At 35.7% G+C, this 72,089-nt stretch overlaps 2 protein-coding genes and 1 pseudogene across 2 annotated transcripts; all 3 read right to left on the bottom strand.

The window, feature by feature from the left end:
* Positions 1 to 7,142: 7,142 nt before the first annotated feature.
* LOC133039254 (uncharacterized) lies at positions 7,143 to 9,668 on the bottom strand. The gene is made up of 2 exons (XM_061118102.1): positions 8,805 to 9,668; positions 7,143 to 8,690 (listed from the first exon to the last, which is right to left on the bottom strand). The coding sequence occupies exons 1-2, from the start codon at positions 9,666 to 9,668 to the stop codon at positions 7,143 to 7,145; spliced, it is 2,412 nt and encodes an 803-aa protein (XP_060974085.1).
* Positions 9,669 to 30,380: 20,712 nt separating this feature from the next.
* LOC133039253 (uncharacterized) lies at positions 30,381 to 35,535 on the bottom strand (annotated as a pseudogene).
* A 7,467-nt stretch (positions 35,536 to 43,002) lies between these two features.
* Positions 43,003 to 50,516, bottom strand: LOC115725348 (AUGMIN subunit 4). The gene is made up of 13 exons (XM_030654836.2): positions 50,187 to 50,516; positions 50,046 to 50,093; positions 49,791 to 49,916; positions 48,653 to 48,994; positions 48,395 to 48,494; positions 48,186 to 48,231; positions 47,621 to 47,714; positions 47,449 to 47,520; positions 47,271 to 47,329; positions 46,911 to 46,979; positions 46,775 to 46,826; positions 43,389 to 43,466; positions 43,003 to 43,315 (listed from the first exon to the last, which is right to left on the bottom strand). Exons 1-13 carry the CDS (start codon positions 50,316 to 50,318, stop codon positions 43,238 to 43,240), a joined length of 1,296 nt encoding a protein of 431 aa, XP_030510696.1. The 5' UTR covers positions 50,319 to 50,516; the 3' UTR covers positions 43,003 to 43,237.
* Between the last annotated feature and the right edge of the window lie 21,573 nt (positions 50,517 to 72,089).

Below are 72,089 nucleotides of genomic sequence, written 5' to 3'. Positions count from 1 at the left end.
TTCCTCACTATGATTGAGGTATCACTTGCTGTGTGTGGGCACTATTCTCACACTAAGAATTTCGAAATTTCAATGAAGAAGAAAGAGGAGAAGAGGTCGGCCAAAGATAGGGAGAGAGAAAGGCTCAGTTTTTTCTGAATCAAAAGTGTAATTTTCCTGAAGCCTTCACTATCTATTTATAGCATTCCACTAGGGTTAGGTTTGAATTATTTGGCATTAAAACAATGAAAATATCAGTTTAAATTCCCTAAAAAAGATGTCGGCCCTATACATGTGGATTTGGGCCTCACTTTTTGCAATTTTGCAGTTTTAACTTTTCTGCATCTGATTTTCTCAAAAACGCCAATTTTCTGATTCAACCATTTAAATGCCAATTCTAACTATTTAATAACTATAAATATTTATTAAATAATATTTTCATTTATCATATTTATTAATTGAACCATACAAAGTATCATAATTAACAAATATGTCCCTAAAACTCTTTCTTTACAATTTCGCCCTTACTTAGTGAAAATTTCACAAATAGACATAGTCTAATTTGAGAATTATAATTGATTAATCAAAACCAATTATATGAGTCTTACAAGTAATATTATCTCAACTAGTGCGGGGACCATGGGTCTATATAACCGAGCTTCCAATACGTAGATCAAGAATTTATAACTAAAATTCACTAATTTATTAATTCTTCGTTGAATCCATGCATAGAACTTAGAATTGCACTCTCAGTATATAGAATGCTCTATATGTTGCACCATATAGTCACATCATTAGTTATCCATTGTTATATTCCTAATTTGATCAATGATCCTCTATATGAATGATCTACACTGTAAAGGGATTAGATTACCGTTACACCCTACAATGTATTTAATCCTTAAAACACTTAACCCCGTATAAATGATATTTCAGCTTATGTGAAATGAGATCTCCACCATTTATTTTCGTTTGGTCAAGCTCGAAGGAGATCATCCTTTACTTACTATTCGCCAGATAGAAGATATAGATTCCATGTTTATGATAGCGCTCCCACTCAATTGCACTACCGTATTCCTAAAATGTACGTGAAAGTGCAACTAGTAGATTTTAATGATTCAAGTTACCAAGTTGTACATCTTTAAATTGATCGATTTCAAGATATGAGTTATGAACAAGAATTAAGCTTTAAGCAGTAAATCACACATCAATTTACAAGCTTCATCTGCACTGAGAACACATCTCAGCCGACTAGTGCTTGGGTTCCCCGAACCAGGGTAAATTCATCCACTATCAATCAAAGGTTCATATTACAATTTCCAATTCTCTCTAAAGGAATCAAATACAACCTTTTCAGCAAATAGTAATGAATTACCAATGACAATCAAGAACACTGATTGTCAATGCACAATCCCTTGTGCAGCAACTGAGCTCCTCTTCAACATGTCTTCAATCTGAAATCCCTTCAGATCTGATGATGAAGATGACACTGAAATCCCTTCAGTTTGAACTCAACAATTCCAGATTCAGATCATTCCGCCATTGACGAACACTCTCAAGCTTCAAGATCTAACCTGTAATCACAATCACAAGAAACAAGATACGACTATCTCTCTAAAAACAACCGAAATAACTGTCTGAATGATTAATGGATAACGACTTTACTAACAGAAACTGATTATATATATGACCACAACGATAAGTCCAGCTGGCACTAACTAACACTTAAAAAGACTCTCGTAAACAAACGTTAGTGCAGATATAACAGTCTAAAAATCCAAACACGACTAGACATTGAACAGAACATACACTGTCACAAAATAATAACACTAACATTCTCCCCCTTGACAGGTTATGTTCAATGACTAAGACACAAAACTAAAGACCAGAAAATATTAATAAACCAGATATAAAAGTTTTTAGGAATATAAACAAATCCACTACACAAGCAAAACAAATGACATATATCTCCCCCTTCATTGAATATGATCTGTAGGTTCCTGTCTTTGAGCCGGACTCCCCCTGGGAAGGTGGTCCTGTCGACACAAAGGGTGTTGCAGTGTCGAATTTGGAGGATCTAGATCGGGTTGTCTTTGAACTAGTATTTGGATCCAAGGCTGAAGGCTCCCCCTGCATATGTGCATTATTCCCAGATGTGTCTGATGAGGCGCCAAACGAATCACGATGAAACTCAGGCAGAGAGATGTCAGGCAGAGAATCCCCAGGAAAATGGTGCAAAAGAGTGGACTTGATAGAGCAAACCATTTGATACATTGAGGCCTCAAAGGCAAGCTGACGCTTTTGATCCTTCTTGTAGCGTTTGGCAAAAGATTGAAACTCAGTAAACATTTGTACCTGCCAGCTGGAATCCGAGAGCCCTTTGAACAACGGAGACTTGCCTTTACTCACTGTGGTTGCTGAGGGAGTGGTTGAAGAAGGCTTCCTGTTGACCACCGAGAGAAAGCTCTTACTGAGAATCGGATTCTGAACTTGATAATCATGCGTGGTGAGTGGAGGGTGAGCATCCATGAGAACCCGTTGAACTAAACTTGGAAATGGTAGCTTGTTACGAGTGCCAGTGGATTCAGATGCTTCCAGTACCCGGTCAAAGATGAGCGAGGGCAGATCAATGGATACATTAGTGCCTACAGCATACAAGAACTTGCCAATCTCAAGGGTAACAGCAGACAAATGAGAATTAGGAAACCAATTGTACAAGGCTACTCGATGAAGAACCCTATAGAATGGAGTCAAGTGAGTAACCAGTATTTCCTGTTTGTCCCAAATATAGTCATCCCTGCCAGTTAGCACTCGACCCATCAAAGATTGATCTGGACTGAAGTGTTTCCCATTTGTTGGATTCCTGATAGACTCAACTTGCAATAAGGAAGCAATAGTGGAAGGACCAAAAGGAACTCTATGACCCCTAACAAAGGCACTCGCACACCCTGGATATCCCTTAGCAATAACAGTTCTATCCAGATTGGCATAGAATTCTCGAACTAATATGGGGTGGGGAGCAGACAAGTTAGTGACCGTGTTGACCCATTTCCTAAGTTTTAAAAACTCATGCAGTTCAGGAAAATCATCTAAAATGACCACTTGTTCGAACCAAAGCTCACGACTACCAAACCACCGTTGATAGACAGAGGCTTTAGAGGCATCAACAAAGCATTGTACTGTTGCAGGGTCGACAGTTGATATAGGAACTTTGGGAAGTTTGGACTTTTTAGAACCTCTAGACGACCGTTTGGGAGATGACTCTGTAGAGGCAACTGGAGTGGGTTTTTTCTTGGATTTCTTTTCAGGAGGATGATATGTTGTGTCAGCAGAGGATTTTCTTTTGGGTTGAACACGTTCACTGGTTGGGGTAGGAATAGAGACCTTAGATGGAGGACGAGGAGGGCCTATAGGTTTCGAGGGAGACTGGTGACTCGACGAAGAACGAGTGACACGTTTGGACACAGGTGGGGAAGGAGATGAAAGAGAAGGACGAACCTTTTTAGAGATAGGAGGAGCCTTACCTTGAAATGTACGAGGTTTCTGACTGACCGGAGGTGAGGGAGGAGACGGAGTTGACTCTGAACTCGGGAAAGGTGCAGAACCACCAGCCTCCGACTGGTAAAGGACAATGTCACGACAGGGATTAGGCAATGCAGACGCGACAGTAGGAGGCACTGGAGGATCATCAGTCGACTCCATGGATGGAACAACCATAGCTACAGGGGTTACTGCAATGGGTGTGATATTCTCCATGATAGAGAGAAAAGAATTTGGATGAAGTAGAGCTTAGGGTTTCGGAGAGGAAAGTGAAGAAGTGAGACTGATCACTTTCCGTAGGCCTTAAGTATAGGCACCCTAACACAACTGACCAGGCAAAAAAAATGATGATGATTTTTTTTAAAATTTGATTTTTGCCAAATAAACCGTACGCGCCCAAATTAAATATTTACTACCACATCATACGGCACACTAAACGAAACAAACCAACGTCATCAGGCAATAAGTGTATCAAAGAAACCAGAATTGTGACAAATATACCACAATATATGCATTTAGCCCACACTTAGACAAAACAGAAAAATAACAAAAAAACTTCAAGATACTCAACTTTTAAGGCAAAAAAAATATATCAGCTGATCAATGAACAGTGTTTCTGAGAGCACACGAACTGCACAACTAGAGCAACAAATCATTCCCCTGCCCCATCGACAATGATACTTACAAGAGCACTACACATTGAATCTCCATTCGTGTGTGAACAGTGATCTCATGTGGTCCAAGAAGAGTGAAATTCAGCTGGACCACTCTCTCAATTAAGAACCAACTGATAGTTGGAAAATAACGATTTTTGTATTGGTGTTTTTTTTTATATTTGAAGCCTTTTTTTTATATCACTCTGGCTTTTGCTTTAGTACCCAGACATGGCTTTCACTCTCTTCCAGAGATGTAGCCATCCTCTTTGAGTACCAAGAACTAATATAGAAGGAGCATACTACTTATTAGAACCAGGTGTATGAGAGCTCTTCCCATTGCATCTGGAAGAGGTAGCCTTTTTGACTGGGGAAGATTCAAGTGTAGTAACAATCAAAGTAGTATATAGTAGATGGGGAAGGACAGAAGAACCATTGCTGAAGAACTGTGACATACATGCATACTCATAGACAAAATAGATTGATCAGATGACACTAAGAACAGTTTAGATGGTACAGAGACCAATACATGTTCTTAAATGAGTAAAAGTTTGAGTATCTAAAGCTTTAGTGAACAAATCTGCTAATTGATTTGTTGTGGGCACATGAGATATTGACAGCATATTTGACTCAACTAGTTCTCGGATAAAGTGAAACCTGATGTCGATGTGTTTGGTCCGAGAGTACTGCACAGGGTTTTTAGAGATGTTGATGGCGCTTGTACTGTCACAAAAGATGGTCAGTGTGTGTTGAGGATACCCATAATCAGTAAGCATTTTATTCAGCCATATCAATTGAGTGCAACAGCTGCCTGCTGCAATATATTCTGCTTCTACAGTGGAAAGGGAGATGGACTGCTGTTTTTTGCTATACCACGAGACAAGGTTATTCCCAATGTAAAAGCAACCCCCTGAAGTGCTTTTCCTATCATCTATACATCCTGCCCAATCAGAGTCACTATATCCGACCAAAGAGGTATTCGTGTCACAACTATACCAAAGACCATAGTTAACCGTCCCAGCTAGATATTTGAAAATTCTTTTGACAGCAGAGAGATGAGACTGTTTAGGATTGGCTTGATACCTGGCACATAAACCTACACTAAAGGATATATCAGGGCGACTTGCTGTGAGATACAGTAATCCACCTATCATACTTCTGTATAGAGTGGGGTCAACAGGGTCACCAGACTCATCTCGTGACAATTTGGACGTGGTGCCTATTGGTGTGTGTGCATGCTTGAGCTGAGAGTAGCCAAACTTATCTAACATAGACTTGACATATTTAGACTGTGAAATGAATGTGCCATGATCTAGTTGTTTGATTTGGAGTCCTAGAAAGAAAGTAAGGTCACCTATTAAACTCATTTCAAACTCATTAGTCATTAAAGTGACAAATGTTTGGACTTCAGTATCACAAGTTGAGCCAAAAATGATATCATCCACATATATTTGGGCAACAAAGATTCCTTTGTCAATATGTTTAATGAATAGAGTGCTATCTGCAGTACCTCGAGTGAAGCCATGAGAGATGAGAAATGAAGTGAGTCTATCATACCACGCACGTGGGGCCTGCTTCAGTCCATATAAGGCTTTATTGAGCTTGTACACATGGTGTGGATGATGTGGATCTTCAAACCCCTGTGGTTGTTTGACATAGACTTCCTCTTGAATTACCCCATTGAGAAAGGCACTCTTGACGTCCATTTGAAAGAGTTTGATCTTCAAAAAACATGCAATGATAAGAAGTAGCCGAATGGATTCTAATCGAGCCACGGGTGCAAATGTTTCATCAAAGTCGATGCCTTCGACCTGACTATATCCTTGAGCCACAAGTCGTGCTTTATTTCGAGTCACTGTCCCAAATTCATCAGACTTGTTTTTAAACAACCATTTTGTCCCTATAACATTTGCACCATCTGGTCGAGGGACCATTATCCAAACACCCAGTCTCTTGAAATTTCCCATTTCATCCTGCATGGCAGCCAACCAGAACTCATCTAATAATGCATCTCGAACACTTTTGGGCTCAATACGTGACGGATAGCGAGGCAAAGGCTAACAAATTCTCAGGTTTACGTCTAGTGACCACCGTATCATTCGGATTTCCTATGACGGTGGCACGAGGATGAGCTTTCTCAACCCAGGATGGGGGCCCGTTTTTATGAACTTTGACCTGTTGGGGTTCATTGGTCAGGGCACTATCAACTTCATTTTCTCTTCCTGTACCACTGGCACTGGCTTGATTGTCACCTGATATGCCTGATGCTGTATTTAGAGACTCTGTAGAAGTATCAGGGTACACTTGAGGCTGTCTAGTGAGGACTGGTCTAGAGCCTGAGAGAACAGGAGAGTCATCTTCGATCCGCGCATCTTCATGTCCTTCTAAATCATCAAATTTCACATTCATTGATTCAACTACAGTGAGAGTCCGTTTGTTGAATACTCTGTAAGCCCGACTGTTGGTGGAGTACCCCAAAAATGTTCCTTCATCACTCCTGGGATCAAACTTGGTCAAGTGATCCCGATCGTTCAGGACATAACACATACATCCAAAGATATGCATGTGGCTCACGTTAGGAGGTCTTCCTTTCCATAGCTCATAGGCAGTTTGAGAGGTACCAGTGCGAAGATGAACTCTATTGCACACGTAACAGGCAGTATTGACAGCTTCATCCCAAAATCGTTTTGAAATATCCTTGGCCTGCATCATGACCCGAGCCATTTCCTGTAGTGTTCTGTTTTTTCGTTCAACAACTCCATTCTGCTGAGGAGTTTTTGGGGCTGAGAACTCGTGGTGAATTCCCATGCCATTACAGAACTCTGAGAATATGGAATTTTCGAACTCTTTTCCATGGTCACTTCTTAGTCGAAAAACTTTTCCAACTTTGGAGTCTTTCTCAGTTTGCAATCTCAGTATCAAGGCAGAGAATGATCCAAATGTGTCAGACTTGTCTCTAAGGAATTCAATTCAGGTAAACCGAGAGTAGTCATCCACCAAGACCATTACATATCTTTTCCCACTGATACTTTCATTCTGCATTGGCCCCATTAAGTCCACATGCATTAGTTCCAGCACACGAGAGGTGAGAAGTCTATTAATTGTGGGATGAGATGCCTTATGCTGTTTTCCAAGCTGACATGGACCACATACTCTTTCCTTGGAAACTTTCATGTCAGGAATTCCCTTTACAGCTTGGAGCTTCACCAATCTTCGGAGATCTCTGTAGTTCAAGTGTCCCAGCCTGTAGTGCCATAAGTCAGGTTTGTCCAAGAAGGTCCTGTTGCACACTATGGTATTGCACATAGCATAGCATTGGTCTACAGTTCTGTTTCCTGTTAAGACAACACACCCATCAGATGAAACTAAACATTGAGTTTTAGTGAAACTTACAGAGAGATTGTCGTCACACAATTGACCGATGCTGATGAGATTTGCTTTGAGTCCTCTCACATATAAGACATTTGTCAGGTGAGCTGCTCCATTCACATTTACATCACCTCTCCCAGCAATCTGTCCTTTGTTGCCATCCCCAAAAGTGGCAGATCCTCCTTTTTCATCTTTGAAGTTAACTAGCAATTTCTTGTTTCCAGTCATGTGACGCGAACATCCACTGTCGAAGTACCACTGACCTTCAACAAAGGCTGACAGAGATAGCTTTGCAACCAAACCAACATCAGAATTTGGTTTGGACTTTATTTTCCATTCTCGACGAGGTTTGCGTCCAAGTGACTTATTTGGAGGAGGGAAACTATTTGGTCGATTTATCATGGCTTTCAAGTAGTTCTGCAATTTGTAACACTTAGGACGAATGTGACCTCTCCTATTACAGAAATGACATGTAGGAATGAAATTGTCATTCTGTGGAAAGTTGTCAGCATCAGTCCTCCTTCCTTCAAATTTGAGTTTGGTGGGTCCAGTTGGAACCTGTCTCCTCTCAGATGAGTCAGATTCATTAATGGTGACTGAGGTGTCAGGAGACCCATCTTCCTTCTTTGATGAATTGACATTGGAGGGTAAGGAATGCTCAACAGACAATTCATTCCCTTGCTTGTAAAGCATCTTATATCCTAATGAAGTTCGATCACCATAGGGCTTCTGAAGCTGTAGGGTTTGATTGATGGCAGCAGTGCCTGGGGGAATGAACTGTAACGCTTGCTTGGTTCGGATTAGATCAGCTGTGAGTTTGTAAATCTCATTCTCCTTTTCATCAAGAAGTCGGTTGAGATTTTTGACAGAGTCTTCTAACTTTCCTTTTTCAGTCTCCACTTGCTCAAGGGAGTTCTTTAGGGCACGAATCTGTTTAGTCATGTACTCCCATTGTGCAAACATTTCTTCATAAGCATGTTGACGACTGTCCGTACGCTTCGATGAGGTGGAGACCGCATCATCTTCGCATTCAAGCTGGATTACGACTTTGGGCCATGAATGCAAGTACCGCTTCTCCTCATCCGATCCTTCACCGGCCGTGGAGTTCTTTTCCTCATCACTATCACTCCAAGTTGCAAGGGCCTTTTTCTTTTTTAGTGTGTTGGCACACTCGGCTGAATGTGACCATATCCATCACATTCTCTCGCACTTAATCCCTCGCCCCTTTTGATCCGTTGAGGCTTGTCCTGGTTTGAAATTTACTCCTTTGTTTCTCTTGAGCAGATTTTCTTTGTCAGCTGGTGAATTTTTCCTGTAGTTCTTTTTCAAGAACTTTGCATAGTTTCTTGTTAACATGGCAACAGTTTCATCTGTAATGCCATTGAAGTCCTCCAGAACAGGTTTTTTGTTTTCTTGGTGAATAAGTGCAACGCCAACCTTTGATTTTTCTTTCACCATCTCCTTTTGTTTCTTGGTTTTCTTCCACCTAGACAGTGATAGCTCATAGTTTTGTAATGATCCGATAAGTTCGTCAAGATCGAGTTCCTCAATGTTTCTCATTTCTTCGATAGAGGTAACTTTGGACATGAATCTTCTGGGGAGGACACCAAGCACCTTTCGAACCAGTTTCGAGTTAGAGTAAGTTTTCCCCAGAGCATATGATTCATTAGAAATGTCACAAAGTTTTGCATGGAATTCAGCCACAGACTCATCCTCCTCCATGGTGAGATTTTCGAAAGACTTTGCCAAGGCACGCAGCCTTGATTTCTTGACAGCATCAGTTCCCTCGTTCTTAATCTTTAGCTTCTCCCAAGCTTCCTTAGCAATTTCACAATTGGCTATAACCTTCAACTGGTTAGTGGAGACAGCGTTGAACAAGGCATGAAGAGCCTTTGAGTTGAAATTTGCTCTTTCCATTTCAACAGTGGTCCATTGACTCATTGGTTTGGGTATGACGATTTCATTCTCCATCATCGTTTGTTTCCACCACCCTTCTTCTATGGACATCCAGACTCTTTCATCAACAGCTCTCAAGAAAGCACGCATCTTGGTTTTCCAGTATGGATAATTGGCTCCTTCCAGCATAGGAGGTCTCGAGGTGGAGCCTCCTTCTGTGAACATTTCCATCCTGCACACAGAAGTGATAAACAGACACACAAATGTTCTGTAGTTCTTTGAGAGAGAACTCAGAGGAAGTTAGTTGCAACAGAATCGATCGTCAAGGTTGATTCAAGAATCAACAATCAAGAATCATACAGCAGTAGGATCTAACACAAATTTTTATAAAATTTCAAGCTCTGATACGTATTGAAAGTGCAACTAGTAGATTTTAATGATTCAATTTACCAAGTTGTACATCTTTAAATTGATCGATTTTAAGATATGAGTTATGAACAAGAATTAAGCTTTAAGCAGTAAATCACACATCAATTTACAAGCTTCATCTGCACTGAGAACACATCTCAGCCGACTAGTGCTTGGGTTCCCCGAACCAGGGTAAATTCATCCACTATCAATCAAAGGTTCATATTACAATTTCCAATTCTCTCTAAAGGAATCAAATACAACCTTTTCAGCAAATAGTAATGAATTACCAACGACAATCAAGAACACTGATTGTCAATGCACAATCCCTTGTGCAGCAACTGAGCTCCTCTTCAACATGTCTTCAATCTGAAATCCCTTCAGATCTGATGATGAAGATGACACTGAAATCCCTTCAGTTTGAACTCAACAATTCCAGATTCATATCATTCCGCCATTGACGAACACTCTCAAGCTTCAAGATCTAACCTGTAATCACAATCACAAGAAACAAGATACGACTATCTCTCTAAAAACAACCGAAATAACTGTCTGAATGATCAATGGATAACGACTTTACTAACAGAAACTGATTATATATATGACCACAACGATAAGTCCAGCTGGCACTAACTAACACTTAAAAAGACTCTCGTAAACAAACGTTAGTGCAGATATAACAGTCTAAAAATCCAGACACGACTAGACATTGAACAGAACATACACTGTCACAAAATAATAACACTAACAATACGTATCACCCTGACCTAAAAGTAGGCTTAACTAACAAATCAAAGAACATGAATAGCCTCTTGAGATTGAGCCTAATCATAACAAGATTAAGATCATTTGATCTAGGATCAACTAGGCGATATTGACTTGAATAGATATTACGGTAAGTTTAATAAATCTAAGTCAAAGTTCAATATCGGTCCCTTCCGATGCATACTCCATGCATCCAACCTGAGCTTTACTTTAACCAATGCTCTGGAAAGAACATAACATTTCTCCAAATGCAAGTAAACTCTGTTGTAGATTATCATATCAGTAAAACCCTATGTCTGATAAATCTAGGAATCTTTATTCACAGTCATGTTTACTTTCCAATGTGTTGACAGCACAATAAACAGGATCAAGTATGTGAAAAGGGTTTCAGATGAATTTATACATTATGTACATATAATCATGAAATAAATCATGTGAACCATGCAACATTAAATGTTATTTCTCATCTATATTTATAAGTAAATCTGATTATATTGAAATGAGATTTATTTAGGGCATAAAACCCAACAAAAATCTACTTCCAGGAGAGTTAAAGCTTAAAGTTGGCAATGGCGAGTTAGTGTCGGACAAAGCCAGAGGAAAAGCCCGCATCAAGTTTCAACAAAGATTTTTAATTTTAGAAAATGTTTTATTTATTCCAAACTTTAGTAGAAACTTGATTAGTGTCCCATGTTTGCAAACACAATCTTATATATTGAATTTTTCGAGTGCAAATTGTTCAATTTCTCGTAATGGATTTCAAATATGTGTTGCTACCATGGAACAAGGGCTTTATGTTTTAAGACCGAATACACAAATCTCACTAAACAGTGAACTTTTCAATGTATCTAAACCTAGAAACCTCAAAAGAAAAGAGATTGATAATGATGATCAAACTTATTTATGGCATTTACGTTTAGGTCATATAGGCTTTGATAGACTCAATAGGCTAACCAAAGGCGGTCCATTGAAAAATGTCGTCTTAGGTGAACTGCCAGTATGCGAGTCCTGCCTAGAAGGAAAAATGACTAAACGTTCTTTCTCTGCAAAGGGAGAGCGTGCCAAAATCCCACTAGGGTTAGTGCATTCCGATGTCTGCAAACCTTTGAATGTAAAAGCCCGAGGTGGTTATGAGTATTTTGTCACTTTCATTGACGATTACTCTAGAAATAGTTTTCTTTACCTAATGCAAAAGAAATCTGAAACGTTTGAAAAGTTTCAGGAGTTTCATGCTTTGGCTTAAAACCAATTAGGTAAATCATTGAAGATCTTGCGAACTGATAGGGGTGGAGAATATATGGATATGCAGTTCAAAGATCATTTAATTGAACTTGGAATTGAATCCCAATACACTGCCCCAGGCACTCCACAACAAAATGGAGTTGCAGAAAGAAGAAATCGCACTCTTTTGGAAATGGTTAGGTCTATGCTGAGTTATTCAACTCTGTCTACATCCTTCTGGGGATATGCTATACAGATGGCAAATGACATTTTAAATGTTGTTCCATCTAAAGCAGTCCCTAAGATACCCGTCGAACTTTGGAATGGTCATACACCTAGTTTACGCCATTACAGAATTTGGGAGTTCCCTGCTCATGTCTTAAGAAAGAAAGAAGACAAACTTGAATCACGTACCGAAGTATGCATGTTTGTCGGAAATTCTAAAGAGACTAGGGGTGGACTATTTTATAGTCTCAAGGATAACAAAGTGTTTGTTTCTACAAATGCTACTTCCCTTGAAGAGAACTATATTAAAGACAACAAACCGAAAAGTAAAGTTGTTCTAGAGGAATTGCTTTCAGATATAAGTCCTTCCAATGTTTCGTCCTCCTCCACTCGTGAAGAGGACAATCCCACTCCCTCAGTAGAACCAACTGAGAAATCTACTACTAAAGTTTTTGTTCAGAAGATCACCGCTCCTCGTCGTAGTGGGCGGGTTTCAACAAAACCAGCTCGTTATGGCTTGGATGGTGAAATCAATATGGTCATTGGTGACGGTATTGAAGACGATCCATTAACCTATAAACAGGCAATGGCTAGTCTGCAACGGAAACGATGGTCGGCCGGCATGGATTCAGAAATGGATTCCATGAAAAAAGAACAAAGTCTGGGAATATGTAGATGCACCTTACGACTATCATCTGATAGGATGCAAGTGGGTTTACAAGAAGAAAAGAGGAGCTGGAGGCGAAGTCAAAACTTTTAAAGCTAGACTTGTACCCAAGGGTTATACCCAAAGAGAAGGCGTGGACTATGAGGAAACTTTTAGTCCTGTTGCCATGCTCAAATCCATCCGAATTCTTCTCTCCATAGCTGCTGCTTTCGATTATGAAATCTGGCAAATGGATGTCAAGACTGCCTTCCTTAGTGGGGTACTTGAAGAAACCATCTATATGGAGCAACAAGAAGGCTATGTTCTTCCTGGGCAGGAAAAGAAAGTTTGCAAATTAAATAGGTCTTTCAATGGACTTAAGCAAGCTTCTCGCTCATGGAACAAAAGGTTTGATGAAATTATCAAGACCTACGACTTTCTTCAGAATGAAGATGAACCTTGTGTTTACCAACTCAAGGAAGACCAAGTAGTAGTATTCGTGGTCCTTTATGTTGATGACATTTTGATTATTGGAAACAATGTCAAGAAAATGACTCACATCAAGGAATGGCTCAACACTCAATTCGATATGAAAGATTTGGGTGAAGCAGCCTATGTTCTTGGTATTCAGATTATCAGAAACCGGAAGAACAGATCTCTTGCTCTCTCTCAAAAAACCTACATTGACAAAGTTTTAGAGAGATTCTCCATGAATAATACCAATGGGGCAAACATGCCTTCTAGATATGGTATTCGTCTATCTAAGGAATAGTCTCCGACTGATCCTCAAGAGATAGAGGACATGGCAAAAATTCCCTATGCTTCTGCAGTTAGAAGTCAAATGTATGCAATGTTATGCACTAGACCTGACATCTACTATGCAGTGGGAATCGTGAGCAGGTATCAGTCTAATCCAGGACAAGAACATTGGAATGCAGTTAAGTATATTCTGAAATACTTAAAAAGTACAAGGAATCTTGTGTTAGTCTACAAGGGTGGTGCTTTAAATCCCATAGGCTACACTGATTCAGATTTTAAGGCAAGTCTTGAACACAGGAAATATACATCTGGGATGGTGTTTACTCTTGGGGGTGGAGCAGTGGTTTGGAGAAGGGCAAAACAAACCGCGATATCAGACTCGACTATGGAAGCTGAATACATAGCTGCAGCCGAAGCTGCTAAAGAACTTGTCTGGCTAAGAAAGTTCTTCACCAGTATACGTGTCGTTCCTGGAATGGAAAAGCCTCTGGTCCTACTTTGTGATAACAATGGAGCGATAGCTAACAGTAAGGAACCTCGAAGCCACAAGAGAAGCAAACACATTGAAAGGAAGTATCACATTATCAGAGAATACATGGCAAGAGGGGATGTACTAGTTGAGAAAGTTGACACAAAGGACAACCTAGCTGATCCATTTACCAAAGTCTTGGCCGTGACAGCATTTGAAAAGCACCGTCAGAATTTAGGATTAATTGATATGTACTGATTAGTTTTATATTAGTGCAAGTGGGAGTTTGTTGGGTTTTGTGCCCTAAATAAAACTCCATTTCAATGTAATCTATTTTATTCAACATCAATAAAGAAACAGAAGTATTTTTCATTCATTTGTGTATGTTTTGGTTAACTTTATCAATTGCTTGTCTATTTGATTTATAAATTCATCTGAAACCCTTTTCACATACTTGATCCTGTTTATTGTGTTGTCAACACTTCGGAAAGTAAACATGACTATGTGAATAAAGTTTCCTAGATTTATCAGACACAGGGTTTTACTGATATGATAATCTACAACAAGAGTTTACTTGCATTTGGAGAAATGCTATGTTCTTTCCAGAACATTGGTTAAAGTAAAGCTCAGGTTGGATGCATGGAGTATGCATCGGAAGGGACCGATATTGAACTTTGACTTAGATTTATTAAACTTACCGTAAAATCTATTCAAGTCAATATCGCCTAGTTGATCCTAGATCAAATGATCTTAATCCTGTTATGATTAGGCTCAATCTCAGGAGGCTATTCGTGTTCTTTGATTTGTTAGTTAAGCCTACTTTTAGGTCAGGGTGATACGTACATTTTAGGAACACGGTAGTGCAATTGAGTGGGAGCGCTAACATAAACATGGAATCTATAGCTTCTATTTGGCGAATAGTAAGCAAAGGATGATCTCCTTCGAGCTTGACCAAACGAACATAAATGGTGGAGTACTCATTTTACATAAGCTGAAATATCATTTATACGGGGTCAAGTGTTTTAAGGATAAAATACATAGTAGGGTGTAACGGTAATTTAATCCCTTTATAGTGTAGATCATTCATATAGAGGATCATTGATCAAATTAGGATTATAACAATGTATAACTAATGATGTGTCTATATGGTGGAACATATAGAGCATTCTATATACTGAGAGTGCAATTCTAAGTTCTATGCGTGGATTCAACGAAGAATTAATAAGTTAGTGAATTTTAGTAATAAATTCTTGATGTACTTATTGGAAGCTCGGTTATATAGACCCATGGTCCCCCCACTAGTTGAGATAATATTGCTTGTAAGACTCATGTAATTGGTTTTGATTAATCAATTATAGTTCTCAAATTAGACTATGTCTATTTGTGAATTTTTCACTAAGTAAGGGCGAAATTGTAAAGAAAGAGTTATTAGGGGCATATTTGTTAATTATGATACTTTGTATGGTTCAATTAATAAATATGATAAATGACAATATTATTTAATAATTATTTATAGTTATTAAATAGTTAGAATTGGCATTTAAATGGTTGAATTAGAAAATTGGCGTTTTTGAGAAAATCAGATGCAGAAAAGATAAAACTGCAAAATTACAAAAAGTGAGGCCCAAATCCAATCAGCCATGGCCGACCACTTTTATAGGTATTATCCTCTGATATTTTCATTATTTTAATGCCAAATAATTCAAACCTAACCCTAGTGGAATACTATAAATAGATAGTGAAGGCTTCAGGAAAATTACACTTTTCATTTAGAAAAACCTGAGCCTCTCTCTCTCTACCTTTGGCCGCCCACTCTCTCTCTCTCTTCTTCTTTAATATTTTGAAACCCTTAGTGATTAGAGTAGTGCCCACACACAGCAAGTGATACCTCAATCATAGTGAGGAAGATCGTGAAGAAAGATTTTCAGCAAAAAGGAGTTTCAGCATCAAAGATTCAGAGAAAGAGATCCAGGTTCAGATCTTGATAATACTCTGCGACAGAAAGGATACAAGGGTTAGAGATTTGAATGGAAAGAGTCATTTAATTCCGCTGCACCCAATGTAAGGTTTCCTAAACTTCATATGTGTTTATTTCATCGTTTTAGAAAGTTCATATTTAGGGTGTTAGTCAACATACTTGTGAGTAGATCTAAGATCCTGGTAAAATAATTTCCAACATAGAGTTGTCAGCTCATCTAAAATAATAAACATTCTAGCAACCTTTTATTTGATCGAAAAGAGAATGCGACGTTGTCCCGTTTAGGTGAGAGTCAAGGTCATTCCTATTTCATGAGCTTCCACCATTGCTTCATACGTTTGTAAGTCTTATACAGTCGCCACCATTAGGGTGATCAATACTAATATAAAAAACTTACAAATATATTTATCTTTCGAGATTCTACGGCGCTAACTTGCTAATGAACGTTCCTCCATTAAGGAGGATTACTCACTAAAACAATAGCTATGTAAAACCAACAATGGAGATCGAATCTCTTAATAATAATAAAGCTCATTATTTAAAATGTATTTTCTTCTATTATTTATTTAAATCTATTTATTTTAAATATATACTTATTTAATTAAATTTCAAATTTAGAATAAAAAATCTAAATAAAATTTAATTTAACATTTATAAAATTATACTTAGATGGTTATGAAAATAAAATGAACTATTTCCATCTTAGTATTAATTTTCCAATAAATGTTAAGAAAATTATTTAATTTAAGTTGTATTAATTTAAATTAATTTGCAACTCAAATTTAAATTTTCTATAAGAATATATATTTTATTTCGAAAAATTAAAGTATAAAATTATACAATTTTCGAAATACTTAAAAAATAAATTAATCTTTACTAGAAAAAATACTTCAAGAAAAAATATTATCTATCTAGATTTTTTTTTTGACTAATTAATTCAATTTCTAATAATAATATATTTTAGTTCATTTATTTTAAATTAATCATTAAATGAAAAAATCATTGATTTAAGTTGGTTCAAAAATTAATTAAAATAAATAATTAATTTACAACTTTAATCTATTTTTGAAGATAAATTCAAAATCATCTTGCATAATCAAATGCAATTTTGAAAATTGATTAATAAAATAAATAAAATATATTTTGAAAATTATTCAAATTTAAGTTGTTATAAAAAAATTTCCAACTTAAAATAATATTCTATTTAATTAAATGTCATGAAAATAACAATATTTAAGTATCATGATGAAAATCAACTTAGATATTTAATTTTCAATTTAATTAAATGTATCAAACTCTAGAATTAAATAATTAAGTATAGAGAAGGCTTAATTATTAATTCTAGGAAAAAATTAACTTGAATTGTACCAAAATTAATTATTAAACAATTAATTTCACAATCTATGATATTTTCCTATTTTAATATTAGAAATGATAACTAGTATAGAAATAACTATCTAGAAAATATCTCAATTTAACTAAGTATCTTTTCAAAAAAAAAATTGAAAAATATCTAATTTAAATTGTTATAGAAAGAATCTAAAAAAAAAACATTTAAATATTTTTCAAACAAAATTTAATTAAATATCAAAATTAAGTTGTAACGACCTAATTTAAGAATATTCCATTTTAAGTTTAACAACTTAAAAAAATCTCTAGAATCTTCAATAACCAACTCCTATAATTTCTCAACTTAATTTTAAATTTAAAAGATATTCAAATTTAAGTTGATAAGAAAAATTAGTTGGAAATAACTAATTTATAACTTAAATAGGAATATTTAATGAAATAATTAAAATAAGCTTCAAAAAGAATCTAGTTAGTTAAAATTCTTTATTTAATTAAGTACAAGAAAAATACAAATAGTTTACCTAGAAATAATATCATTAAACTAAGAGTATTTTTCTTAAAATTAACTTTAAAATATAAAATGAAAATAAATTTTATATATTTTAAAAGTTAATTATGTTGCTAATCAATTTTATTAGGTTAAACTAATTTTAATTAACCTACCACAGTTATTCAAATTAAGCAAATGTGCCTTCACAATTGGGGTAGTTCATGTGAGGGGGAGCTGGGTTCAGTATGTCGTACCCACTTCGATTGGCCCCCAACTCTCACACAAGGCCCAAAAGAGAGGAATTTAACCTTAAAATGAACAACTGTTATTAAATGAATAGGTCCAAAAACTAAATGGACCTAAATAAAATCTATCAGGGTGTGACATTTTATTTAGCAACAACCTATATGCATCTATAACAAAAAGTAAACATATATGCTCACACAGGCACACAGATTTGGATGGATCCTATCATGTTACTAGGTCATACACATATGAAAGAAGAATGTAAAATTTACCTGTTACAAATTATTTACTTGACCTATTGACAATTGAACCATGAGTTAAAATCAGATCATTGGATCTGTCAACAAGTTAACCATGACAATTTAGATCAAGCAATAATAGGTTTTTATAAAACTTACACATAAGCTAAAAACACAAACTCCTGCAACAAGTTGAATTGGATAGTTGGATGTAGGATTTATTTAATTTTAAATAATTAATTAAATTTCGAAAATAATAAAAAAAAAAAAATTGGATTTTTAAATGAAATAAAATAATATTTAAAATTAAACCTACAATTTTGAAAAATTAGGTTTCAACAAACCTAAATATCATTTCAAAAATTTTTGCTAACCACCTTTTAAATTTCATGTTATTTTATAAATTAAATATTCAATAAAATAAAAAATGATAAATAAATATCCTTTTTCTGATTTTATAATTTAAAATAAAAAAAAATAACAAAATTTAAAAGTTAGCAAAAATATCTTATTTCTATTCAAAATATCATGATTATAGTAATCTTATTTTAAATTTAAATAAGGTCAAACTATATAAAAAATTGGATAATTTAAAAAAAAAAAAAAATATATTAATATCTGACCTTAAATTTAAAAATAAGATAAAAAAAATAACCAAAATGATAGATTTTTACCTATTTTCAAATTTAAATTACACTAATATCTAAAATTAATTTTTAAAATTCAAATTAATTTATTTCTGATAATTAGATTTGAAATATGAAAAGTAAAAATCAAAATACAAAACTACACAAAAAAATCGGAAGTTAATTCCATGAAACAACATGAAAAATCGAAGAAAACGAAAAAAAAAAATGTGAGCTGTACGGATGGTATGCAGTTGCATACCATCCGCGCGCGCCCATTAGGTGATCTGCCGAGAAATCTCGGTGCAAGCCTTTCCTGACAGGATTTCCGCACGTGGATAAGGGGTTTAAAACACCCCTGGGCGTGTCGCTCGGACAAGACCCTGTCCGAACACGTAGCTGACCGAGGGACACTCGGTTCCGCGCGCATGGGATGGGTGGTCAACCTATCTTTTTTTAAAAAAAAATCTTCAAAAAATCATAACTAATTCAAATAAAATCGAAATTGAGTTCTGTAAAAAAAGTAAATTGCTTAATTTTTTCCAAACTATCCAATAAAAATAATTCCAGAAACGATAACTCAATTATTTTTCACGAAAAATCACAAACATCAATCAATCATCATGTAACACACAGATCAACATGAAACCATCCAAATCACAAACAAATCGTTTTAAGTCCAAATTTCTTTCAAGAAAATCAATTACCATGGCTCTGAGGCCAGTTGTTGGAATTTATTTTACCAGGATCTTAGATCTACTCACAAGTATGTTGTTTAACATCCTAAATATGAACTTTCTAAAACGATAATAAACACATATAAAGTTAAGGAAATCTTACATTGGTTGTAGCAGAATAATATGTCTCCTTCCACTCAGATCTCTAACCCTTGTATCCTTTCTGTCGCAGAGTATTATCAAGATCTGAGTCTTAATGTCCTTCTCTTTGATTTGGATTCTTCACGATCTTCCGACTATGATTGAGGTATCACTTGCTGTGTGTGGGAACTACTCTATCACTAGGGTATTTCGAAATTGGAAGAGGAGAGAGAGAGAGAGAGAGAGAGAGAGAGAGAGAGAGAGAGAGAGAGAGAGAGAGAGGTGTCGGCTATAGAGAGAAGGTGGATGGCTCAATTTTTAGAAAGGCAATCTCTTGAATTACTGAATAATTCTTATTTTAGTGTGAGCCATCACTTTCTATTTATAGGCAACTACTAGGTTTAGGTTAGTAATTATTTGGCATTAAAACAATGAAAATAATAATTGGAAAAGCTTATACAAGTGGCCGGCCATGGTGTTAATGGGCCCCACTTGGAATTTTGCAGTTTTCACAATTTTCATTTCTGTTTTTTCAAAAACGCCAATTTTCCAATTCTAACCATTTAAATGCCAAAACTAATTATTCAATAGCTAAAATAGATTATTAAATAATATTGTCATTTAATATAAATATTAATTAGACATATAGAGTCTCTTAATTAATAAATAAACCTAGAATCTCTTTTCTTTACAATTTCGCCCCTGCTTAGTGAAAATTCACAAACTAGACATAGTCTAACTTTAGAATTATAATTGATTAATCATAAATCAATTATTGAGTCTTACAAGCAGTATGGTCTCAACTAGAATGGGGACCATGGACCTATATTACTGAGCTTCCAATAAGCCGAGCCGAATTTACCGAGTAAATTCCCTAACTTATTAATTCCTTGTTGAATCCACTCTTAGAACTTGGAATTGCACTCTCAGATTTATATAGAGCGCTCTATATGTTCCACGATATAGATACGCTACCTCATTTACCTATCGTTATAATCTTAATTTGATCGAAGATCCTCTATATAGATGATTTACACCGAGAAGGGATAAATTACCATTTCACCCCTCAATGTATTTGGCCCCTTAAAACGCTTAGCTACCTGTAAATGATGTTTTGGTGAACTAAGATATAATCACTGAAACAAGAGTTCATCCATTTACTTCTATTTAGCTAAGCTCGAATGGAATCATCACTTGACTTCTATACACCAGTAGAAACTATAGATTCCATATTTATGTTCAGCGCTCCCACTCAGTCATACTATCATGTTCCCAAAATATACGTATCACCCTGACCCAAAAGTAGGCTTAACTAATAAATCAAAGAACATGAATAACACTCCTGAGATTAAGCCTAAGCATATCAGGATTTAGATTCTTTTGATCTAAGATCAACTAGTGATATTGACTTGGAAAGATACAACGGTAAGTTTATAATATCTTCACTAAGTTCAATATCGGTCTAGTCCAATGTATACTCCATACATTCGAAACTAGTATACTTTACCAATGTTCTGGAAAGAACATAACACTTACTCCAACTGTAAGTATACTTCATCGCTGATTATTGTTGGGTTTTATGCCCTAAATAAAACTCATTTCAATATAATCAGATTTACTTATTAATATAGATCAGAAATAACATTTAATGTTGCATGGTTCACATGATTTATTTCATGATTATATGTACATAATGTATAAATTCATCTGAAACCCTTTTCACATACTTGATCCTGTTTATTGTGCTGTCAACACATTGGAAAGTAAACATGACTATGTGAATAAAGTTTCCTAGATTTATCAGACACAGGGTTTTACTGATATGATAATCTACAACAAGAGTTTACTTGTATTTGGAGAAATACTATGTTCTTTCCAGAACATTGGTTAAAGTAAAGCTCAGGTTGGATGCATGGAGTATGCATCGGAAGGGACCGATATTGAACTTTGACTTAGATTTAATTAAACTTACCGTAGAATCTATTCAAGTCAATATCGCCAAGTTGATCCTAGATCAAATGATCTTAATCCTGTTATGATTAGGCTCAATCTTGAAAGGCTATTCGTGTTCTTTGATTTGTTAGTTAAGCCTACTTTTAGGTCAGGGTGATACGTACATTTTGGGAACACGGTAGTGCAATTGAGTGGGAGCGCTAGCATAAACATGGAATCTATAGCTTCTATCTGGCGAATAGTAAGCAAAGGATGATCACCTTCGAGCTTGACCAAACGAAAATAAATGGTGGAGATCTCATTTCACATAAGCTGAAATATCATTTATACGGGGTCAAGTGTTTTAAGGATAAAATACATAGTAAGGTGTTACGGTAATTTAATCCCTTTACAGTGTAGATCATTCATATAGAGGATCATTGATCACATTAGGATTATAACAATGGATAACTAATGATGTGTCTATATGGTGGAACATATAGAGCATTCTATATACTGAGAGTGCAATTCTAAGTTCTATGCGTGGATTCAACGAAGAATTAATAAGTTAGTGAATTTTAGTAATAAATTCTTGATCTACTTATTGGAAGCTCGGTTATATAGACCCATGGTCCCCCCACTAGTTGAGATAATATTGCTTGTAAGACTCATGTAATTGGTTTTGATTAATCAATTATAATTCTCAAATTAGACTATGTCTATTTGTGAATTTTCACTAAGTAAGGGCGAAATTGTAAAGAAAGAGTTTTAGGGGCATATTTGTTAATTATGATACTTTGTATGGTTCAATTAATAAATATGATAAATGACAATATTATTTAATAATTATTTATAGTTATTAAATAGTTAGAATTGGCATTTAAATGGTTGAATTAGAAAATTGGCGTTTTTGAGAAAATTAGATGCAGAAAAGATAAAACTGCAAAAATTGCAAAAAGTGAGGCCCAAATCCACTAAGCATGGCCCAGCCACTTTTGTAGGCAATTTAAACTGATATTTTCATTATTTTAATGTCAAATAATTCAAACCTAACCCTAGTGGAATGCTATAAATAGATAGTGAAGGCTTCAGGAAAATTACACTTAAATTTTCTATTTTTCCTTCAGAGAAAAACCTGAGCCTTTCTCTCTCCCTATCTTTAGCTGCCACTTCTTCTTTCTCTTCCCTCTTGAATTTCGAAATCCTTAGTGTATGAGTAGTGCCCACACACATCAAGTGATACCTCAATCATAGTGAGGAAGATCGTGAAGAAAGATCATCAGCAAAGGAGTTTCAGCATTAAAGATTCAGAGAAAGAGATCCAGGTTTAGATATTGATAATGCTCTGCTACAGAAAGGAATCAAGGGCTAGATATCTGAACGGAAGGAGTCATATTATTCCGCTGCACCCAATGTAAGGTTTCCTAAACTTTATATGTGTTTAATTTATCGTTTTAGAAAGTTCATATTTAGGATGTTAATAAACATACTTGTGAGTAGATCTAAGATCCTGGTAAAATAATTTCCAACAACTGGCCTCAGAGCCATGGTAATTGATTTACTTGCAAGAAATTTGGACTTTAAAACGATTGTTTGTATGTTCTTTGGATGGTATCATGTTGTATTGAGGGTTATTTGATGATTGATTGATGTTTGTGAAATTTTCGTGAAAAATAATTGCGATTTCATCTCTGGAATTATTTTTATTGGATAGTATGGAAAAAATTAAGCAAGTTAGTTTTTTACAGAACTTAATTTGGATTTTATTTGAATTAGTTATGATTTTTTGAAGATTTGAAAAAATCGGCCCTGTGCTGATATTTTCCTGCGATCGCAAATCTGTCCGTACAGTTTCGAATTTTTTTTGTTTTTCTTCGATTTTTCATGCTTTTTCATGGAATTAACTTCCAATTTTTGGTATAGTTTTGTATTTATACTATCACTATTCCTAATTCAATTCTAATTATCATTTTGAATTAATTTAATATTTTTTAAATTTAATTCAAGATATTAGTGTAATTTGAATTTGAATAGAATTAGTATATATCTTCTTGCTTAAAATATCTATCTTATTTTAAAATTTGATTATATCTTATCTTATTTTAAATTTAAAAATAAGATATTTATAATCATGTAATTTTTAAATGACATAAGATATTTTGCTAATTTTTTAAATTTTGTTATTTTATTTATTTAAATTACATTTAAAATTTGAAAAAGATATTTATTTATCTTTTCTAATTTTTTTATTTAATTTTTATTTATAAAATAACATTTAAAATTTAAAAATAACATTTAAAATTTAAAAGTAGTTAGCAAATTTTTGAAATGATATTTAGGTTGGTTGAAACCTAATTTTTCAAAAATTGTAGTTTTAATTTTAAATTTAAATTTTTTAAAAATTTCGAATTTTTCGAATTTTTTTTTAAATTTTCGATTTTTTTTATTATTTAATTAATTATTTTCGAAATTAAATATTTAATTTAAAATTAAATAAATCCTACATCCAACTATCCAACTAACCTTGTTGCAGGAGTATGTGTTTTAACTTGTTTGTAAGTTTTCAAAACCTATTATTACTTGATTGCAAATAGCCATGGTTACTTTTTGCCAGATCTAATGATCTGATGGCTCCCTTGGTCAAGATAATAATTTGTAACAGGTATATTTACAATCTTCTTTCATCTGTGTATGACCTAGCAACATGATAGGACCCATCCAAAGTGTGCCTGTGTGAGCCTATGTGTTTAATTTTATTATAGATGCATATAGGTTGTTGTTGCTAAAATAAATTATCATATTTTTTGATAGAATTGATTTAGGCCCATTTAGTTTTTGGGCCTATTCAATTAATAACAGTTGTTCTTATTAAGGTTAAATTCCTCTCTTTTGGGCCTTGTGTGAGAGTTGGGAGCCATAGAAGTGGGTACGACATACTGAACCCAGCACCCCCTCACATGAACCACCCCAATTGTGAAGGCCCATTTGCCTGATTTGAACAACTGTACTAGGTTAATTACACTAGTTTAACCTAATAAAATTGATTAGCAACATAATTAGTTTCATTTATTTTGAAATCAATTTAAGAAAAACATAGTTTAAAGAATTTTTTATTCTAAGCTAAACTATGTGTATTTTCTTGTATTTAATTAAATATAGAATTATAACCATCTAGATTCTTTCTGAAGTTTAATTTAAATTTTTCATTAAATATTCCTATTTAAGTTGATATTTAGTTATCTACAACTAACCAACTTAAATCTGAATATCTTTTGAATTTCAAATTTCAAAATTAAGTTGAGGAATTTTAGGCATTGGTTATTAAGATTCTTTAGATATTTTTTAAGTTAATATCTTTTCGAATATTAACTTAAAATGGAATATTTTCAAATTAAGTGGTTACAACTTAATTTTTGATATTTAATTAAATTTAAATTTGAAAAATATTTAAGTTCTAGATTTTTTCTAATACAACTTAAATTAGATATTTTTTCAAATTTTGTGGAAAAGATACTTAGTCAAATAAGATATTTTCTAGATAGTTATTTCTAGACTACTTATTATTTCTAATATTAAATAGGAAAATATTATAAATTGTGAAATTAATTATTTAATTAATTTTGGTACAATTTATTTTAAGTATATTTTTCCTAGTATTAAACTAGAAATTAATAATTAAGCCTTCTCTACACTTAATTATTTATTTCTTGAATTTAATACATTTAATTAATTTGAAAATTAAATATCTAAGTTGATTTTTATCATCATACTTAAATATTTCTTTTTCATGACATTTAATTAAATAGAAAATTATTTTTAGTTGAAATTTAATTTTTCAACTAAATTTAAATAATTTTCAAAATATTTTTTTTTATTTTATTAATCAATTTTCGAAATTGCATTTCTTAAATGCTAGAATTTCGAATTTTATCTTGAAAAATAGATTAAGTTGTAAATTAATTATTTATTTAATTAATTCTTGGATCAACTTAAATGAATGATTTTTTCATTTATTGATTAATTTAAAATAAATTAAATTAAAGTATATTATTAGAAATTAAATTAATTAGTCAAAGGAAAATCTAGATAGGTGATATTTTCGCTTGAAGTATTTTTTCTAGTGTATTTAATTAAATAGAAAATTAATATTTAAGTTGATTTTCATCATCATACTTAAATATTTGAAATTTTTCTTATATATTTAATTAAATAGGAAAATTATATTTTTTGTTGTAAATTAATTTTATTAATTAATTTTGGGCCAACATTAAATTAGAATAATTTTTCCAGGATTAATTTTTTATTTTCACATGCATTTTCGAAAATTGTATTCTTAAATACTTTAATTTTTCGAAATGCAATATATATTTATAGAAAATTAAATTTGAGTTGTAAATTAATTCATATTAATTTTGTAACAACTTAAATTGACTATTTTTCTAAATATTTATTGGAAATTATTACTAAGATGGAAATAATTCATCTAAGTAAAATTTATAAATATTAAATTAAAATTTATATTTAGAATTTTTCATACTAAATTGGAAATTTTAAATAAATATATATTTAAAATAAATAAATTAAATAAAGAGAATCAAAGAAAATACAACTCACTTTAAATAATGAGCTTGATTATTATTAAGATATTCGATCTCCATTGTTGGTCTTACAAAAGTTAAATGTTTTCAATATAACCTCGAGACGCTAGACTTCGTCCCCCTATGGATGGTTATTCGTTGAACGCATTTAACACCGTAAGATTTCATTTGATAAGTGTTTTGTAAGTTTTCGTCTCTATTAGACTCTCCCCTACGGTGACTACTTAGAGATAAACTTATGAAACATGAAACAATGGTGGAAGCTCATAAAATGAGAATAACCTTGACTCTCGCCTACCGGGACAACGTTGGATTCTTATTTTGATCGAAGAAAAGGTTGCTAGAATGGTTTCTATTTTAGATGAGCTGACAACTCTATTCAATAAATGATGCTTTGACTCTCGCCTACCGGGACACTGTATCAGTTTGTTGAAAACCTTGAAAATTATTTAGGATTGTATGTTTTAGTATTTTCACTAGTCATTCCTACTTGCTATATGTTTATAATTTCTGAATTGTGTATGAATTTATACTGAACCATGTTATTTTCTGTTATTAAGTTGTGTTAGCCCAAGATATGTTTCCAAGAGGGGGGGTGAATTGGAAATTTAAACTAATTTCGGAAAAATTAAAACTTTTAACACAAAATTATGCAATTAGTCAATTAATCAAGTAAAAGCAAGTAGTATGGCAAGCAATATATTAAGACAAATAATTAAACTTGTAAAGTAAAGAGTTTAAGGATTAGAAAATGCAAACTCTCGATTTTTACAAGGTTCGGTAGAACTATGCCACCTACGTCCTTGGTCTTCAAAGCTATGGACCTAGCTTTGAGTTCCAATATCGAGCCAAGTTAACGGGCTTGACTAACCCTTACAACCGGGAAATTTTCACCAAGGTATTTCCAAACCTCTTACAATAGTTTCGCACCCCCGAGGACTATTAACCTCTTTCTCGGATTGTTGAAGTGCCAATCTCACTATTACCGGGTTGTTTACAAAACCGGTGCCAACCTCACCTCAATCACAATATGGAAATGTGTTTGATATACAAGCTAAAATCACTCTAGAAATATGATGATACAATGGAAACCTAGAGTGAAAAGCAAGCACACTTAAGATGAATAAAATCAAATTTTGGCTCAAAGTGTGTGAAAAGTGTTTGTTTGGATTTCAAACTTGGAAGCTCATTAATCTCACTTAGATAGGTTAGATATATGAAATAAATGCTCAACCAATGTTTATTTTTGAGTGAAAAACAAGTTTATATAGTGTAGGAACAAAAACTAGCCGTTTATAGCCGTTAGCACATTTTTCAAAAAGAATCCTGGGAAAAACGGACTACCTATTTTAAAACGTACTACCTTTCTGCGAAAAACGGACTACCTATTTTAAATAGGTAGGCCGAAAATCAGGCAGGTTCAAAACTTGCATTTTTTGGCACTAAAACGTGCATAACTCTTTACTCGATTATCCGATTTCAAAAATTCCAATTTTGTTCTCTTAGTTAAACAAAATGTGATTTAGAAATTCAATCAAAAACTTTTTTGGACTATCAAGTGAGAAAACTTGTTGCACAAGTTAGTGAATGGGCCAAAATTTAAATTTATAAAACTTTGTGTGCTATGCAAATCACTTTAACAAGACTAAAGTAAATTTATACCATTTGATTTTGAGTAGTCTTGATGTAGATGAGTCTCCTAGCTTGATTTGCATATTTTTGATCCCATGTTGACTTTTCCCGAGAGTTGACTCTTGACTTTGACTTTGACTTTGACTTTCGGGTTGACTTTTGACTTTGGCCTTTTGAAGACCTCTTTTGAATAGGGTCTTGAGTTTGTTGATCTCTTGATGAATCTTTTGTTCTTGATATGCTTGTTGAATCCATTTAGGGTTGCTTTAAAAAGTTTGGTAAAAATACCAATTTATTTATTTTCTCTTTTAATTTTGCTACAAAATCAACAAATCATTAATAACAAATAATAATCAAATATTTGTTAATCATCAAAACAAGGAGATATAAAAGTTTGAGTTAACAATCTCCCCCTTTTTGATGATATCAAATATTTGATTATTTTGAAAGGGCAAGAAAAATTTAAATAATGTATATTGGATTAGCTCCCCCTTAATGTGTGCAAGAAAAAAAAAATACCTTTTAATTTTACCTTGCATGTATTTGTAAACTCCCCCTCAATTTTTACTTATGAGTAAAAGATTAGATACAAAAAAAAATGAGGTTATGCCAAAAAAAAAAAAAATAATCAATAGATATTTTCTCCCCCTTTTGATTCATCAAAAAGGGTGGCAAGGAAATAAAAACAAAGCAACATTACTCATGCATTAAAAACAAAGTCATATCATCCAAAATAACATTCAACACAAAAAAAAATACCAAATAACACAAAGTCAAGAGGCATGAAGCCTTTGCACACAACAAAATAAAAAAAATAGGAAAAAAAAATATGCAAGAAAAAAAATAAATATGCAAGAAACTAGTTTGGTGGAGGGCCAAAACGATCCATGTAAGCCCTCCATTGTGCCATCTCATCTTGAACATTTTCAAATCCTTGGACCATGTCACTCCTCATGGTGTTGATATCATTCCTTAAAGTTTGAAATTGAGTGTCAAGAGATGTGTGAAGTTGAGCAAAAGCCTCTTCAATATTGAATTGAGGCATGGGAGGTGCTTGAGGATTGACTTCTTCTTCATCTTCCTCTTCTTCTTCTTCTTCACTAGCACTAGGAATTGCTTGGCCCCCTCCTTGAGCTTGGGAATCTTGCTTGGTGTAAATCCATCTTTCTTCATCGGTATCGAATTTGTAGGACATACCCTTGATAGTGATTTCCCCTAAAATATCGGAATCCTTAAATTCTAGCACTTCGGTTTCATCATTGGTAGGAATGCCTAGAAGAGGAAATAGGTAACTAAGAAGGGCACCAAAGGGTAAGGCCTTTTTTTGTCTAGGCTTAAATACTTCATTGATGGTTCGAATTATAAGATAGCCTAAGTTTATACTCTTACTTTGGACAATGATATTGAAAAGGAGAATTTGGTCAAGAGCACTAACACTATCTTTATGGCCCTTCCTAGGTACTATATTGTTGCAAATAAAGGAGTGGATGAGTTTTCCTTAAAGAGTAAGGTTATGGCGTTTTGGTTTGTCAAGGATATCTTCTCCTACACAAACTATACTAGTAAATGAGGCATGGTTATAGTAGGCATCATTCTTAAGTTTAGGCCTAGGATCAAGTAAAAGACCTTCATTAGGGGCATTTAGGAGTTCATTTAAGGAATCAATGGTGATAGTAAATCTAACTCCTTTAAGAGTTCCCTTAATGCAATAAGGATCACTAGCAATTTCAATGCAAGCAAAGAAAGCCCTCACTAGCCTAGGATAGATATAAGTGTTAATTCCTATCAAAGTTTCCCAACCCATTTCTTCAAAAAGAGTGCTAAAATTAATAAAGTTAAGGGCATCCAAATCACATTTCTTACCAATGAGTATGTCCCTCTTTGAGAAATCCTCTTGAAATTTTCTTGCCCATTTTCCATGGGAGAAGAGTTCATGCCTAGCCTTGCTCCTTAGCTCTTCTTGTTGCATGGAAGTTCTTGTCCTCTTTCCTTGTCTTGATGATGAAGCCATGGAAGATAATTGATTTTGGAGAGAGGTAGGATTTTGAAAAGAGAAAAGAGGGATTAGGTTTTGGTAAGAGAAATGTTGATAGAAGAGGGTAGGAGGCTGTCAAATAGGGTTAGGAAATCAGAAATGGGGTTAGAAAAAGGTTTGGAATGGTTTTATGGAGAGAAAACCGAGTTTGGAAAGACCAAAAGGCCCATGCCCACGGTTCCTGTAGAAAACGGTAGTCCGTTTTCTGCGAGTGCTGGGAAAAACGGCCTGCCGTTTTCTCAGCACAGTGGGCCAAAAAGGGGCCTAACTTGGGTTTTAAAAATCCGTTTGACCTCAAATCTTTTCTAATAGCTGAAATATGATAAAATAAAAATGCTCAAACAAGAAAAACTAAAAAATGATGAAAAATGACGATTTACGGTAAGCTTTTCGAAAATTGCCAAGAAGACTAGAACCTTACCAAAAATGAGTTTTATGCAACGAAATTGAAAAATTCTTTTTCCAGCAGTTTTATAAAGTGAAATGTGAGGTGTACAAACTTACGGAATCGAAAAATGTTGAAAAATGAGAAAGTTTGGCGAAAAACACTCTTTTAGGCCTAAAAATCTAAAAATTCAACAAGTGAGGTACCAAAAATTTGTTTCATGCAAATTTCAATCAAGGCAAACCTATAGGCATACTAAATACACTCTATTTCACATATTCAAGCATATAGACACATAAGAAAATCAAATATGCAAAAATTCACATGTTCACTTGTTTAAAAACAAGTCCAAAGTTCACCAAAAATCCACATTTTGACCTATAATTTTAAGTTTTTCAACAAGGATAGTTCATATAGGTCAAGTATCAATAAATTTTCACATCTATGCATATAAATCTCATTAATATCATATTTGGAACAATTATGCATAAATAAGTGAGTAAAGAGACATGAAATTTTTTTTTTTTTTTATAGCTAACAAACCTTATATTTCATTTAGGTTGGTCATTCCTAGCTCTCTTCTAATGAAACTAAATCTCTCATCACTAAGAGGCTTGGTGAATATATCCGCTAATTGGAATTCGGTGCTTACAAAGTCTAGCATAATATCACCTCTTTGGATATGATCTCTAAGGAAGTGGTGCCTTATGTCAATATGCTTGGCTCTAGAATGCAATATTGGATTCTTAGAGAGGTTAATGGCACTAGTGTTATCACATTTTATGGGTGTACACTCAAAATCAATATCAAAATCCTTAAGAGTTTGTTTCATCCAAAGTATTTGTGCACAACAACTACCCACGGCTATATATTCGGCTTCAGTTGTGGATAGAGCTACCGAGTTTTGTTTCTTGCTAAACCATGACACTAAGGAATTTCCTAAAAAGTGACAAGTTCCACTAGTACTTTTTCTATCCGTCTTGCAACCGGCAAAGTCGGCATCCGAGTAGCTAACTATTTCAAAGTTTGAGTTCTTGGGGTACCAAAGTCCTAGATTCATTGTGCCTATCAAGTATCTAAATATTCTTTTAACGGCACTTAAGTGGGATTCTTTAGGACAAGATTGGTACCTAGCACAAAGACCAACACTAAACAAAATATCCGGTCTACTAGCGGTTAAATATAATAAAGAGCCAATCATACCTCGATACTTGGTGATGTCCACATTCTTACCGCTTTCATCTTTGTCCATCTTTATGGATGTGCTCATGGGTGTATTCATGGACTTTGCATTTGCCAAGTCAAACTTTTGAAGAAGATCCTTGATGTACTTAGTTTGACCTATGAATATGCCATCCTTTTGTTGCTTGATTTGAAGTCCAAGAAAAAAAAGTTGAGTTCTCCCATCATGCTCATCTCAAACTCACTATGCATACACTTAGAAAATTCTTCACAAAGAGCATCATTAGTAGCACCAAAAATAATATCATCAACATAAATTTGTACTATAATAATGTCTTTGGATTTTCTTTTTATAAAAAGTGTATTATCCGCTTTACCCATTGAAAAACCATTTGAAATAAGAAAAGTGCTTAATCTTTCATACCAAGCTCTAGGAGCTTGCTTTAAACCATATAAAGCCTTTTTCAATTTGTAAACATGGTTAGGGTATTTATGATTTTGAAAACCGGGTGGTTGAGAGACATAAACCTCTTCCATAATGTACCCATTTAAGAATGCACTTTTTACATCCATTTGATACAAGATAAAATTCTTGTGGCATGCAAAAGCTAACAACATTCTAATGGACTCAAGTCTTGCTACCGGGGCAAAGGTTTCCTCATAATCAATTCCTTCTTCTTGATTGTAACCTTGAGCCACTAATCTAGCCTTGTTACGCACAATGACCCCATGCTCATCTACCTTATTTCTATAGACCCATTTTGTTCCAATCACCGATTGATGTGACGGTCTTGGAACTAACTCCCAAACATTATTTCTTATAAATTGATTTATTTCTTCTTGCATAGCTAGAAGCCAAAATTCATCAACTTCGGCCTCTTTAAAATTCTTTGGTTCAATTTGAGAAATAAAAGCAATGAAATTACACAAGTTTCTAAGGGAGTTTCTAGTAGTGACACCTTGAGAAGGATCACCTAGAATTTGGTCTATAGGATGAGCACTTTTGAATTTCCACTCATGTGGAAGGTTAGAGTTCATACCTTGGCTTTCATTTACCTTTTCCACGGGTGGTTCCTCTTTGGGAGTTTGTGAAGGAGCATTGGAAGTCTCTCCAATTTCGAGATTTTGAACCTCATCTCCCAAACCTACAACATCATCATCTAAACTTTTGCTTGTAGGCGGGTTAGTCTCATCAAAAGCAACATGAATAGATTCTTCAACAACATTAGTTCTTTTGTTATAAATTCTATAAGCTTTACTATGTGTTGAATACCCTATAAAAATTCCAACATCGAATTTCGCATCAAATTTTCCAAGGTTGTCCTTGGTGTTTAAAATGTAACATTTGCATCCAAAAACTTTAAAATAGCCAATGTTGGGTTTTCTTCCTTTCCAAAGCTCATAAGGGGTTTTATTCATGTTGGGCCTAATGAAAACACGATTCAAAATATAACAAGAAGTATTGACGGCCTCGGCCCAAAAATATTTTGGTAATGAAATTTCATTTAGCATTGACCTAGCCATTTCTTGAATTGTTCTATTCTTCCTTTCGACGACTCCATTTTGTTGTGGAGTTCTTGGTGCCGAAAAGTTATGGTTAAAACCATGATCATCACAAAACAATTCTAAGGCATCATTGTCAAACTCACCACCATGGTCACTCCTAACGGAGGTAATAGAATATCCCTTTTCATTTTGCACATTTTTACAAAATTTGACAAAGTTTTCCAAAACATCACTTTTAAGAGTCAAGAAAATAACCCAAGTAAATCTTGAAAAATCATCAACAATTACAAATGCATAGTATTTACCACCAAGACTAGCAATTCTAGAAGGACCAAATAAATCTATATGAAGCAATTGCAAAGGTCTAGTAGTTGAAATTTCTTTCTTGGAATGAAAAGATGTTTTAATTTGTTTTCCAAATTGGCATGCATCACAAAGTTTATCTTTAACAAACGGAATAGATGGCAAACCAATAACAAGATCTTTTCTAACCAATTTTGAAATAGAATCCATACTAGCATGTCCTAATCTTCTATGCCACAACCAAGAATTATCATTCATAACGGTTAAACATTTATTTTTACTATCAAAAGAATCAACATCAATAACATACACATTATCCTTCCTTACTCCAAGGAAAATAACTTCATTGGTTGAAACATTTTCAATGGAGCATTTTGAGGATTCAAACACAACACGAAAACCTATATCACATAATTGACTAATACTAAGCAAGTTATGTTTAAGATTATCAACAAGAAGCACATTTTTAATACATGGAGAGTATATGTTACCGATATCACCAATGCCCAAGATTTTTCCTTTTGAATTGTCTCCAAAAGTGACAAAGCCACTTTCCTTGCTTTTAAAGCTTGAAAATCTTGATGGATCACCGGTCATATGCTTTGAACATCCACTATCCAAGAACCATAAGCTTTGGCTCTTTCTTGTTGATTCCTACAAAAACAAGTTCATTTGTTGGCTTTTGGAACCCATATAACTTTGGGTCCATTCATGTTAGTTCTAGAACCCTTTGGTACCCATTTAGTCTTGCCTAGATATGCAAATTTCTTTACATGACAATAGGAAATAGTATGACCATCTCGGTTACAATATGTGCATGTAAAGTGAGGTAGACTAGATGATTTCACAAAAAAGTTTCTCAAAAATTTTTGTTTCTTACTAGGATCATAACCAATACCATTTTTTGAAAAACCACATGATTGGTTTCCCACCATGAGATCATAGCCTTCCTTACCTCTAGTGAAGGTATATATGTCATTTTTTAGACTTCTCACATGGGCTTTCAAATCAATAATTTCTTTCTTATGTGAAGCACATGTAGCACATTGAGATTTAGCTATAAGTTCTTTTTCATTTATTTTCAAAATCTCAATTTCTTTTAAAAGCATGTTGGTCTTCTCTCTAAGGGTTTGGTTTTTAACAAGCAATTTACCAAAATCATCAAATAGTTCCTTAAATGAATTAGACAACTCATCATATGACATATCTAAGTTATCATCATCATTTTCGCTATCACAATCATTTTGGTTAGAAATGCTTACCCCATCATCAAGTGCCATCATGCACATGTTTGCCACTTCATTTTTTCCTTCTTCTTCGAAGTCCTCTTCGTCACTATTGAGCCAATCCGCCAACATTGCCCTTCCTTTGTATTTGTTCTTCTTTCTCATTGGACAATCCATCTTCATATGTCCGGGCTTCTTGCACTCAAAGCAAATTGGTGGATCATCTTTGCTTTTTCTTTCTTTTGAGTCACTCCCTCTTTGTGGCTTCTTCCCAAAGTTCTTTTTGAATTTCATGAACTTTTTGTATTTCTTAGAGAAGAGTGCCAAGTCCTCCATGTCACTACATAAGCTTTCCTCATCTTCTTCACTAATGGCATGGGAGGAGGAAGACTTGAATGCAATAGTCTTCTTTTTCTTCTCAACTTCCTCTTCTTCTTGGGCACTCATGAAAATTTCATGGTTCATGAGTGAGCCAATTAGTTCTTCCAAGGGAAGTGTTGAGAGATCCTTGGCTTCTTGAATGGCAACCACCTTTCCTTGATAAGCCTTGGTGAGACTTCTCAAAATCTTGGTCACCATATCCTTTTGAGTAAGTACCTTGCCAAGAGAGTTCAAACCATTAGTAATTGTAGTGAAGCGAGTATACATATTAGCAATGGTTTCATCCGATTTCATCTTAAAGTTCTCATATTGAGTGGAATAAATTTGAATTTTAGTTTCCTTCATAGCACTAGTTCCTTGATGAGTAACTTCAAGCATTTTCCACATATCATAAGCGGTAGAGGCTTGTTCAATATTTTTAAAAATATCTCTATCCAAACCACATATAAGAGCATATTTAGCTTTAGCATTTTTAGAAAGCATTTTCTTATCATTTTCATCATATGCTTCATAAGTCTTAATTACTTCAACACCATTTATGACATGTTTAGCAACATAAGGACCACTAGACACAATATGCCACAAATCATAGTCAATAGATTGAAGGTAAGTTTCCATTCTAATTTTCCAATAAGGAAAATCTACTCCATTGAAGTATGGTGCTCTATTTGTGCTAAAACCTTCTAACATGTTATTTTGTGAATTACTTGGAAACGCCATGCTCTAGATTGTGAAATCTAATCAAATAATTTGAGCCCTTGCTCTGATACCAATTGTTAGCCCAAGATATGTTTCCAAGAGGGGGGTGAATTGGAAATTTAAACTAATTTCGGAAAAATTAAAACTTTTAACACAAAATTATGCAATTAGTCAATTAATCAAGTAAAAGCAAGTAGTATGGCAAGCAATATATTAAGACAAATAATTAAACTTGTAAAGTAAAGAGTTTAAGGATTAGAAAATGCAAACTCTCGATTTTTACAAGGTTCGGTAGAACTATGCCACCTACGTCCTTGGTCTTCAAAGCTATGGACCTAGCTTTGAGTTCCAATATCGAGCCAAGTTAACGGGCTTGACTAACCCTTACAACCGGGAAATTTTCACCGAGGCATTTCCAAACCTCTTACAGTAGTTTCGCACCCCCGAGGACTATTAACCTCTTTCTCGGATTGTTGAAGTGCCAATCTCACTATTACCGGGTTGTTTACAAAACCGGTGCCAACCTCACCTCAATCACAATATGGAAATGTGTTTGATATACAAGCTAAAATCACTCTAGAAATATGATGATACAATGGAAACCTAGAGTGAAAAGCAAGCACACTTAAGATGAATAAAATCAAATTTTGGCTCAAAGTGTGTGAAAAGTGTTTGTTTGGATTTCAAACTTGGAAGCTCATTAATCTCACTTAGATAGGTTAGATATATGAAATAAATGCTCAACCAATGTTTATTTTTGAGTGAAAAACAAGTTTATATAGTGTAGGAACAAAAACTAGCCGTTTATAGCCGTTAGCACATTTTTCAAAAAGAATCCTGGGAAAAACGGACTACCTATTTTAAAACGGACTACCTTTCTGCGAAAAACGGACTACCTATTTTAAATAGGTAGGCCGAAAATCAGGCAGGTTCAAAACTTGCATTTTTTGGCACTAAAACGTGCATAACTCTTTACTCGATTATCCGATTTCAAAAATTCCAATTTTGTTCTCTTAGTTAAACAAAATGTGATTTAGAAATTCAATCAAAAAATTTTTTGGACTATCAAGTGAGAAAACTTGTTGCACAAGTTAGTGAATGGGCCAAAATTTAAATTTATAAAACTTTGTGTGCTATGCAAATCACTTTAACAAGACTAAAGTAAATTTATACCATTTGATTTTGAGTAGTCTTGATGTAGATGAGTCTCCTAGCTTGATTTGCATATTTTTGATCCCATGTTGACTTTTCCCGAGAGTTGACTCTTAACTTTGATTTGACTTTGACTTTCGGGTTGACTTTTGACTTTGGCCTTTTGAAGACCTCTTTTGAATAGGTTCTTGAGTTTGTTGATCTCTTGATGAATCTTTTGTTCTTGATATGCTTGTTGAATCCATTTAGGGTTGCTTTAAAAAGTTTGGTAAAAATACCAATTTATTTATTTTCTCTTTTAATTTTGCTACAAAATCAACAAATCATTAATAACAAATAATAATCAAATATTTGTTAATCATCAAAACAAGGAGATATAAAAGTTTGAGTTAACAAGTTGTAGTTTAATTTCGAATCTTCATTGTTGGTCTAACTTGGCTTGTTTATCTAATGAGATAAATCCCTAGTGGATTTTCACCATTAGACATACATAATAGTGTAAGATCTCGAAAGATAAATATTGTATATGCAACATCTAGCTGTTCATCAATTGATGACACCTTAGACTAGTATTTTTACAATATGAAACAAGAAGATTACATAAATAAGATTACTTTGTCTTTCGCTATTCGAAGCATCGTTTGATTCTTATTTATAAACGAAATTATCTTAATTCCTCTTAGCTTATTCATTTCGAATTAGCTTCAAAATATATCATTGGATGAATGGTCTATAAATCATTTCATGTCATTCTATATTTTCTCTTAAGAAATTAAATGACACATATGATTATAATCCCGAAATTCTATTACCAATTGATATAAATCCTCAATCTTAGAAATCTCCTACTTGTATGGGCAAATCTGACTTAGAGTTTGTATTATTAGTGGTGGTCCAAGAAAGAATTACTCATTATATTTAGTTGAATTTAAGTCTTTGACTTTAATTTTAGAATCCAAACAGAAATTTTCTTATATTTCTAATTCCAGATACAATACAGTTACACTTTCTCAAGTGTTTAATGTCCATCTTTTATTAATGGATTCAAACTGTATGGAATATGAGTTAGTTATTCTGTGACCAGGATCCACTTGCAGTATTCTATGAACTCGTTGATGTAACTATACCTAAGTCATCAAAAGACACTACCACATTTTTTTTATCTATGGCATTTGTATCTTGTTCATAGTGGATTTGACAAGATCAATCTCTGCAAAGAGTTAATATGCCTATATCCACTGAAAGTAGTTCATCTCATTCGCAGATGGATGTACATTCAGGGGTGGATATGAGTTTTTCGTTGTATTCTTAAAACGATAACTCTAGATTATACCTTTTAGCAAAGAAATTTGAAATGTTTGAAAAATTTCATTAATTTCTAGCAATGGTTAAAACCACTAAGGTAAGTGGTTAAAGATCTTGCGAACTGATAGGGGTGGAGAAATAGTTAGTTGATATGCAGTTCAAAGATCATTAAATTGATTTTTGAATTATATCCAAACTTACCTCCCCAGAAATTTCGAGTTGCATGTTGATGATTAGTTACTAGTCGTTGCCTAAATCCTTCTATGGTAATACAATTTCAGAATGATGTAATGGTTGGGTACTTAATGTAAATCATTACTAGATTCATGGATGACCTAATCAAAATCTTAAGAAAAGCTAGAACTGTTAACTATGGTTTGTTAGCTATTCTAAGTGATTAGGGGTGGACCATCCCATTGTCAATAGATAAGAAAGTGTTTGTTCAAACAAATACTACTTTTCTAAGAAAATGACTAAGTCTGAAAAACAAGTAGCAAATAAAGGAGATATTTAATTCTTGATTCCAAAAGTGTTCTATCATCTTATATAACATATGATGATCCCACTGCCTCTGTTGTCTTGTCACAACCGAAGAGATTAATACCATTTAGGTTTCTTCGACATAATTCACGGTGCCTTGTCGTAGTGGGAGAGTTTCTAGGAACTCACCTTCTTATGACTTGGGAGACACTAGTGATTAAAATCCATTGTGAGTTTAAACAAGTAATGGATTGTCAAGATAAGAAACTAAGAAGAAAGCCAATAGAACTATGGTTTAATCCATTCACATGGAGTAACCTAAAGTTTTCTATTACAAGGACATAAAAGGAAATTTTCGATTATAAGTCCATTCAATGGACTTAACAAACTTCCTGTTCCTAGTATTATAGGTTTGAGTTTATCTAAACCTATGGCTTGTGGTATACCTGGTAATTACTTACTCTAATGCAAGCAACTTACTTTAGTAAGATGCTGAAGCATTTTCTTTCTAATGGCAATCTATAGAAGCTTCACAACTTCTTAGGTATAGATTTTATTTATCTAAGGAAAAGTCTTAACTATTCCAGAAAAGATAAAGCCATGAAAGAATTTCTTATATCAACAGTGAGAGGTCTTAGATATGCTTTTGTATGCCTTAGACCAGACACCTGCTGGTGAGTGGGAGTAATGAGTAGGTATCAGATTAATCCGGGGAGAAGAACATTGGAAGACAATCAAGTAAATCCTAAGATTAAGAAGAGGAACTATATGTTAGTCTATAAGAGTGTGTTTAAAACTCTTAGACTACACCACATCAGATTTCGAAATTTGCCTATGTGCTAGTAAATATTTCTGATAAGATGGTGGTTACTCTGGGGGTGGAATAGTGATTTTGGAGAAGTGTAAAAACCTATCTGAAGTCTCTAGGTCTACCAGAGAGGGACTGAATGTTAAGGTTGTAGGAAAGGTACTTATTCAGTCTAAGGAAAGTTCTATACATTTTTGGTATCATTCCAAATTGCCTTAAACTACTAGTGTTAATTTCCTGATTAACCAAAAGTAGTTGCCAAAGATATAGAATCCAGTATCCCAAGAGAGTAGACATATAGAGAGGAATTTCACATTATCAATGATTTTGTGATTAAGGAAGAGTAATAGTGGAGAAAAGGTTGTGTTTAATTCAACCTTTCAGATCCTATTACGAGGAGTTTACTACTACTACACTTGATTTGTATATCAAGGTGTTGAGATTATTTGAAACGCACTTTTTGTTTTATATTAGTGCAAGTGGGAGTTTGTTGGGTTTTATGCCCTAAATAAAACTCATTTCAATATAATCAGATTTACTTATTAATATAGATCAGAAATAACATTTAATGTTGCATGGTTCACATGATTTATTTCATGATTATATGTACATAATGTATAAATTCATCTGAAACCCTTTTCACATACTTGATCCTCTTTATTGTGCTGTCAACACATTGGAAAGTAAACATGACTATGTGAATAAAGTTTCCTAGATTTATCAGACACAGGGTTTTACTGATATGATAATCTACAACAAGAGTTTACTTGTATTTGGAGAAATACTATGTTCTTTCCAGAACATTGGTTAAAGTAAAGCTCAGGTTGGATGCATGGAGTATGCATCGGAAGGGACCGATATTGAACTTTGACTTAGATTTAATTAAACTTACCGTAGAATCTATTCAAGTCAATATCGCCAAGTTGATCCTAGATCAAATGATCTTAATCCTGTTATGATTAGGCTCAATCTTGAAAGGCTATTCGTGTTCTTTGATTTGTTAGTTAAGCCTACTTTTAGGTCAGGGTGATACGTACATTTTGGGAACACGGTAGTGCAATTGAGTGGGAGCGCTAGCATAAACATGGAATCTATAGCTTCTATCTGGCGAATAGTAAGCAAAGGATGATCACCTTCGAGCTTGACCAAACGAAAATAAATGGTGTAGATCTCATTTCACATAAGCTGAAATATCATTTATACGGGGTCAAGTGTTTTAAGGATAAAATACATAGTAGGGTGTTACGGTAATTTAATCCCTTTACAGTGTAGATCATTCATATAGAGGATCATTGATCACATTAGGATTATAACAATGGATAACTAATGATGTGTCTATATGGTGGAACATATAGAGCATTCTATATACTGAGAGTGCAATTCTAAGTTCTATGCGTGGATTCAACGAAGAATTAATAAGTTAGTGAATTTTAGTAATAAATTCTTGATCTACTTATTGGAAGCTCGGTTATATAGACCCATGGTCCCCCCACTAGTTGAGATAATATTGCTTGTAAGACTCATGTAATTGGTTTTGATTAATCAATTATAATTCTCAAATTAGACTATGTCTATTTGTGAATTTTCACTAAGTAAGGGCGAAATTGTAAAGAAAGAGTTTTAGGGGCATATTTGTTAATTATGATACTTTGTATGGTTCAATTAATAAATATGATAAATGACAATATTATTTAATAATTATTTATAGTTATTAAATAGTTAGAATTGGCATTTAAATGGTTGAATTAGAAAATTGGCGTTTTTGAGAAAATTAGATGCAGAAAAGATAAAACTGCGAAAATTGTAAAAAGTGAGGCCCAAATCCACTAAGCATGGCCCAGCCACTTTTGTAGGCAATTTAAACTGATATTTTCATTATTTTAATGTCAAATAATTCAAACCTAACCCTAGTGGAATGCTATAAATAGATAGTGAAGGCTTCAGGAAAATTACACTTAAATTTTCTATTTTTCCTTCAGAGAAAAACCTGAGCCTTTCTCTCTCCCTATCTTTAGCTGCCACTTCTTTCTCTTCCCTCTTGAATTTCGAAATCCTTAGTGTATGAGTAGTGCCCACACACATCAAGTGATACCTCAATCATAGTGAGGAAGATCGTGAAGAAAGATCATCAGCAAAGGAGTTTCAGCATCAAAGATTCAGAGAAAAGATTCAGGTTCAGATATTGATAATGCTCTGCTACAGAAAGGAATCAAGGGCTAGATATCTGAACGGAAGGAGTCATATTATTCCGCTGCACCCAATGTAAGGTTTCCTAAACTTTATATGTGTTTAATTTATCGTTTTAGAAAGTTCATATTTAGGATGTTAATAAACATACTTGTGAGTAGATCTAAGATCCTGGTAAAATAATTTCTAACAACTCACATCAGTGTAAATCCAAAACACTGATGAAACAGGGACTTAGTCTTTTGAATCATATAATCACAATCACATTCCACTGTGTTGACAATACTGTAATTGTGAATAAATATATGTTCTGGACTTAATTGATTTTGTGCATATATTAAATATATATATATTAAACCATAAGCATGAAAAATACATGTTAACATAAATCACTTCAAAATTCTTAAATTGATAACTAATCAGATTGTAATGGGTTTTATTTAGGCCACAAACCAACAATAGGGGTGGAGAAATATTTGGTAGATATGAAGTTCAAAGATCATTAAGTTGATTTTTTGAATTGTATCCAAACTTACCTCCGCAGAAATTCGATTTTCATATTGATGATATTATAAAGTTTATGATTTGTTACTAGCCGTTGCCTAAGTCCTTCTAGGAAAATACCCTAGTGATAGGAAAATTTCAGAGTGATGGAATGGTTGTGTACTTAGTGTAAACCATTACTAGAATCATGGATGTCCTGATCGTGACCTTAAGAAAAGCTAGAACTGTTAACCAAGGTTTGCATGTTTGATAGCTATTCTAAGTGATTAGGGGTGGACCATCCCATAGTCATTAGATAAGAAAGTGTTTGTTTCAACAAATACTACTTTTCAACAAACTTTCTTACTAATTTAAGTACCTTCCATGATTCTAATTATGAAGATGCACATGTTCATCTCAAAAAAATTCAGATATTAATTGGGCCACTTATACTGACACCCACCAATCTGTCACTGGCTATTGCGTCTTCCTTGGACAATCTCTCATATCTTGGAAGTCAAATTCTTCGTTAAAGTTGAGTATAGCCACAATGGCTAATGTCACATGCAAAATCACTTGCCTTTTAGCGCTAGTCCAGGATTTTGGCATTGTTCATACCAGCCCATCTGTCCTCTACTATGACAATACAACGACCACTCACATTTCCAAAAATCTCATCTTCCACAAGCAACCATCCACATTTGGAAAAATCTCGTCTTCCACATCCACAAATGAAACATATTGAAATTGACTTTCATATTGTTCTTGAGAAGCTTAAAAAGAAGGATATCTGAAACTTCATGTCTCCACTAAAACCAACATTGCAAACTTACTAATCCCCTTTTTCCCAATCAATTTAAAACTCTTGTATCCAAGATGAATGTTTATAGTTGTATTCTGGGTACATTATGTTTAGAATATTGTATTCTGTTTTTAGGTCTTTGCAACTTGCTGGGTTGATTTCCTTGGTATTTATATTGGGCAGGTCCTCTTTGATTTATTTGTATAAATACTTTCTTTTGACAAATTAATAAAGTTAATCAGAGTTTATACTCTTTTCTAAATCCCATCGTATGTATCAGTTTGTATCCTTCCAAAACATAAAGGAGCAAATGCATTCTGCCAATCATGGAAAGAGATAATCATCGAAAACATTCTAAACAATATGTTTTATAGTCACTAATATAAGACCAAAGAAGTCAGACCAAGATGTGTAACATAAACTAAACAACAAAAAATCAACTTGTTTGTTTGTTTTAACATAAACTACGCATTTGGGTGATCTGGTAAGCGCTTCAGATCCATTTCAACTTGGTGGATTGTCCATTGCATGGTTTCCAAGTCCTGCAAAGATTATATTAGTAGCTATTAAACAATTTACTAACCAGAGTGATTAAAATGCGAGCTGCTGACATACCTTTACAATTTCACGGTACTGTTTTGCAATTGAATCAAAGTGAGGATCAACACCTTGGTACTCACGAAGACGCGTAACCTGGTGACGAAATTTCATAATGGTTTATAAAGTCGAGGGAAAAGAAATTGAAATGTCAATGCTACTGCTAATGCATGTCTAATAAAGTCGAGTGAATGCAATCAAAAAGGAGTTTTTGCTGACCCTGATGGCATAAATGATATCTTTAATTGAAATATAATGTTGGAATAATCAAGTCAGTAAATGATTTAGCACTGACGTAGTAATCTGTCACATCAAATATACCCTATAAGTCACCTAGGACAGGCTGACGGAAGTCCCAACAATAACAAGAATAGTTCGGGAGAATTTTTAACAAGAAAAATGTAGGGGACAAGATTTGATAGTGGTAATAGTTCGCGAGGGATCCTATTTATTCTTGATTTTACTATTACAGATTGAACGAGAAATTCTGTTATGTTCTACCATAACACCTTCATCCCACATTTTATTGAACATATTTTCTTTTGAAAAATTAGATTTTGCTTGGAGGACAGTAGAGTTTGGTTGATAGTAGTGAAATGATTTTGTGAAAGTCAGCCTTTCAAAAGCTTACTATGAATTAAGTCTTTTCAGAATTATACAATAGACAAAACTTTATGGAAGAGCTGTGTTTCAAGTAAGGAGAAATATTTTGTTTGGATGCTGTCTTAAAATCGCATTAATGTCAACGTGCAAAAGAAAAGACCCTGCCACTTATCTCCAGAATATTGTGTTGTAAATCACATGGAGAGTCTGGTAATTGAATTTTTCCCTACTGTAAATTCTCTTTGAATTTATGGCACAAAAGTATCGAATGAACTCTTGTGGGATGGAGCATAACTCTTATTGCATAGTTTTTTCAACTATGTAGTTAATAAATCAATTGTTCAGATCATATTTGATTTCTTTTTAGCTAAATAATTGTTAAATGCTTCAGAGTTTAAATGTTTACATTGTGTTTTAGAATTTTTGTTTATAGGTCATCTGAAGTGGTGAAGATTTTAAAAATTTTGAAGCTGTTTTATGAGAAGTTGAAGATGGACATCAATTTGACTTAAAGGGGGCGTTTGGTATAAGGTTCACACTTGATGGGAATAGAAATGTCAAACTAAATTAAATTTTAATAACAAGGAGTTGGTGTTTCCAAGTGGTCCTACTTTTTAAATTTAAATGGTGGTAATGTTAATCCCCTCCAACACTTGGGTTTCAAATTCCCTTCAAATCTACTCCTTCCAACTCTATTCTTTCCAACTCAAACTCACATAATAAACACCCCATTAGGTGGCGTTTAGTTGAAAATGAATAAAAACATAACTAGAATATGAATGGCATTCCAATACTTTAAAATAAAACCAAACAAATAAATGGAATAGAAAATGTTTCCTTTCTATTTCATTACCTCAAATCAAATGCCACCTAAAAGAGTTGATTTCGCGGTGGGGTGGGCTTTGTGGAATAAGAGATTTTTTATGACAAAAAAGATACCAGCTAGTTTTTATGGAATAAGATCAGGCAATGGGTTGCAGTATAAGGGTTTCATTTCCGATCTTATCAAGATTTCCTTGTATTGTCAAAGTGACCCTCATTATTATTATTATTATTATTATTATTATTATTATTATTATTAGCCGCGGTAAAACCACCTAAATTTAATATTTTTTAATACTTAACCTCGAAAATTAATTTTTTGACGGCAAAAGCTACCAAACTCATATTCTGTTTTGCTCTTTACACTTCCGTTCAAAACTCTCAGTTAAGTACCACAGTGGACTGTCTACGTGTATACAAGAGTACACGTGGCAAAATTTTAGTGGTCCACGTAATTTTAATTTAAAATATAATAAAAATAATTTATAAATTATAAAAACAATTTATAAAATAACAAAAAATAAAAAACTTATTTTTCTTTTTTTTTTCTCTTTCTCTTTCTCTTTCTCTTTCTTCTCGAACGAGAACCCCACCAACCCAACTTCTTCTTTATCTTCTTCTTCTTCCTTCTACCATTACCACCACCACACCACCATCATCCCACCACAACAATTGTCACACCTCAACCACCATGATCACCATCATTGTCCCACCATTACCACCACCCTTATCACCACCACCATTATCCCTACCATACCACCATAGCCACCACTACATTTTCACTAAACCTAAAACATTTTCAACCACCATTATCAACCACCATTATCACCATCACAAGCATTTTCTCTAAATCAAACAAAAAACATACAGATCAAAGAGAGGAAGGGCGGGATTCATCGCCCAACGTCTTCAACAATTGACGACCGAAGATGGGGCCTTGTGGCCCACAACCCTTTTTCGTCAAAGAAAGAAATAGACAAGAGAGGAGAGTGAGCACGAGAGAGACCGAAAGGAGAGCACAGAAGAGAGAGAGAGAGAGAGAGAGAGAGAGAGAGAGAGAGAGAGAGAGAGAGAGAGAGAGAGAGAGAGAGAGAGAGAGAGAGAGAATCAAGGTAGGGGTTTTTTTTGGGTCTTGGGGTTTTTTGGGTATGGGGGTTGGTCGTCGATCTGGGTATTAGGGGTTGGGATTAGTTGATGGCTAACAGAGAAAGAGAGGGAGAGCTACGAGATAGATTGAAAGAAAGAGATTAGGGTTCGAAGAAGAAAAAGAAGAAAAAAAGAAAGGAAAAAAAAACAGTTTTCAGAAAACAAAATTACAAAAAACAAGAATTTTGAAAACAACAAAATGTTGTTTTCTGTTTTAAAAACCAATTCACTTTTGGTCAATATTGTTTTTAAAAATTACTAACCAAACGGAACTTGTGTTTTAAAAACTTCAAAAACTAATTTTTGTTCTCATTTCTAAAAACAATTTTTTGAAAACAAAAAACAAAAAACATTACCAAACATGCTCTTAATTTTTAAATATTTTTTAATTTTTTTTTATTCTTTAAATTTTTAAATATTTAATTTTTTCTAATTCTTTAAATTTCTAAATATTTAAAATTATTTTCATTAATCACAAAAACTGATTTTTGGGCGGAAGGGTAATGACCAAAACAGATATGCAATTTAGGTATTTGCCGTCAAAAAATCAGTTTTCAGTTTTTGTGATTAAATGTTAAAAAATATAAAAAATATAAAATTCAGGTGGTTTTGCTATCAATATTCCTTACTATTATTATTATTGTTATTGTTATCTCCTATCTTATTAAAGATTTGACAGAGTATTATGTAATTGCTATTTCCTTGTATTGTCAAAGTGATTCTCACTATTATGCCTCATATTATTATAATTTTAAAAAAAAATGCTTTAAAAAGATGAAAAGTTCACAACCAAAAGAGAAAACTTAGTTTACAATCATGATTGAAAAGCATACCGCTTTGTTGTATGCAATAGAAGCTTCTTCTGTAGCCTCAACAAGATATTTCCTGGTAATCAGTAAATATGACAGAATATTAACTTTGGGTAAAAAATACAACAGATTCACTAGAAGGAGTGTCACCACTTATTACCTTATTTTATGTAGAGCTGGTATTGATTCCTGAGTGTAAGTTTCAAGAAGAAGAACATTTTCTAAAACCCTAAGACAATCATTTATGAGTTAGTGAGCTGATGAGGCTAGATCACATTGTTCAATGACCCAATTAAGCATATGAAATGAAAATAGCTGAAAATGTATTCAAACACCAAGAAAATCAATGTTGGAAGGTATACTTTTATAAGATTAGTGTAGTACCATCAAGGATGGAGTTCTAAGAAGATAAAAAGAAAACTCCCATTACAGAAAATGAAAATGCAGTCTGTGTATCTATTCTGAATATTCTCCATTGTTCACAAGTTTATATTTGTTTTACAGAAATACGATGACAAACCTCAATTTTGCACTCATGGTCTCACATCTTTTGCAGAGCCACGTTTTCTGTAGTTCATCCTATTGCATAATAGCAAAATCACAAGAATAGACACTCAGTGAAGTTCTAGGAGCATTTAATGCTAAAAGCCAAGAATCGCCTCCAATTGTAAGAGATCTCAAGAAAGGAAAAGGCTTACATATTTATGTTGGTGTTGCAGCTTCAAATCTTTTACAAGCTTAATAAGCACGCCCAGTATCTGCTCCAAGACCTATTTGGTGCAATTATTTTAAGCAAATCAAGGATCATTAGAAGAAATATTTGAAAAATAACAGGGATTTCTGTATGACATGAACTGCTTATTGACATACACTATAATATTCAGCAAATTTTCTATCTGCAGAGTACAGGTCCTCTCTTAGAGTAGCTTCTTCCCTTTCAATCTCTTCTATGATGAATTTAACCCTGATACAACCAATAATGAAGTGCTATAATAACACATTGCAGACCAGCATACATAATTCAAGCAGTGCTTATAAAGGAAAGATTACCACAATCATTGATTTATGACAATAAATCTCAATAAAACAAGGAAACTACAAACAAGGACAAAAATCGGCCCTCATGTTCTCGTCACTAAAATTATGATTGACACAAATCCCAGCAGTCTACAAGATGACATTAATTACTTCCTTAACCGCAGTTGATATTCAAAATTCAAACTAATAAAACTAGATGATTTCTTCCTGTAATTCAACCATCCAGATCCATACACCATATAGAATGTTTTGAGTCACATATAATCTTCTTTTTTTCCCAGCCAAAATACATTTAAATCAGGAATGATATCTTGTAAGATAAACAAAAGGAAAATTAGGACATCGCACAATTTAATTTAGTTCAATTACAAGAGAAAAGCCTATTTAAGAGGATAACCTTTCTGGAATTCGTGTACTTGAATTTTGATGTCCAGATGATGAATCTACAACAGCAAAAGCTGGGATTAGAAATACCAAATATGTTAAAATATATGTAAGCATAGGCAAATTAGATATTATCTCAAACCAGAAATTCCCCAGTGGATGTGATGCACTTCATGACAAGGGCAAGGTTAGTTTATATTTTTTTTCAAGAGAGAATTATACCTATGTCATCCATTATAAAAGCATCAGCTAAAGTATCACATTTAGCTTTTAAACGAGCCTCAATCTCACGGGAAAGACACAACTGGTACTCTGTCATATCCTACATTAATAAAGCAGTACTATGATATTAATAAATGACCAAAGGGATCAAAACAAAAATGTCACTGAATAGATACATATGGAACATGAAATGCGTGAACAAAAAGGCTGAAAAAAGCACACTAAATAACAAGAGTTTGTACTGCATCACTGCCTTACAATGGACAAGGGGTTCTGCTGGAGTTGACTTTGCCATAAATAAGCAGGTGTAATTCCAAGGAAGCGGTTAGGAACACCACCAACTCCAGGTTCTGAATCGGTAGCAATAGAAAGAATAGTATTTGCAGCACTGGAAGTGCTATTGGCAGTTGTGTAATTGGTTGAATTGGAGGTTGAGCTGATTGTAATACTACTACTTGTACTGTCAAGGGAACTTCGTGACAAGATACTGCATTTCTCAATTTCCTCCTCACGAAATTCACCATCTTTTGAAATAAGAGGAAGCCTCAACCTTTGAGCTGCTTCAGCAACAACCATACGATGCTCCAAAGTCTCATACACCTGATAAACAAATATGTCATTCTCCAAACAGGCTAAATCTAAGCCTCATAAAATAACTGGATATTTCTAAGAGAAGCTCGTCACCTTAGTCAAGCAAGATTTCATCCAAAATTTCAGCCATCAACAGTTATGTTCAATGGAATACAAGTTCAGAACCAAGGACAAGTACCAGTACCATGTTGCAGAAACTTACATTTTCTTTTCGCTCTTTATGTACAACTTAAGTACAAAGGAACTACTTTTGAAGATAGCAGTGGAAATTTGCCAAAACTAACTTTACATTATTGTATGAATATATATTTATATGGTTACCACTATAGTAGTAATTGTTTTTAATCACTATCCACTACCTATAATAATTGTTGGTATTTTCAGTATATGGATAAATTACAACTCCATTTTTTGTACACGAGAGCGTATCATGTGTTACCGGGTCCTCTAACATTTTTTTTACCGGATGATTTAGGATAACAAAATAAGAATTCAAACAGTCTCTTGAACGTACATATAAATATCAAAACAAGTATGTGTGCAAATATGATGTTTGAATCTTAATTTTGGTATTATTACTACTCATATTGTTTTGAAAAATTGTGGGAGATCCCGTAGAAAAACATTACGGAGAAAACAATAATAATAATAATAATAATAATAATAATAATAATAATAATAATAGTACTCTATTTGTATATGTCAATAGATGTCTTGTGGCAAACGTTTCGTCTATGAATTTGGATAATAATTAAATCGAACGAACTCATTTGAAAACCGATATTAAAATGTAACTACTTAAAACCTGAGGGGAATTCTTTAACCCAAGTTGCATGAATAAGCCCTGCACATCCCGAATTCCTCCAAGGTTAGCCACCGAAACCGCCTGTTGATAGTCTTCCACCATTGCTATAGCCTCACTGTAAATTGCCTACATTGAGAAAATCCCACCTCCAATAAGCAACTTAACAAAACAATATATATATTTATCAACGCCAAGATCATCACAGAAACAGAGTCGAAAAAAATTTCCAAGATATAATCGATAATGCATAATTACCATAGCTTCCAAGTAGCGAAGCCTTTCCCTAAACATTTCCTCCCTCGCCTGAAATATTTAAGACGAAAAACATAGGTTAAACTCAACGGAACCCACATTTTCTAGGAAACCAAACAAACATAAAAGAGCGTGTTGTGATACCAGTTGGAGGTCGTAGTAACAGGACTTAGAGACGAGAGAATCATCTGGGGCCAAGCAATGGCGCTCGAGCTGTTCGATCACTTGGGTGACGTCTGGTGGGAGATTTTGCCCTTGATGAAGCCCCTTCATCATAATCGTCTTTCTTCTTTCTTCTCCCTCTACGTTCCAACACGAAGCTGTTTTTTGGTGTTGTGTCTCACCTGAAACCCAATTCGGAAATCCCCATTCTCCCCTCCCTTTCACCAAACTCCCTCTTTCTTGCAAGCCTTAAAGAACAGGTTCAAATCAACATCACAAAAAAAAAAAAAAAAAAAAAAAAAAAAAAAAAAATTCAAAAGACATTTACCCTAAAAAAAAATAAATAAAAAATAAACCATTTTGAGTTCCTACCAAAATAAAGGAAAATTTTATTTTTGGACTCCAAAAATTATAAATCCACCTATTTCAATATTTTTTTTACATAAAACTGTCAATATTTTAAACATAAAAAAAAAATAATAATAATAAAAAAAATATATCATTACTGTGTGCATTAGTGTCCAGGTGCCCCAAATTGGTTAGGGGACTGATACTGAATTACAACAGTGGTGACTTTTAGCAATTCTCTTAAAAAAAAATAACCTAAATAATTTTCATATAATTTTTCTTTGAATAATATTAGAAATTAGGTGTACAAACGAGTCGGTCTAACATGTAGTTACACAATCTCTTTTTTATAAATGAAGTTCGACATGGTTCATATAACATTCTTTAATATATCCCGATCATTCCAAATTGTTCTCATCATTGTTGTTGACCTTAGATTTGGCCAACTGACAGCATAGTCGAATTTAATACTAATAATTGCCACGTGTTACACAATTAGAATAGAAAAGTACACATGATTTTATAGAGGTTCGTCCCCCTTAGTTAGCGGGTTATGACTTACTCCCCTTTTAGTTGTATTGATACCAGAGATAATACCACTTAGATCACTATAGTAATGGGATCTGAAGTGGTTCTCTTAAGATTACAAAGTGAGAACCAGAGTTGGCAAATCTCAAGTGAGAATAGAGCAATGGGCGTGTGAGAGAGAGAGAGAGAGAGAGAGAGAGATGAGATGAGTTGAGTTATCAAACTTAAAGCATAAGGCTGAGGGTTTGAGACTTAGAGAATTAGGGTTAGGCTAATACTCTTTATATAGTAGAGTTTACATCCCTAATATCCCTTAAAAGTAGGTAAATAAAGCTGTATTTACATAATTAAATAATAAAGTTTAAATGATTTAATTATTGCTTAAAATAGGGAAGTTGTTGATATTTTTGTGGTATCTTCGTGGGTTGTCAATGCCCAACTTACAGTTTGGCTTGCTGTCCACGGATGAGGGATGCGCATCAATGGTCTACCAAGCAAAAGCTAGCCAGCCATACACCTGCAAGGTGCTGGCTGGCCGACCACATACTGTCTGCAGGTTGGAGTCTGACATGCCATGTTCCTACCAGGATCTGGCAGGTCGTGTTCCTGCCAGCTTTGGCAAGTGTTAGCAAGCCTTCGTAGGTGTTGGCCAGCCTTTGTAGGTGTTGGTCAGCCAATGCCAACCTTTGTAGACCTTTTTCTTATAGAGGTTAGGCTTCCTTGGTCGAACATACCCTTCCTTAGTCACAAAGTCACCTTTGGTCGGCCAGCTTTTGCTCGAACCCTAGCCGACCATACAAGGTCATCATGGGCGGCCAATGTAATCCCCTTGGTCGGCCAGACATGGTGATGTAGCTCATTGACGGCTCGCTTAACTCCTTTCGCTTGTCGCTTTATAGTTTTGTTATACCTAAGGAGACTTTGTCCTTCTATTAGCAATGTTGTATTCCACGTGTCCTCAGTCTTAGCTTACGCGAACATGTCAGGTGGACAAAATTTAGGATAATATTTCCCCCCAAGTCCCTGTTTGAACTTTTGGTTGGATAGGGACTTCTTCATTCTCGTCTTGCTTGTAGTAGCCTCTATTGAGCAGCCTTGTCTAGCTGAGTATTGGACTTTTTCATGGCATGCTTTTAGACCTTCTCTCTCCATTTATGCCTCATCTTCTCTTCTTTGACATCTCTTCTTTGAACCTGCCATTGATAAGTTTCAAGCTTTTTAAGCTTTTAGAAACTTTTTGATTCTCACGTTAGATTGTAATATTTTTGGTATTTTGATCTGTGTGATAGTTTTAGAATGCATAATGTGTGATTTATTGATGAAAGAGATTCAATTTTGGCCTTTGTTGTGATTCTTGACACTTTGAGTCATGAAGAACACGAAGAACGCATTCGAGTTTTGAAAAGCACACATTTCAATTCAAAACTAACCTTGGCTAGCCCTAGGGGTCTTGTTTTAGACATGGCCGGCCTTATGATTCAATCATGGGAGTTGGACAGCTCTAGGGTTTCACCCTAGGAAGCTAGCCTGTTCATGCCTGGGTTTGGTAACCATGGCCAGTTCGTGGTTGAGTATGGGACCCTGGTCGATCCTCTCAAAGCTTGGGAACCCTGGCCGGCCTAGGCCTTGGTTTCGAGCGGGTGGCCAGTTTTCTGTCCTCTTTTAACCTCGGCAAGAATCTTGCCATGGCCTTGTAGGCATATACAACCATAGTCTCATATGTGGTTTCCCTAGAAACTCTTTATGAAACTTAATGGTGAGTCTATTATAGTCGAATACTCAACTTAAGACTCAACATTCGTTCAAGTTGTTACACTTGAGACTGTATTTCGCTAATACCCAACCTTGTACAATGACATTATCTGGCAAGTACCCTTGGGTAAGGTTGCCCAGAGTTTTGTCTATGGCTTGGAACCTACAAGGAACTTTGCCTTTTGGCATGGGACCTGCTAGGAACTCTGCCTTGTCTTAGAGATTTAGCATGGTACGTGGTTCCTATAAAAACTTTGTCTTATGCATTTGAACCGATTTTTTATGCATATTCGACCTTGAGGCTTTCATGTTCTTGCTTTTGGCCTATAGGCACTCTGTTCTTGAACACTATTATTGTTTAGCCTTGAAGCATGTTACTATAGACATATGACCATCCATGCTATCTTCTTATTGCCTTGATATGTAAATATACAGATTTACTTTTCTTTATGTCAAGCTAAAGTATGCCTGCACTTGACTTAGAGGCAGGTTTAGTAGCTTATTCTAAGCGTTAAAATTTCTCTGCATAAGTTCTCTGTGCTAGTTTGATGCATTGTACGGTGTGGGTGCCCCCTAAGTGAGCACGCAGACTTACGGTCTCTTGGTCACTTACAATTCACCAAGTTTCATAGACCTTGCCTGGGAATTTTCTTGGGGGTGCTACCGGGTGTACGCATGTGGAACTGAAAAAGAATAACTTTAAGAAGTTATCTTTGTTAGCAAGTGGTTTAGACACATTTGGTCTTACGTGTAACAAAAGCTTACTACTTAGTGTTCACTTTTGAAACCATGTTTTGGCTACCCCTACCTGAGATGTCAAGCAGAGGCTATCGCTAAAGAGCGATGGGAGGCCATGTTGAAAAGCAATGTGTACTAGCTCTTTTATATTTGAATACCTCTGTAGGGCTTGCCGTGCAAATGCCATCACTGAAGAGTGATGGGAGGCCATCGTTGAAGGGCGATGGGTGTAATATCTGTTGGAATATGTTTTACCAGGATCTAGATTTACTAACAAGTATGTTTCATTAACATCCTAATATGAATTTCTAAGACAATGAAATTAAACACATATAAAGTTTCAGAAAACCTTACATTGGGTGCAGCGGAATAATATGTCTCCTTCCACTCAGATCTCTAACCCTTGTATCCTGTCTGTCGCTGAGTATCACCAAGATCTGAGCCCGAATGTCCTTCTCTTCAATTTGGATTCTTCACAATCTTCCAGACTATGATTGAGATACCGCTTGATGTGTGTGGGCACTCACTCTATCACTCAAGGGTTCGAAAATTTGAAGAAGAAAAGAGGGAGAAGAGGTTTCGACTATAGAAGGATAGTTGATGGCTCAATTTTTCTGAAGGCAAAAATTTTGTGATTTTCAATCTCAGATCACTCTCTCTTTAAGTGTGAGCCATCACTATCTATTTATATGTAACCACTAGGTTTAGGTTAGGAATTATTGGGCATTAAAATAATGAAAATATTAATTGGAAAATCACCATTAAGTGGTCGGCCATGAGTTAATGGGCCCCACATTGGTATTTTGCAATTTTGACAATTTTCATTTCTTTTTTCTCAAAAACGCCAATTTTCCAATTCTAACCATTTAAATGCCAAAACTAATTATTTAATAACTAAAATAAATTATTAAATAATATTGCCATTTAATATATTTATTAATTAGACATAATAAAGTGTTTCAATTAATAAATAAAACCTGGAATCCCTTTTCTTCACAATCTAGCCATTGCTTAGTGAAAATTCATAAACTAGAAATAGTCTAATTTTAGAATTATAATTGATTAATTAAAATCAATTATTTGAGTCTTACAAGCAGTATGGTCTCAACTAGAATTGGGACTATGGGCCTATATTACTGAGCTTCCAATAAGCTAAACTAGAATTTACCATGTAAATTCCCTAACTTATTAATTCCTTGTTGCATCCACTCTTAGAACTTGGAATTGCACTCTCAGTCATACAGAGAGCTCTATATGTTTCACTATATAGATACGGTATCACATTTAACCATCGTTATAATGTTTAGCAACACTTTTTTTCAACTAAAAGATATTAAAAGATAACACTTATAAAAGTGTTGCCTTCTAAACCGTTGCCAAAAATTAAGACTTTAGATAACACTTGTAAAAGTGTTGCTTAAGATGATATTTCATTTCTTAAAAAATATGGCTTATAGTAACACATTTAATTTAAGTGTTGCTATATGTTTAGTCTATTATTATTATTATTATTATTATTATTATTATTATTATTATTATTATTATTATTATTATTATTATTATTATTATTACTTTCACCATATTTAAATTATTAATATTTAAATAAATATTAAAAAATATATAAAAAATATTCAATAATATTAGGATAATTTTTTTCTAAATAAAATTTGCAGTACAATCATAATATTAATAAAATTCAATTTTCTCTGATCATAAATACTAAGTACACAATTTATTCAATCAAAATATTAATAAATTTAAACACTATTTTGAATTGTTACAATATAATATATCTAATTTATCAATATATATGATATATATTTACAAATATATTCATCCTCTAACACTTTCAATCATTTCACGAAGAAGAAAAGTTGTGCAATTCTAATTTTCCATCCTTCATAGTCAATCCATGTCGTATGTTAGCTGCACCATCGAAAAAAAATAAATAAGAAACAGATTCATCAATTAAAGATAGCATATATACTTAAATAACTTACTTTGTACTGTCAACAAATATGTGATATTCATAGCAAAATCCAAATCTATGAGACAAATACAAATGTAGAATTGATTGATCAAAAGAATTAAACCATAAAAGTAATATGAATTAATTGAGTTAATTTAATAAGCATAGAGATATGCATACATAGCTTTCTTTGATTTCTCTGCATTAGAGTTTGAAGGAATAATGATTGTTGGAGAAGAAAACAATAATCACAATCTTAGTAGGAGAAGAAAATGACTTAGTGGGGTAATTACATGCAACACTTTCTAAATAGTAGTTACCTCCTTTTTAATATCTATTTTAATTTTTTGTTAAAATATAATAATTATAATTAGTGACACTTTTTAAAAAAGCGTGATCGATTTTATTATAGTGCAATATGAGACAACAATTATTTTAGAAGTGTTGCCTTATGACATTTAAGTTTGTTATTCAAATAAATATTTTTATTAACTTAATATTATTTGGTAACACTTATTGTATAGGTGTTTCTAAATAAAGTATTTTAATAAATTTGTAACACTTTTTTCTCATGTGTTGCTAAAAAAGTGTTGCAAAATATTCTTTTTGTAGTAGTGTTATAATCTCAATAATCAAAGATCCTCTATATAGATGATTTACACCGAGTAGGGATAAATTTACCGTTTCACCCCTCAATGTATTTTGATCCTTAAAACACTTAGCTACCTGTAAATGATATTTCAGTGAATTAATAATCACTGAAACAAGAGCTCTTCCATTTACATCTATTTAGCTAAGCTCGAAGGAAATCATCATTTTACTTCTAAATACATATAGAAGCTATAGATTCCATATCTATGTTTAGCGCTCCCACTCAATCATACTACCATGTTCCCAAAATGTACGTATCACCCTGACCAGAAAGTAGGTTTAACTAACAAATCAAATAACATGAATAGCACTCCTGAGATTGAACCTAAGCATATCAAGATTAATATCTTTTGATCTAAGATCAACTAGTGATATTGACTCAGAAAGATACAACGGTAAGATTATAATTGTTGGGTTTTTGTGCCCTAAATAAAACCCATTACAATCTGATTAGTTATCAATATAAGAAATTTGAAGTGATTTATGTTTGCATGAATTTTACATGCTTATGCTTTAATATTTTAATATATACACAAAGTCTGTTAAATCCAGAACATATTTTTATTCACAATTACAGTATTGTCAACACACTGGAATGTGATTGTGATTATATGATTCAAAAGACTAAGTCCCTGTTTCATCAGTGTTTTGGATTTACAGTGATGTGATAATCAGCGATGATGTGTACTTACACTTGGAGTAAGTGTTATGTTCTTTCCAGGACATTGGTAAAGTATACTAGTTTCGAATGTATGGAGTATACATCGAACTGGACCGATATTGAACTTAGTTAAGATATTATAAACTTACCGTTGTATCTTTCCAAGTCAATATCAGTAGTTGATCTTAGATTAAAAGAATCTAAATCCTGATATGCTTAGGCTCAACTCAGGAGTGCTATTCATGTTCTTCGATTTATTAGTTAAGCCTACTTTTGGGTCAGGGTGATACGTATATTTTGGGAACATGATAGTATGATTGAGTGGGAGCGCTGAACATAAATATGAAATCTATAGCTTCTACTGGTGTATAGAAGTCAAGTGATGATTCCCTTCGAGCTTAGTTAAATAGAAGTAAATGGATGAGCTCTTGTTTCAGTGACTAATTCATAGATCACTAAAACATCATTTACAGGTAGCTAAGTGTTTTAAGGGGCCAAATATGTTGAGGGGTGAAAACGGTAAAATTATCCCATCTCAATGTAAATCATCTATATAGAGGATCTTTGATCACATTAAGATTATAACAATGGTTAAATGAGATAGCATATCTATATCGTGAAACATATAGAATGCTCTATGTAAGTCTGAGAGTGCAATTCTAAGTTCTAAGAGTGGATTCAACGAGGAATTAATAAGTAGGGATTTACTTAGTAAATTCGGTTCACTTATTGGAAGCTCAGCATATAGATCCATGGTCCCCATTCTAGTTGAGACCATACTGCTTGTAAAACTCAATAATTGATTTGTAACTAATCAATTATAATTCTAAAGTTAGACTATGTCTAATTTATGAATTTTCACTAAGCAGGGGTGAAATTGTAAAGAAAAGAGATTCTAGGTTTATTTATTAATTAAGAGACTCTATATGTCTAATTAATAATTATATTAAATGACAATATTATTTAATAATCTATTTTAGTTATTAAATAATTAGTTTTGACATTTAAATGGTTAGAATTGGAAAATTGGCGTTTTTAAGAAAATAGAAATAAAAATTGTGAGAACTGTAAAATCCAAGTGAGGCCCAATAACGCCTGTGGCCGGCCACTTGAGAAGCTTTTTCCAATTAATATTTTCATTATTTTAATGCCAAATATTTACTAACCTAAACCTACTAGTTGTCTATAAATAGAAAGTGATGGCTCAGTCAAATAATGAAGTTTTTCAACAAGTTTTCTTCTGATTGCTTTTTTCAAAAAAAAATGAGCCTTCCACTTTCTCTCTCTATAGCCGACCATACCTCTCTCTCTTTTCCTCTTCACAATTTCGAACCCTTAGTGATAGAGTAGTGCCCACACACAGCAAGTGGTACCTCAATCATAGATTGGAAGACTGTGAAGGATCACACACAAAGAGAATGACATTCGGGCTCAGATCTTGATAATACTCTGCGACAGAAAGGATACAAGGGTTAGATATCTGAGTGGAAGGAGACATTATTCCGCTGCCACCAATGTAAGGTTTTCTTAACTTTATATGTGTTTAATTATCGTTTTAGAAAGTTCATATTTAGGGTGTTAAACAACATACTTGTGAGTAGATCTAAGATCCTGGTAAAATAAATATCCAACAACTGGTCTCAGAGCCATGGTAATTGATTTGCTTGCAAGAAATTTGGACTTAAAACGATTTGTTTGTGATTTGGATGGTTTCATGTTGTTTTCTGTGTCATATGATGATTGATTGATGTTTGTGATTTTTCGTGAAAAATAATTGAAATTCTGTTTTTGGAATTATTTTTATTAGATAGTCTGGAAAAAATTAAGCAATTTACTTTTTTATAGAACTCAATTTCGATTTTATTTGATTTAGTTATGATTTTTTGAAAATTGGAAAAATATCGGGACTGTGCAACTACCCCACGCGCGCGGAACCGAGTGATCCTCGGTAGCTGCGTGTTCGGACAGGGTTTTGTCCGAGCCACACGCCCAGGGGTGTCTGAAACCCCTCATCCACGCGCAAAAATGCTGCAAAGGTCCCTTGCACCGAGGTTTCTCGGTCGTGCAACTCCCCTAGCGGGCGCGGACAGTATGCAATGCATACTGTCCGTACAGCTTGCAAATTTTTTCGTTTTCTTCGTTTTTTTCATGCTATTTCATGGAATTAACTTCTGATTTTTTTGTGTAGTTTTGTATTTTGATTTTTACTTTTCAATTTTCAAATCTAATATCAGAAATAAATTAATTTGAATTTTTTAAAATTAATCTTAGATATTAGTGTAATTTGAATTGGAAAACAAGTAAAAATCTATCTTTTTGCTTAATTTTTTATCTTATTTTTAAATTTGATTATTTTATCTTATTTTTTAAATTTAAGGTCAGATATTAAATTTTTTAAATTAATTTTTTTTAAATAATTTGACCTTATTTAAATTTAAAATAAGATAACTATAATCATGATATTCTGAATAGAAATAAGATATTTTGCTAACTTTTAAATTTTGTTATTTTATTTATTTAAATTAAATTTATAAAATGAAAAATAGATATTATTTTTTTTTTTGAATATTTAATTTATAAAATAACATGAAATTTTTAAAAGTGGTTAGCAAATTTTTGAAATGATATTTAGGTTAGTTGAAACCTAATTTTTCAAAATTGTAGATTTAATTTTAAATATTATTTTATTTTATTTTTAAAAATCCGAATTTTTTTTATTTATTATTTATTATTTTTTCGAAATTTAATTATTTAAAAATTAAATAAATCCTACATCCAACTATCCAGTTCATCTTGTTGCAGGAGTATGTGTTTTAGCTTATGTGTAAGTTTTATAAAACCTATTATTGCTTGATCTAAATTGTCATGGTTAACTTGTTGACAGATCCAATGATCTGATTTTAACCCATGGTTCAATTGTCAATAGGTCAAGTAAATAATTTGTAACAGGTAAATTTTACATTCTTCTTTCATCTGTGTATGACCTAGTAACATGATAGGGTCCATCCAAATCTGTGTACCTGTGTGAGCCTATATGTTTATTTTATTATAGATGCATATAGGTTGTTGCTAAATAAAATGTCACACCATGATAGATTTAATTTAGGTCCATTTAGTTTTTGGACCTATTCAATTAATAACAGTTATTTATTTTAAGGTTAAATTCCTCTCTTTTAGGCCTTGTGTGAGAGTTGGGGGCCAATAGAAGTGGGCACGACATACTAAACCCAGCTCCCCCTCACATGAACTACCCCAATTGTGAATGCACATTTGCTTAATTTGAATAACTGTGGTAGGTTAATTAAAATTAGTTTAACCTAATAAAATTGATTAGCAACATAATTAACTTTTAAAATATATGAAATTTATTTTCATTTCAATATTTTAAAGTTAATTTTAAGAAAAACACTCTTAGTTTTAGATATTAATTCTAGACAAACTATTTGTATTTTTCTTGTATTTAATTAAATAAAGAATTTTTAACTAACTAGATTCTTTCTGAAACTTTTTTTATTAAATATTCATATTTAAGTTATAAATTAGTTATTTTAACTGATTTTTTTTTATCTAACTTAAATTTGAATATTTTTTGAATTTAAAATTAAGTTAAGGAATTCTAGGAATTAGTTATTGAAGATTCTTAAGATATTTTTTTAAGTTAGTTTTAAACTTAAAATAGAATATTTTTCAAATTAAGTGGTTACAACTTAATTTTTGATATTTAATTAAATTTAAATTTAAAAATATTTAATTTTTAGATTTTTTCTATAACAACTTAAATTAGATATTTTTCAATTTTTTTTTGAAAAGATACTTAGTTGAAAAAAGATATTTTCTAGATAGTAATTTCTAGACTACTTATTATTTCTAATATTAAATAGGAAAATATTACACATTGTGAAATTAATTATTTAAATAATTAATTTTGGTACAATTTAAGTTAAGAATATTTTTCCTAGTATTAAACTAGAGATTAATAATTAAGCCTTCTCTACACTTAATTATTTATTTCTTGAATTTAATACATTTAATTAAATTGAAAAATTAAATATCTAAGTTGATTTTCATCATGATACTTAAATTTTTTTTTTCAAGACACTTAATTAAATAGAAAATTATTTTAAGTTGAAATTTATTTTTTCAACTTAAATTGAAATAATTTTCAAAATATATTTTATTTATTTTATTAATCAATTTCGAAATTGCATTTAATTATGCAAGATGATTTTGAATTTATCTTGAAAAATAGATTAAGTTGTAAATTAATTATTTATTTTAATTAATTTTTGAACCAACTTAAATCAATGATTTTTTCATTTAATGATTAATTTAAAATAAATGAATTAAAATATATATTATTAGAAATTGAATTAATTAGTAAAAAAGAAAATCTAGATAGGTGATATTTTTGCTTGAAGTATTTTTAAGTAATTATTATTTAAGTATTTCGAAAATAGTATAGTATTATACTTTCTTCTTCAAAATACAATAAATATATTCTTATGAAAATTTAAATTTGAGTTGCAATTAATTTAAATTAATACAACTTAAATTAAATAATTTTCTTAATATTTATTGGAAAAATTACTACTAAGATGGAAATAATTCAATTTGTTTCTAATCACCATCTAAGTATAATTTTATAAATATTAAATTAAATTCTATTTAGAGTTTTATTTTAAATTTGATATTTAATGAATATATTTTATTATAAATAATAAAGAAAATACATTTTAAACAATGAGCTTTATTATTGTTAAGATATTCGATCTCCATTGTTGGTTTTACATAGCTTTTGTTTTAGTGAGTAATCCTCCCTAATGGAGGAACGTTCATTAGCAAGTTAGCACCGTTTAATCTCGAAAGATAAGTAGCTTTGTAAGTGTTTTATATGGTATTGATCACCCTAATGGTGGCGACTGTATTTGACTTACAAAATATGAAACAATGGTAGAAGCTCATAAGATAGAATAGCCTTGACTCTTGCCTAAACGGGACAACGCTGGACTCCAATCTTGATCGAATAAAAGGTTGCTAGAATATTTAATATTTTAGATGAGCTGACAACTCTATTCAATGGATGGTAGCTTTGACTCTCGCCTAAACGGGACACTGATATCAGTTTGTTGAAAACCTTGGAAATTATTTAGGATTGTATTTGTTGCTCCAGAATTCGCCCAAAATACGTGGACCAGTCGAGAGGGGACACGTGGATCAGATAACTTGTAAACATTTGCTAAGTCTTTGCGCGCCACAAGGAAGCACTGTTAGCATGGGTCCCGGAGGAGGCTCCCGGAGTACAAGGTACTCCAGGAGGCGTGCATAGCGTGAAGGCTCTCCGGGATGTGTCAGGTCTCTCCCGAGCAATCAAGTCGCATTTAATGCTGCATGGGAGGAAGCGTGTTGGGACTGTAACACGCAATAAAGTCTGACGGCACAACCCCCAAACAGCAGCGCTACAGTAATGATCATTTAAGTCTAGCGACGGCTACTCTGCGAAGAGTCACGTCAATCACAAGGCAAAAAGGACATTCTCCATAAAAACCCTATCGCACCTAGGGATTTGACCATGCATCACCCATGGTATATTCATTGGAAATGCTCAACTTTATGGATACTTACAGATACATGTGTAAGAACAATTCTAGGGATTACCCCACCAAAACACTATAAATACCCCCTCAAAGCTCATTTAATGGGGTCGAGAATCTTGGTTTTGTAAACAAGCAAGAAGAGAAAATACTCACCAAGAACATTCTCTGTATTTAAGAGAAAGACATTCTCTCAAGTGTGGAATCTGTATTAAATACATCCATAAATAACAGAGACTCGTGGACTAAGGCTCATTAACGCCCCAACCACGTAAAAAACCTTCATCTCACTTTCTTACAGCTCTTTATTATAATCATATTTTAATAGTTGCCGAAAATCTCGGTCAACATTTTGGTGCTTTCATTGAGAGCTGAGGAAAGCTGCTACATAACTAGCATTTGACTTCACAACAATGGTGGAGACAAGAAGTACACGTCATCCTCGCCCTCTAGAAGACGCTCAAGATCCCAATGAGGAAGATGTAGCCTCAAGAGCAGCAGAGGAGTCCGAGGAAGAAGAAGAAGAGATAGTTCCCGACGAGAACTACGAAGAAAACCTCGACGAGTATGCCTATGACGGAGGAAGCTACTCAGAGTTGGTGCTCCTTAGACAAAAAGCTATCGATCATGAAGCTGAGATCGAAGCTCAGAAAGCGCAAAATCAAAAAATGCAGGAAGTGATGCTAGCCATGCAAAAAGCCATGGAGGCAGCTGGTATTCACGTGCATCCCAAGGCGATGGCCGCTGGGCTCGACGGGGAGCCAGCGACGTCTTCGCCTAATTCCCAGCAGCAAAGACCTAGGGAACCTAGCCCTATAAGGCACCCTGCTGAGGAAAACCAAACAAAAAACCCTACTTCTACCCCTGGTCGAAAGAAAAGGTGCAGGATTCGCGAAGGGTCCGCTCGGATTTCCCTAAAGGGAAAGGTCCGCAGAGGGGCAAGCCCCAAAGAGGGAGTCTTGGCCCTCAGGATCGAGGGGACCGGAAAAGCGTTTCCGTGCACCAGGAACCAGGGGGTAGAGGAAGAAGAGGACAGAGATGTCCTCCCATTGATCTGAGAAATCAAATCAATGGGAATCAAGGTGACCTCCGGGATCACCTTGACCAAAAAAGATACAGGCCTGTGGTCTCCTCGGGTACTGTAAACGAAGGGATTATGGCGGAACTTGCCATACTTCGAAAGGATATTGCTCGAGTCTCCCGGAGGCAGAAGGGAGACGACTCCGACTCGGACAGTGAGGATCGGGAGCCTTGTGCCAAACATATCCTGGAGGCGGAGCTCCCTAAAAACTTCAAGATGCCCGAAATGGCGGCATATACTGGGAACTCCGACCCCAGTGATCACTTGTCACGGTTCAACCGTGTCATGACAGTCATGCGGGTCAGCAATGACGCCAAATGCTTGTGCTTCCCCCTCACTCTGAGCGGATCAGCAGAGGAATGGTTCAAAAAACTGGAACCAGGATCGGTGGGTTGCTGGAACAAACTCCAAACCAACTTCCGGAGACAATTTGTCGCCGCCAGGAAGGTTAACTTGGAGGTTAGTGCCTTGACCAACATCAAGCAACTGTCCACCGAGACCTTGAAGAATTACATCAAGAGGTTCCGAGAGGAAGCCTCGAAGACCAAGAAGGTCGACGACGGACAACAGCTTGCGCTTCTCCAAGCAGGAATCCGCACTGGGACTCCCTTCTGGAACGAGTTGCAGCAAGAAGGCGCTGCTAACCTTCAGGACTTCCAGAAGAGAGTCCAAAAATATATTAACCTCGAAGAAGCCCGCATCGTGGCTTACGGAGGCTACTATCCCACCGGGATAGCAGGGATACATGCCGGGAGTGTCGCCCTCGGCATCGTCCCGACCGCAACTCCACAAGTAAGTGGCATACAGTTCTCCGCTACTCCCGGATACAGCCAGGGCCAAACTTTGGCACCGGCATCTTCCCATTACGGCAACCCGTTCGGGGTGAATGGACGAACTCCTTCACAGGCCGCCCCGACTGCTAGCTTAACAGGCCCTACCCAGGGGTCGAGGAGCAAAAGGTCCTCCAAGGGCAGCACCCGAACGGGAGAGAAGCGCCAAAAGAAGGGGTACACACCCCAATACACCGGGTACACGAGCTCACGGACTCTCAGGAACGTGTCTATTTTGCCACAAGGCAGAATATGCACTACCGGAGACCCCGGCCCATTGTACAAAGACGGCCTCCGGAGAGATCCGAGTAAAAGATGCGAGTACCACAATGACATTGGTCATAGCACCAACGAGTGTAAAAATCTCAAAGACGAGATTGAAAATTTGATCCGCTTGGGCCACCTCTACGAGTGGATCAAAAATAGGTTGCCCCACCTTAATCCAGGGCAGGTGGCGGGGGTATGCCTCCGGGAACGCCGTGGGGTACAGCAGAGTATTGCCTCCCGCTCCCGCAGTGACACCCAGCATATCCCCGGGCTACCGCCCCGGCCTAATGGACGGGTAGCCATGATCTCCGGAGGTCCCCATATCGGAGGAAACACTCGCAAGGAGCGAAAAAGATATGCCGAGGCCGCAAAACACAGTGAGGTGTGGGAGATTACTCAACTCCCGGCCCAAAGGCCTCGGCTAATGGACCAGCCCATAACGTTCACGGAAGAAGACGCCAAGACGGTGCGTTTTCCTCACCACGACCCGCCGGGTCATAGAGACCCCCATCGCAAATAAAGTGGTGGCTAGGGTCCTGATTGACAATGGGAGTTCCGTGAACTTGCTCTTCAAAGAAGCCTTCACTGCGATAGGGTTGACCGACCGGGACCTCTCGCCTAGTGGGTCACAGCTCACAGGGTTTAACGGGACGACACTAATCCCGATGGGAAAAGTCAGGCTCCCAGTTACCCTGTGCCCGGATACCCCCCAGAGCACATTTAAGTATTGCACCTTCGTGGTGGTAGACTGTCCAACAGCCTACAACGCGATCCTAGGCCGACCGCCCTCGTCGACTTTGGTGCGATTACTTCAATCCGACATCTATGCCTGAAATTCCCTACCCAGGAAGCCGGAGTCGGAACGGTAAGGGGAAATCAGGGAGAGGCCAGGCAATGTTACAATGTTGCCACCCACTTACCAGTATTCATGGTCCGGGGGCCCCCTGAGATAGAGAAGGCTGAAGAGGATGAGTTGGATCCTCGCATAGGGTCCGAAAGGGTCGTGGAACCAATGGAGGACGTCGAAGAAATACCAGTGTGCGACGACGACTCCACCAAAGTACTCCGGATAGGGAAGAGCCTGGATCCGGAGGAAAAAGATAAAATAATAAAAACACTGAAGGGCGCCATCGACATCTTTGCATGGCGCCAAGAAGACATGACCGGCATCAGCCCTCATGTCATCACCCATGTACTCAATGTCAACCCGGACATGCCCCTTGTACAGCAAAAGAGACGCCCGCTCGACTCGGTGAAAGCCGAGGCCTTAGAGAAAGAGGTGGACAAACTCTTGTCCAATGGCATGATCCGCGACGTGTACTATCCGGAATGGCTGGCCAATCCAGTCCTGGTGCCCAAGCCGAACGGGACTTGGCGGGTTTGTATAGATTTCACAGATCTAAACAAAGCCTGCCCAAAGGACTGCTTTCCGCTACCCAGGATCGACCAGATGGTAGACGCCACGTCCGGATTTAAGCCGTCTTTCATGGATGCCTATGCTGGGTACAACCAAATAAAAATGCATACGGCAGACCAGGAGTGCACTAGCTTCAGGACCGATAAGGGGGTATACTGCTACCTAGTCATGCCTTTCGGACTGAAAAACATATACTGCTACCTAGTCATGCCTTTCGGACTGAAAAACGCCAGAGCAACCTATCAAAGAATGGTGAACCGGATGTTTAAAAGCCTCCTGGGACGAAACATGGAGGTATATGTAGACGACATGCTCGTCAAATCCAAAGCATGCAACAGCCATGCAAGCGACTTAGAAGAATGTTTCGAAGTCGTCCGGAGATATGGCATGAAGCTCAACCCAAAAAAATGTACCTTCGGGGTCAAGTCGGGAAAATTCCTGGGCTTCATAGTCAGCCAAAGGGATCGAAGCAAACCCGGAGAAAATCCAAGCTCTCCTGGACATGCCATCCCCCAAGAAACATAAAGACGTGCAGTGCTTGACCGGAAAGGTAGCCGCACTGAGCCGCTTTATCTCACGATCCACGGACAAGTGCATACCCTTCTTCAACATACTGAAGAAATGCCAAAAGTTCGAATGGTCAGATGAATGCGAGGAGGCATTCAAAAGGTTAAAAGACCACATGTCCAAACCTCCTATCCTATCAAAACCCGTCCTTGGAGAAGACTTGTTCCTTTACTTGGCCGTCTCCGAGCACGCGGTCAGCGCTGCACTGGTCCGGGAGGAAGAAAAAGTTCAACACCCCGTGTACTATGTTAGTAAGTGCATGATAGGGGCCGAGACAAGGTACCCGGTCATTGAAAAATTAGTATTCTGCCTCCTGATGGCATCAAGGAAGTTGAGACCGTACTTCCAAGCCCATCCGATCAGAATCCTGACCAATCATCCGCTCCGGCAAGTTCTCCAGAAGCCTGAAGCATCCGGAAGACTCCTCAAGTGGGCGATGGAGCTGAGTCAATTCGACTTACATTACGTGCCCCGGATTTCCATAAAAGGCCAGGCCTTGGCAGACTTCATCACCGAATGCAATGAAGCCGAGGCAACAGCCAATACACCGGAACCACCAATCCCCACTTGGCGAGTATTTGTAGACGGAGCTTCTAATGAGAACGGTTCAGGAGCCGGAGTGGCTATGATATCACCTACTGGATTGCGGCTCTAGGCAGCACTCCGATTCAACTTCACAGCTTCGAATAATGAAGCCGAATATGAGGCCCTGATAGCAGGGCTAAAATTGGCTAAAGCTGTAGGAGCCAAGAGAGTGGAAATCTACAGTGACTCTCAGCTGGTCGTAAACCAGGTCTCCGGAGAATGCCAAACTCGCGGCGAACGGATGGCCGCATACGTAGCAATAGTCCGAGAACTGCTCCACGAGTTCGCGGACTATAAAATAGAAAGAATCCCCCGAGAGAAGAACGCTCATGCGGACTGTCTGGCTAAGTTAGCCTCGGACAGTGAAATCGAAGAACTGGGGGTAGTACCAGTGGAACGCTTGGCAGAGCCAAGCATCAAAATAAAAGAGACCACACTAACGGTTGGGCAAGAACCCAGCTGGATGGTCCCCATCATAAAGTACATAACCACAGGTGAGTTGCCCCAAGAGAGGGCACTGTCTCGAAAGATTCAGTATCAAGCTCATCGTTATGTAATGATGGACCAAATTCTCTACCGGAGAGGACTCAGCATGCCTTATTTAAGGTGTGTATCGGACCCTGAAGCTAGACAAATCATGCTGGAGGTCCATGAAGGGTTCTGTGGAGATCATACGGGAGGACCCAGCCTCTCAAAGAAAATATTGAGGCAAGGGTACTTCTGGCCAACAATGAAAAAAGATTGTATAGACTATGTCCAAAAGTGTGACTCGTGCCAAAGGTACGCGAACATACCGAGAGCTCCTCCAAATGAGATCACTTTGATGACCAGCCCCTGGCCCTTCGCGGTCTGGGGGATAGATCTCATCGGGTCTCTACCTACGGGAAAAGGAGGGGTAAAGTATGCAATAGTAGCAGTGGACTACTTCACCAAGTGGACAGAGGCTGAACCTATGAAGACAATAACTGCTAAGAAGGCGTTGGACTTTGTTATCAAAAACATAGTGTGTCGATACGGCTTGCCTCACAAAATAGTCTAAGACAATGGAAAGCAATTTGATTGCAAGGAATTTACTGACTTTTGCAACCAACACGGAGTGGTAAAAAGCTTCTCCGCGGTAGCCCGGCCTCAAACAAACGGCCTGTGTAAGCAAATAATAAAATCCTAAAGGTCACCTTGAAAAGAAGCTACTGGCCTGTAAAAATAACTGGCCTGAAGAATTGCCAAGGGTATTGTGGGCCTACCGGACGACCCCCAGAACCACAACCGGTCACTCGCCGTTCTCAATGGCGTACGGTTGTGAAGCAATGGTCCCGGTGGAAACATTATTCCCATCCCACAGGAGGACGACTTAGGATCCGGCCACCAATCAGGCGCTGCTCCAAGAGGCTTTGGATCAAGTCGAAGAACTCCGGGATGAGTCTCAAATACGGATGGCTGCTTATCAAAAGAAGGTGACCAAATATTTTAACTCCAAGGTTAAAAGCAGAAAATTTGCTATTGGGGATATGGTCCTAAGAAGGGTTTTTCCAGCCACCCAAGAACCCGGAGTGGGGGTACTTGGACCAAATTGGGAAGGACCATATGAGATCGAGGACGAAATCGGTTCTGGCACTTACAAACTAAAAAGAATGGACGGAACCACCGTCCCAAGAGCCTGGAATGCCGATCACCTCAGAAAATATTACCAGTAGCGAATTAAACTTAGATTTTGTTCAAAGGGTTTGTACCGTCCAAATGTATACCTCCTCTATATTAAATAAAACTGAGTGCCTTAAAAACAAAGTTTCTATGCCACTCAGGGGGGTACTAGGGTATACCGCACGGACAAAAAAAAAAAAACAAACTAAGTAAAATATCCTGACCCAAAGGGCAGGTCAAAAAGTATGCACAAAAATAAAAAGCATAAGTATAAAAACCCTGAGCCAAAGGACAGGTTAAAATATATAAGTGTGACAAATAAAGATCGCATAAAAAATATCCTAGCCCAAAGGGCAGGTCATATACATATAAATGGCCCGGGGACAGGCCTTAAAATATAATTGTCTCCCCTTCAAACGAAAGCTGCCACCTATATATAAATTGTTCTAAGGCAGCAGCAAATATGTACAAACAAAAAAAAAAGAGTTATAAAAGAAATGGGTAGAATCTGGGTCAATAATACGGCAGCTCAGTCAGCCCGCGGAGGAAGACGAGGTCCAATCCGTGCCTCAAGCGCGGCATCAAGCTTCTTCTTCTTTTCCCGAAATCTGGCAATCATCTCCTCGGGTTTGGGATAAAAAGTAAGCTTGATACTTTGATCATTGGTGGCCCAAGCCATATAGACACCATCATCAAAGCGCTTCGGGCACCGGGCGCAGGAAACAGGAGAAAGGAGCTCGGCCCTCTTGGCCTTCCTGGTGGATTGTTCTTTGAAATCCCTAAGCTCCTTCAACTCCGCAGCTAGAGCGGCCTTGGACTCAATGTCCGACTGGTGAGTCTCCTCTAAAGATCTCACCTTGGCGACCATTTCATCCAAAGCCTCCCTGGCCTCCCGGAGATCTCGCCTGGCCTTCTATGCAGCCTCGGTTTGAGCCCTTAGTTCCTCCTGGTGATGGGCCTCCATCCTGTCTCTCCGCTGAGCCTCGTCCCGGATCATGGCCTCCGCCTGAGCCTCCCTCCGTTTGGCCTCCTCTTCCTTGGCCTTGGCCGCTGCCTCCTGGCGCTCGGCAGCCTCCCGTAGATCCGCTCTCCGCTGTGAGGTCCTGGAGGACCTTCCTGACGTCATTCATGTCCCCAAAATCGGACAGAGTGAAGCCATGGTTTGTGATGTTCTTGGAGAGGCGGCCAGCCTCAGCAGCAAGCTGAACCATAACGAAGTATAAGGAAAAATTTCTCAAAGGAAGAAAACAAAATACAAACAATAAAAGGAAACGCAAAAATTGCAAAGTACTTACCACCGTGAGAGAATGGCTGAGGTCCTGGACCTGGAAGATAGAGTTCAGAGAAGCGCAAGTGGCAAAACGCTTGGGCGCGCAACGTGTGAGCTGAGAAGCAAACTCGCCGGTCATCTCCGCGGCAAAAGGAGCCAAGGTAGGCCCTAGGAAGCGACGGAACCAGTCCGATAAGGGGTCCAGATTAAGGTCCCACAGATCCTGGTATTCCGGGTGGTTGATACTCGCCTCAACCTCAGCTCGCAGGATCCTCCTAAGGGCCTCCACTTCATCATACCCCCGGGAGTACTCATCCATAGCATAGTTGTGTTTGGCTATGCGGAGCTCCTGCCTCACCTCGTCCCCCGAAATCGGGGTAAGCTCGATGTGGGGAGGAGCAGGATTTTCCTCCATCGGGGAGACCCCGCCGTCTAGGCCATGGGCAGGAGTGTCGGCTCTCCGAGGCCTCTTCAACTCATCCTGGGCAACCATCTTGCCCTTACGCTTGCGAATCAGAGCCGCTTGAGGCTCCTCCTCGTCCTCCTCTGCTACCTCCGGAGGTGCTTGAGGCTCTCCTGCACCCTCAACGGCTTCCTCCGAGAAGTCCCACCTTTTCCCTTGGCCTTCTCCCGGAAGCACCTCCTCGTCATCCACTAAGTCAATGGTTTCAGGGGGAGCGCTAGAAGAAACCTTCAAGGAAGGGGCCGGGGGAGAGGGGGTGAAGGCCGGAGGAGCCACGGGAGTATGAACCCCGACGAGCTGTTCCAGGATGGCATCCATGGAGATACCTGTTTCAAAAAATAAGCAAGTGTTAGAAGTCCGTGAGGAACCGCTTATACAAGATACAGCAAATAAGCTACTCCTACCCGAACTTCCTAATTCGGCCCTAGCAAAGTCCTGTACTTTAATGCTGGCGGCGTCATCTCCGAGATAACTGTCCGAGGGCCGAAACCAGCTGGACGTTATGTAAGCTGAAGGACCTAAGGGAATAGGTTCTGGAGGGCCGGAGCCCATCCGGGACCGACCTAGGTAATCTCCTAAGTTCGTAAAATAAAATTCCTTCAAACGATCCCCCCACCGGGTCAACGGCATCTTAAATCTACAAAGACGCTCGTCGAACCCTACGGGCCTATGACTGGTGTATTCATCAACGGAAGGAACATAGCGAATTATCAAGGGAGACTTACCGCCGGCACCGGAAGTGCTAGCACCGGGAGCACCCGAGTTTGGTTCGGGGACTGAAGGCTGTGGTCGGGAAGTCTGCTTCTCGGAAGAATCTTCAAGACGAAGGGGCCTCCCGGCGGGACGATCCCCAATCTCTTCTTGAAGTATCTTGTCAAAAAATTTAGCTTCGGACTTCCCCCCAATGGCTTGGCTCCTTCGCACCACCGGACTCCCCACGCGAAGCCCTCTCCCAGAGGCAGCCTGGGCCTTAGAGTACGCCTTCTCCTGGGCCTTCCGGTAGAGATAATCTTGATACTTCTTCTCTGCCGTAGCAATAAGCTCATCCCGGAAGGCCTTCTCCGCAACCGGCGCCCTCACATTGGGGCAGATGACCCGTGAGAGGTTGGAGTCATCCACGGATTGGTGAGAAAGGATAAGTTTGGCCTTCCTACAATTCTCCGTGGTGACTAGGCCCCCGACATCAAGATCGGCGTGGTCATAGGAGGCGAAGGCTTGGGCCCTTCGAAGAAAAGCCTGAGTGGGAAGCGTCCGCTGATAAGGTGGGATCCGCACCCACTCCGTGAGAAGCTCCGGGTGGTCCACGGCCCTGAACCCGGACGAAAAGAAAAAGCGGTGGCGGTACTCCTTAACGTGAGTCTGCCTATTATACGGAACCACCCCCTCGTTAGCAGGGTGGATCCGGAACCCATAAAAACCATCCTTAAGTTTGTCCCCTTTCTTGGGGACGGATAAAAGTTCATAAAAATATAAAATTTCCGCCGGGCTAGGAGACCCCCAGCCACGGGCGGTGTAAAAAATAAATA

Source organism: Cannabis sativa, chromosome 6 (genome assembly GCF_029168945.1).
Source record: "Cannabis sativa cultivar Pink pepper isolate KNU-18-1 chromosome 6, ASM2916894v1, whole genome shotgun sequence".
Lineage (NCBI taxonomy): Eukaryota > Viridiplantae > Streptophyta > Magnoliopsida > Rosales > Cannabaceae > Cannabis > Cannabis sativa.
Note: the sequence above shows the minus strand (reverse complement) of the source record. Positions and strands in the feature narration are given on the sequence as shown.

Excerpts from the sequence above, each read along its gene's own strand:
- LOC133039254 (XM_061118102.1), bottom strand. The coding sequence starts at position 9,668 with ATGGAAATGTTCACAGAAGGAGGCTCCACCTCGAGACCTCCTATGCTG. Across the intron at positions 8,691-8,804 it reads TGCTCAAGAGAAACAAAGGA|AAAAAGGCCCTTGCAACTTG; the intron begins GTAAATTTCAAA and ends ACACTAAAAAAG.
- LOC115725348 (XM_030654836.2), bottom strand. The coding sequence starts at position 50,318 with ATGATGAAGGGGCTTCATCAAGGGCAAAATCTCCCACCAGACGTCACC. Across the intron at positions 47,330-47,448 it reads TGCAACACCAACATAAATAT|GATGAACTACAGAAAACGTG; the intron begins GTAAGCCTTTTC and ends ATTATGCAATAG. Across the intron at positions 43,467-46,774 it reads CTATTGCATACAACAAAGCG|GTTACGCGTCTTCGTGAGTA; the intron begins GTATGCTTTTCA and ends TTTCGTCACCAG.